Source organism: Musa acuminata, chromosome BXJ1-7 (genome assembly GCF_036884655.1).
Source record: "Musa acuminata AAA Group cultivar baxijiao chromosome BXJ1-7, Cavendish_Baxijiao_AAA, whole genome shotgun sequence".
Taxonomy (NCBI): Eukaryota; Viridiplantae; Streptophyta; class Magnoliopsida; order Zingiberales; family Musaceae; genus Musa; species Musa acuminata.
This window is the reverse complement of record NC_088333.1, coordinates 34,039,021-34,098,614: the sequence shown is the minus strand read 5'-3', so window position 1 is coordinate 34,098,614 and position 59,594 is coordinate 34,039,021. Positions and strand designations below refer to the sequence as shown.

The 59,594-nt window shown below is 40.3% G+C and overlaps 1 protein-coding gene and 1 long non-coding RNA gene across 4 annotated transcripts; one reads left to right on the top strand and one right to left on the bottom strand.

Moving 5' to 3' along the window:
* Nucleotides 1-2,721: 2,721 nt before the first annotated feature.
* Nucleotides 2,722-6,220, bottom strand: LOC135679079 (uncharacterized). The gene is made up of 2 exons (XR_010515159.1): nucleotides 4,557-6,220; nucleotides 2,722-3,726 (listed from the first exon to the last, which is right to left on the bottom strand). It is a non-coding gene; the product is annotated as an uncharacterized LOC135679079 (long non-coding RNA).
* Nucleotides 6,221-14,585: 8,365 nt separating this feature from the next.
* LOC135679077 (protein DETOXIFICATION 45, chloroplastic-like) lies at nucleotides 14,586-52,304 on the top strand. 3 transcript variants are annotated; one of them, XM_065192480.1, is made up of 16 exons: nucleotides 14,604-14,687; nucleotides 14,858-14,954; nucleotides 16,016-16,427; nucleotides 24,128-24,270; nucleotides 26,383-26,526; nucleotides 26,610-26,788; nucleotides 27,020-27,155; nucleotides 28,498-28,594; nucleotides 29,530-29,630; nucleotides 38,295-38,458; nucleotides 40,168-40,239; nucleotides 40,439-40,555; nucleotides 40,629-40,724; nucleotides 40,809-40,930; nucleotides 49,642-49,699; nucleotides 52,050-52,304. In XM_065192480.1, the coding sequence occupies exons 3-16, from the start codon at nucleotides 16,081-16,083 to the stop codon at nucleotides 52,125-52,127; spliced, it is 1,854 nt and encodes a 617-aa protein (XP_065048552.1). In that variant the 5' UTR covers nucleotides 14,604-14,687; nucleotides 14,858-14,954; nucleotides 16,016-16,080; the 3' UTR covers nucleotides 52,128-52,304. The 3 variants fall into 3 exon arrangements, with proteins under 3 accessions (XP_065048553.1, XP_065048552.1, XP_065048554.1); XM_065192481.1 differs by lacking the exon at nucleotides 14,858-14,954 and having other exon boundaries at nucleotides 14,586-14,687; XM_065192482.1 differs by lacking the exons at nucleotides 14,604-14,687; nucleotides 14,858-14,954 and adding an exon at nucleotides 15,664-15,715.
* Nucleotides 52,305-59,594: the final 7,290 nt, after the last annotated feature.

The window sequence follows — 59,594 nt, the reverse complement described above, 5'->3', positions numbered from 1 at the left end:
GCTTCTAATAACTTGCAAAAAATACTTCTACAACCTGAGCTCAATATTTTGGTTCTTTATGGCTGACCAGAGCGCATATTTTTTTTTGGTGTTAAAAATGATCTTTCTTACATAATTCAATTTTTAAAGAGCCATGTTCGAATATGGCTAACCTCAATTCTTTTAGACTTGCAAGCAGCCACGATGTATGCTCACGAATAAGCTCTCTCAAGGACATAAATAAGCTTAATAAAAAGAGGACATGACACATTATGCTCTCCCAAATATTAAATTCTAAGAAACATATTTGTGGAGGTTTGATCAAATGGTATTTAGATTTAAAATGTGACAAATATGATATTAGAGTGACAACCACATGCAGGACCTGCGCATCATGGTGAATCTTAGGTTAGTAGAGCTAAGACAGAGACATACCAGGTTGGCCACAGCTTGGCCATATAGACAATTTCTTTGTGTTTCTTGAAGGAACCCCAACTATATAATACTTTGGAATCTTTCTGTTCTGCAGAACATCTTGCCATTGAGATCACTCCAAGATGTGTGTTGCTGACCATATGTACTCAAGGGCCATTATCAACATGTGCACACTCCTACTTCACCTGAAACATATATGTGCAAATCCAGCAAACCACCATAGAGAGTGGTAGATTGTTGGGCAGACAAGCTGCCATACTGCACCTGTGCATCATAAACAAATTCTTTAGTTGAGGAGTTAATATATTCTAATGCCGTAACATATGTCTTGATCAGATTCTTGGTGTGTTTCTGACTGCATTGAACCATATAAAAGTTGTTAGTCTCAGGTCTTGCATCTTGCTGGTAATTGATGGGACATGACATGTTGGTAATTGTTGTCTTAAAAGCAGAGGAGCAAAAGAATGAAACCCCACGCTCATTTCCTTTCCGCTTCTTCAGTTGTTATGCTGATATGCCTTTCAATATATTCAAGTGGTTGAGAGAGATTGCAGCTGCACACGAATCAATGAGGGGCTTGTTCAGTCGCCATGCAACCAAGCCATCACTTTTATATGCAGTGGAAACGGCTGGAAGATGAGTCGATGCCGGATTTATGTGGTAATTCGAAAGACAGCCTGGCCACAGTCAAAAAACACATCCAAGATGAGATGATGCTGCGCTCGAAGAAGTGAATGCTCACATTCGCTTTGCTAAGAAGGCAGACAACAATGTGATGTTATTCTCGAGATCACTGAAGCAGATTAAGGGCAAATGTGTTGATAAGGATTGTGACATACCTATTGTGGGTAGAATCTCTGGGGATCTGAATCCAATCACAACTGCCTCTGCTTCATCTGGTGTCATCTTTCTTGACAATGCAGACAGGGAGAATGAAGACTTGCAGGTGGTCGTTTCTCTACAATGCACGGAAAAGGAGGTTTTGTGGCACGCGACAGGAAGTAGAGGGATGGAAAAGGGACATATCATGCTTCTTTCAAGTACGTATCCTGCAAAGAGTATCATGATTATTATTACAGGGTAGTGAGTTCCATAATAGAATGCAAATGCTAGAGCATAGCACTGAAGTTTGCGAGTGTTCACGTAGATAATTCAGAGCATTGTTCATCTGCTTAAGAACCTGGTTTCAGAAAGGCAAGACGATGCACCCTATGATCAGCATGACAATTTTAGTAGATTACCATATCAGCCTTACTCCAACATTTTGTATAGCAATCCATATTCATTTAAATATCTGATACAATAATTCCAATACTTCAAATCTTTTTATTGTCTTCACAGTTAACTAAGATTTCTTGTTCAACAACTCAGAATGGATGACACAAGCAAGAATTGGTCCGTCAATCATAGATATCTTCTGAAATATTTTTCAAATTGAAAAGTTGTGCATTGTAATGTAGATATAGCTTGAATGATCAGTGATTTACCATGTGAATTAGATGACGGAGGAGTCGAATTAGTTGTGCAGCTACCAAATTGATATCTGTTAGGAGAGATATCACTATATCACTATAGACAGGCATCATTGCTTGCAAAAAGAAATAAATAAATCAATAAAGATAATGCAATATGGAGTGTGAGAGGAGTCTTAGGTGCGGAGAGACCAAAAAGAAGACCTGTGTTTAAATACATAAGGAAAAATTTCTGAATAAACTACGAAAGGCCATTGACTTTATTTAGATAACCAACTACAAAAAGGTTCTGAACAAACTAAAGTATCAATATTTGTCCTTGAAAAGATTTATGATTGCGTGAACATATTTTGGCCAAATGCAAACCGTTATTTCTCTATTTTCCATTATAACTAATCATTGTGCACCTTGTAATGCCTACAATTTGTCATAATAACAAACATATGACATACCTGTCATAATAACCTTATAACTGTATTTCTTGTTTATTTGTAGTTGTGCCATTTCTTATATCTTGCCTGAGAATTATGACTGAGATCTGACGGTATTGGTATCTTCAGAAACTAATATGATCACACACACGAACTCAGAAAACACTAACGTGGGTTCTGTCAGTAATTAGCTATTGTCTCACCACTAGTATACATATTAATCATCTTTCCTCTGGTTGTTGGTTATAGCATTGTTTGCCAATTTGTATGTGACCTGTATTAAAGATTAGATATTGCTCGATCATTGACCTTCGCATCAAGGTGTCACCTAACAAGCAGACACATAACACTCGTGCATCTTGGATTTGTGCAATCATCAAATTCAGAACTAGGACATTAACAAATATTGAAATCAACCTGCTTAAAGAAAGTGTTCAAGATCCAGATGACACCAATGTATAAAAATGTGTACCATCACAAGCTTGACACAAGCATGTGGAACACAGTGGCATTTAAAAATTGAGATGTGAGTATGATCTGATCAGAGATGAGGCTACAAGATCCAAATTGCAAGATTGGCACATCATATTGAGCTCGGCTGGTTAGATTCCCCTTGCCTCCCATATGCTTTATGAAATAGGGACTATAAGTAGGGGAAGTTCCAGGCTTGTTCACATCTTCCCATCGTTTTTGCTCTACTCTTCATTTGGCAATCCATTCCAAAGGCCTTCCAACAACATACTGGTGGATATGGCTGGTTGTCCTGCAACACCTAATCAGCCTTACCATGTCAGATCCATCAGCATGCCATCTAGAGATCACCCTCTCAAGCTCAGAGTAGAGGAAGAGATGCAGAAGCTCAAGTCTTTGGTGGCTCAATCCTGTTTTTCAGCCCAAACTATATGCGAGGGATTGAGAGCGCTCGGAGGTTTGTACGAGTGCATCGAGGAGCTTCTCCACTTGCCTATGAGCAAATATTCCAACATACAAGAAAAAGAAAGTGTGGAAGTGGAGTTGGACGGATCTGTCAGGCTGCTGGACTTGCATGGCATCATGAGAGACTGCATGATGACAACAAAGGACCAGATCAGAACGCTTGAAATAGCCCTCAGAAGACAAGGAGTAACAGTTGCAGAGAGCAAGATGTATACTCACATTCGTTTTGACAAGAAGGCAGAGAAGGGTATCAAGAGTATCTTCAAATTATTGAAGCAGATGGATGACAAGTATGTCTCATGTTGTACCAACGGCAAGGACTCATGGATGGTGACCGAGATTCTGAGGGAAACAAGAGCAATCACCATTTCCCTTCTCCAGTCCATCTTCAAATTCTTGTCCATGCCGACGCCGCAAGGCAAAGCTAGCAGATGGTCTCTTATCTCAAAGGCATTGCAAAAGAGGAAAGTGGCCTGTGAGGGCGAGCAAGAGGAAATTGATGATAATGAAGGGAAGATACAGAGGGGACAAAATCAGTTGCGGACAATACAAAACAGCATCGAAGATATTGAAACAGGATTAGAATGTTTATTTAGAAGACTAATAAAAAATAGAGTCTCTCTTCTTAACATCCTAAGCCTGTAATGATCTCAACAGCATTTTTGCTCGCATGCCCTCATTAGCATCTGCATTTTAGAGGAACAGCTAATGAATGTATATTATTTCAATTTTGGAAAAGACATACAATGCACTCTATACTGTTTCCCATTTCCCATAATAGTGATTGACAATAATTTCTTTTCCCTATTCTTTTCAATGTTGCTTCTAAAAATATGTGTCTGTTTCAAACCATATTTAATAAGCATAAATGTAAGAATTTCAGAAAAATGCTTCTAATAACTTGCAAAAAATACTTCTACAACCTGAGCTCAATATTTTGGTTCTTTATGGCTGACCAGAGCTCATACTTTTTTTGGGTGTTAAACATGATCTTTCTTACATAATTCAATTTTGAAAGAGCCATGTTGGAATATGGCTAACCTCAATTCTTTTAGACTTGTGAGCAGCCACGATGTAAGCTCACGAATAAGCTCTCTCAAGGACATAAATAAGCTTAATAAAAAGAGGACATGACACATTATGCTCTCCCAAATATTAAATTCTAAGAAATATATTTGTGGAGGTTTGATCAAATGGTATTTAGATTTAAAATGTGACAAATATGATATTAGAGTGACAACCACATGCAGGACCTGTGCATCATGGTGAATCTTAGGTTAGTAGAGCTAAGACAGAGACATACCAGGTTGGCCACAGCTTGACCATATACACAACTTCTTTGTGTTTCTTGATGGAACCCCAACTATATAATACTTTGGAATCTTTCTGTTCTGCAGAACATCTTGCCATTGAGATCACTCCAAGATGTGCATTGCTGACCATATGTACTCAAGGGCCATTATCAACATGTGCACACTCCTAGTTCACCTAAAACATATATGTGCAGATCCAGCAAACCACCATAGAGAGTGGTAGATTGTTGGGCAGACAAGCAGCTATACTGCACCTGTGCATCATAAACAAATACTTTAGTTGAGGAGTTAATATATTCTAAAGCCGTAACATATGTCTTGATCAGATTCTTTGTGTCTTTCTGACTGCGTTGAACCATGTAATAGTTGTTAGTCTCTGGTCTTGCATCTTTTCTGCTAATTGATGGGACATGACATGTTGGGTGATGAACAAAGTGGGCATCCATTTCTTTAAGAATTACAGAAACAGAAATGATTGCTGACCTGTTTGGAAGATGTCAGTAAAAGAATTACATTGCAAGCCAAGAACCACCTTGACATCACATAGGATAGCAGCACCTAGCAACTCACGAAAGAGTGGGAGAGTAAAGAAAATAAATACTACTATTCTTGTCGTTTCCCATCTGACCAACCTAAAGATGCGGATCTTGTTGGCTTATAAGCAGGGGAGCAAAAGAATGAAACCCCACACACATTTCCTTTCCTCTTCTTCAGTTGTTATGCTGATATGCGTTTCAATATATTCAAGTGGTTGAGAGAGATTGCAGCTGCACAAGAATCAATGAGGGGCTTGTTCAGTCGCCATGGAACCAAGCCTTCACTTTTACATGCAGTGGTAATGGCTGGTAGATTAGTAGCATGGTCCGTCCGGTAGCGGGCGGTCCGCGTACCGGTATGTTGTCGGACCGGTATGTACCGCCCATATCGGGCGGTACCATTCGAAATTGCATACCAAGTGTTCAACAAGATAGAGAGATTGCAGCTGCAGATGAATCAATGAGGAGCTTCTTCTGTCGCCATGCAACCAAGCCTTCACTTTACCCTTCAAAAGAAATGTCTGGAAGATGAATAGATGCTGCATTTATGTGGTAAATTGAATGACAGCTTGGCCATAGTCAAAAAGCACATCCAAGATGAGATGATTCTGCAGTTGTAAAAGAAGTGAATGGTCACATTCACTTTGTTATGAAGGCAGACAAGGATGTGACGTAATGCTTGAGATCACTGAGGTAGACGGAAGGCAAATGTGTCGATAAGGATTGTGATCTGCCAATGGTGGGTAGATTTTCTGGGCAACTGACACCAATCACAACTGTATCTGCTTCATCTGGTGTCATCTTTCCTGACAATGCAGAAAGGGAGACTGAAGATTAGCAGGTGATCATTTTTCTCCAATGCACCAAGGAAGATGTTGAAGTGGCATATGGTAGGAAGCACCGGGATGGAAATGAGGCATGTCATGCTTCTGTCAAGTACAAATCCTGCATAGATGATAATGACTATAGGGTAGTGAGTTCCAAAATATATTGCAAATGCTAGAGGGCAGCACTGAAATGCCAGACTGTTCAAGCGGCTAATCAAAGCAAAGTCCATCTACTTCACATCCTCAGTTCATAAAGATCCGACGAAACCTTGTACCCTATTGTCATGAATGGTCGTCGCACACCCGCAACAACTTCGTTCAACGAACCGTTCGTCGCTTTTGCATGCTTGTACAGAAACATGGCAGCATGTTTTGCCTTGGTTTTGTGTGTTTTTGCTTGGAAAATGTAAACAACGACAGTTCACAGCGCTACAGTGCGATCGCTTGCTGCGCCGGGCCAAACTGCACCAAAATGGCCCGTTTTCGCGTGCCATGGCTTGTTTTCTGCAAACCACAACTACACACAAAACGTCAGTCATCTCAGCACCCTAGAACCCCTCGAGTGGCATAGGGCTGGATGGGGCTTCGGTATATTGTCGAGCGTTGAACAATCTTCATGAGTTGCCACGTTAACTTAACGGGAACTTGCCTTCGCGCCCGACACCCGATGAGTAGTTGTTTGTGGACTTGCAACTATTCGTTCTACCTTCTAAAATCCTTGTTTTCTCCTTCCTCTCTTTTCTCTCTTGCACTCAAGGTGCTCGCTGAATTGTTTGTAAAGCTTCCCTCTTCGCAAGACGTCGGGACTTGTCCATCGTTGGTTTTCAATCTAATCAACTTTCGGTTTTACAGGTCCTTTCGGACTTGTATAAGGTTGTAACTAGGCTGACCCATTGCGGACGCATATGTCGCAAGGGCGCCTCATGACTTAGGCAATCCCAGCTAAGTCCGAGGAGTTGGCGCAAGGGTGCTTCACGACTTAGGCAACTTCAACTAAGTTCGTGACTTTGCCGCAAGGGTGCCTCACGACTTAGGCAATTCCAGCTAAGTCCGTGACATTGTGATATCAGAGCGGGCAAGCAATTCAAGCAAGCAGCAAAGAAACTTCGCAATCTCGCCATGGCAAAGCATCATGGCAAATCGAGCAAGGCGGGGAAAGCCGGACCATTGCCCCAAGCAGCTGCAGGTGGGTTGCAAGTGCAAACTCGCTCTCATGCTGGTGGAGCCACTCTAGAGGATCGTGGTAGCAAACATGATGAGCGAGAAGTTGGTTACTCTCCGCAAGCGGAGGAGGCACAATCTGGAGCACCAACCGAGAAAAAGAGCCATAAGGAGAGACTCACGGCGGCGGAAACCCACCTAGATGTTCTTGAAGCGAAATTGGAGGAACTCTACCAAGGCCAATGAAGGCTTCTTGGGGCAGAGAGCTCACAAGAAGCTGAATCCCGAATCGACAAGGTCGAGGCCCTAGTTGATCGACTGACAGACGATACCAAAGACTCCGTGCAACATTTGCACGAAGTCGTGGCGGAACTCACTTCCAGAATGACAGCGCTCACAAGGGCACTAAATGCGGGAGGGAGCAATACCCTCGTTGCGCCGCCACAAAATTTGAGGGCACTTGAGCCTCATTGCTATAGAGGTGCTAGGGACGCAAAGGAGCTCGAGAATTTCTTGTTTGACATGGAACAATACTTTCGAGCTACAAGACTCGAATCTAAAGATACCAAAGTTTCAATAGCAACCATGTATTTGAATGGGGATGCAAAACTTTGGTGGCGAACCTCGATTCCACTATGTTTTTTGCAAAGCTATAAGGCCTAATTCTTTCCTCGTGGGCAAGAAGCACACCAGCTACGTGCGTTGCATGATTCCACTGTGTTTTTTTCACTTGACTGGGTGGACAGTTGACTGGAAGAGAACTTCGATTCGCTTGGCCAGTTGGCTAAGGCGTGCTTATCTTGTGTGACAACACTACGGAGCGAGTGGCTCTTCTAGTCGGGCAGCTGTATGACAACACTACGGAGAAAGCTAGCTTTTGTGTAACATACTATGGTTTCAACACTCTTACGAGGTAGTGATGAGTTTCACGTGCTCTAGCATGCAGTTAGGAGGATTAGCCACAATATGAGCGGTACCACCCATCCTACCCTACTACCTATAGGGGGTCGTCCGTCCTACAACCGCCCGGAGAGGAACTGTAGTGATCTTGAATAGGGATCCTACAGCGATAAAGAGAATCCCCAGAAAAATACCACTAGATTGAGCACTAGTGATTTTGTATCCGGTGAAAATCTTGGCTAATTGATCGAAGTGGGTAGCTCCAATAGACCCATAGATCATGGAACAAATAGGGTGGGTAGGCCAAACTACACATATAGACGCGAACCCCCCTTGTAACCGTACGTGCGACTTTCACCGTATACGGCTCGCACAAAGACTCTGAATTTCATTCCATCCTGATCTTTTTCATCCACCTATCCCTCTCCAATCCTCGATCATACTTGCATTACTTAGAGAATATAGCATTAAGATAGAGTATAAAATCTATGAAAAACAGAGCATTGCTTCCGAGGGCTAAGAAGCTTCGAGGAGTTTGCAATTGAAAAGTAAGGCACCTTCCTGCGGGGTAAGGGTCTTGCTTGGCTTTGTCCTGAACCAAGGAGGCATTATGGCGGGTGCCCGACAGACGTAAAGCCTACGTCGGCACTTCTATTCTCATTGGGATTAGATATAGCTGATAATGGGAATATCTAACCTCTCTAACTAGCATACGATACAATTGCCATCAGTCTCTCTTACGAAAGAGAAAGAGCTTCACTCGGCCTACGCCGACGCCTACTTGATCTTCTCTTAAGTCTATAACAACAATAAGTGGGAGAGGCAAGATTTGAACCTACGTAGAAAACCTTCAACAGATTTACAGGCTGTTGCTTTTGACCACTCAGCTACTCTCCCCTTTCCAGGGCCTTAGCACCCCGAAATCCACTCGAGAAAGAAATCAATCAAGAATCAGAAGGATGGTGGCCTTCGTTCTTAATTAAGTGTTGGTTAAAGTTCAGAAGATGGAATGGAACTAGAAACTATTAGATTAGCTAGCTTGGCGGGAGACTAAGGGAATGCAGTCAGTTCATAACTATTTCTATAATGCAAGGGGCTTTGCTTCGTAGACTGCTTACCTCTTATTGCGCCTTCCCCAGCTCCCCACCCACAGAGCCTATTCAGGGGAAGGAGAGAGCCTATTCTCCAGAAAGACAGGCAAAGTCGATTCTCTGAAATGATGTCCTTGAAAAGACCTCTTTGTGTTGTCGGAAGCCGCCCCATCGGTTGGAAGTGGGCATTGCAGAAGTGACTAAGGGCTTAAATTCTTCTTTCTAAGAGAAAAGAGCAGACTTTCTCTTCCACCAGAAGGGCTCCCTTTCCTACCAATGCTTCCCCCGCGCATCGGAGGAGTTGTTGTCGATCTACCTTATGGCTGGATAGAGAAATGTTTATTGGCTCTTATTCTTTAGCAGTAATTGTGGAATATAACTTATTATGCTAAATCCGTTGTTTTCGAGCGAGTCGAAGCGAAGGAGTGGGGTGGAGAGGAAGCAAATTGGGGTTTCTTTGGACTGATGTTACGAGCTTCTGGAATACAAACAATGGGATCTTCGTCAAATTTAGAATGTTGAGTGTGACGATGAATTTGATTGGGAAAGTACAATGGCAAAAGGAAGGAGATTCCTTAGCTCATTATTTGGTACGAATATCGGTGAAATAAAGAAATCCATATTGATGCTCTTATTCCACAAGCTCTAGAAGGCTTTCCTAGAGGAGCAGACCCTATGATCATTTAAAGTGAAGCATAATAGATCCGAAAAAAATGCCTAATAAGATTCTACTTTAGAAGTACAAACTATCATTTCTTTTAAGACATCGGAATCCTTAGTTAGATATTAGTATATGGACTCCTATAGATCTTTGTACCCCGGAATGACAATAGGAGGAAGTACTTTTCATTGTATGGTTAGAAAGAGAAATATCTGCTGCGATACAACAACGTATTGGCCCAACCTTGGGAATTCTTCAAGCTCTAGCAGATGGAAGACACTTTGAAAGAGGACCTTCTCCCGTTTAGAAGAAATGTTCATTTGTTTGGTATTGTCTATAGTGGTCACATCCATTCTACTAAGTGCTTTTTGTAATGCCTTTTGGGCGTTTCAGCCGATCTCCATATACGTCTTTCCTTATGGATCGCCCTTTCCAGTATTGCTTGCTCCTATTGGGCTTCTTATGTCAGGATATGGATTGAAACACACACATATATATATATATATATATATATATATATATATGTATATATAAGATAAGAGAGATATGTTCTTTATTTCAAGATAAGAGAGATATGTTCTTTATTTATTTCTTTATAAGGAAGGTGGTCTCTACAAGCCGCTGCTCAAACTATTAGTTATTCAATACCATTAACTCTATGTGTGTTATCAATATCATGGCATTAGAACAAGAACTTGTTACTTCTTAGAAGGCGTGAAATTCACATGTAGAGTCTACATGTGAATTTTTAGGGAAGATTGGAGGAATTCATTCTTTTTGGGGTTCTTTTTCATTTGCTTTTCCAAAGTAATGGAGATTGAAATACCTTTATTGATTGCTTCAAATCAAGTCAAGTCAATTTGAATCGATCTCAATGATGGAAAGGCCGGAATCCAGAGAGGAAAGGAAGATTGCCAAGGCCGACAGCAAGAGCATGCAGAACATCTATCTATTCCCATCTTCTGAACTTCCGAGCTGAGGGAGCTATCGGTTTGGCTTGCTTACGATAGGGCTTATTCTTTAGAGTCCGGAAGGGAGTTAGGTACCCTTCGTTATCTGATGGTTGCTTATGATAAGGCTTATTCTTTAGAGTCAGGAATCAAGTGTTAGGTACCCTTTGTTATCTAAGATGCCGATCATCTTATCTTCTCCACGAGAAGTCAAGAAGCTAGTCATGTATTCCGGGGATAAGGCTCCCGAGAGCTATTGCCCACTACACAGTACTTAATATATAATAGAGTATCAAAGAGTACTTAATATATAACAGAGTATCTAAATAATAGGTAATGAATAAATAGCAAAGATTTGGAATTCATAAATAATGGGTAATGAATAAATAGCAAAGGCAGTAACGGAAGGGAAGAGGCATTGAGGATAGGGTTTACTCCAGAAAGAAGAGAGTCTTACGGCTCTTCTGTGCTATTACCTATTTCATCCCTCCGGTCTAGAATAGCTGTCTGTATTGCATGGATAGCCAGTCTGCAATGCTAGTGAGTATCCTAACTTAGGAGTGAGTTTCTAAAGAAAGAGGGCCAAGCTAAGCTCCCATAATAAAGTAGAGTAGCTCCTCTATCCCACGTAGCGGTAAGCAGAGATCTTACGAGAGACCATACCCCTAATTACACCAATGTAGTAGGAAGAATATAGAATAAGTCAACATAGGAGCTTGGGAAAGGCAAGTGGATATTCGCATTCAAACATAAATTCATCAATGAAAACGGATACTCTCAACCTCACTTCAAAACCAGTAATTGATTCTGACCCAGATCCACATCCTTATGATTCTCTCGTTGACAACTTCCTAATGTGCCCAAAGCAAAGCCAAAGATAGTTTCGTTATTGTTGTAAGGTTGCTTTGCTCTATCTTGGAGTTACTATCTAGACGATATTCCTTAATTCCCATTCTGTATCTGGTAGTATTTCAGCTTATTTAGCAAAGTTAAATATAGTAACTCAATTGAAAAAATTCATAGCAGATTTTGTAGTACTAAGTAGTGCAATTAATTGTTGGCAGAGATATATATCTAACAATTAAAGAATGACATACCTAGTTTTTTTTTTTCCCATTTTTCTCCATATTCACCACAGAACTTCCATCATGTTATCCTAGTTTATATTTTCTCCTTCTTATGCATTGAATAAGCGTTATCTCCCTGACGAAAATATTGCTAGAAATATATACTTCTTCTGTATGTAGATTGTACAAATTTATGGTAGAAAATTTGACTCCTTCAAATTTATGGTAGAAGATCACCTGACAAGGTTAGTTTGACTATTAGTATCATTTCATCTGAGGCATTGCTCCATGCCATTAAAGAATTCAATGCACCAAATATCACGTGCACGAAGCGGAGAGACAGATAAGGCACATACCTACGAGGCTAGCTCGTATCAGTTCGTAGAGAACTGCTACCTGTATGAGCTGAGGGTTCTGCTTGTGTTCCCCGGCACCATTTTCTGCAGGGGGAGTTCGAGCTCCCAGGACCAAATAAAAGAATCATCACCTACGATTTCTCCCTGTCGCTGACGAAGGCATCGAAGAATTAACGACGGACAAAGAGAGACAAGCTTGCAGATCGCGGATCATGAAACGGCCACCGCAATGCTATTTTTGCCCGCCCCCGATTGGGAAGCAGAAGGACTCGTTGCATCGGGCGGAAACATCTACGTGCTCGTGTTCGTCCTCCTGATTTGGAGGTGTACAATCGCCCTGATGTAGCAGTCAGCGTCGGCCGCTCCAGCCATCGAGGGTTCGTTTCTCAACCGCGACAATTCTATTGAGGGACTCATATTAAAATTATGAGTGATAGAAAAGAAGAATCATGTGTGAGTATTAAAATAATCTAACATTACACGCCCAACAGAGTTCGAGAATGAAATATGCCAAAATAAAAATGCCAACTGGTACAAGGATAGACATATCTTAGCATCGCATAGTTGATATCTCAATTCAATGTACCACAATTGCAGCTAAGTCTACAAGAGATATACTATGTTCTCCATAAGCAATATCTATTGCGAAGGTAACAGTATTTATAATTTACTATAAAAGAACACATCAAATATATTGCGAGACACGTATCACTCTGTTAAAAATATAAGTTGAATCATTTGAATTTTTACTAACATTATAGTTCTACGAATTTCGATGCAATCATAGTTTGATAAAGATGATATCAACTTAAATTACTTCGAGACACAGATCGAAAGAAGAACCTTCATTAACTTCGAATAAACATATGACTCAGATCAAAAAAAGAAAGAAAAACTTAACATCGTACATCTATCCTTCGTGCACTAAACATATATTCAATTGATACATGCAAGTGATTAATATGTTCATGCTTGGTTTATAGGTCAAAATATATTTGATATATCTTAAATTTGAATCCATATAAAAGAAATTTTACTTTTAAATAGCATGCTTATCCATATAGTTAATCAAATTTAGGGTGGAGGTAATTCATAGATACCCAACTCGTTTTCATTTGTATTATTAAACGACAACATGAATGAGTCCACATTTATCAAAAAGTATTTAAATTAGTTAAGATATCTTTTGATATAGTTTGTAACGTATGGAAAGTAACAATCGTATTTGTATTCAAATTTGAGTATCCAAATAAATAGTGAATCGAGTTCCGACGGAACTCACGTCTTTCTTAAATATTACGACACATGTGATAAGATGAAATTTGATTATCAATTCAGCTTTCTAAAAATTGACGTAACCTATTTTTCAAATATTATCATTTTCGAAAGAGATATATCATTATACAATGAAGGCGAAAAAGAAAAACAAAAAATATTTATATTTTATGTCCCTAATATTATCTTTTAAGACCTAAAAGTGTTCGCTTAGTCAATACTGAAAGCAAACATACAAGAGAAAATTACTTTCTATATCACTATTTATGTGACTATCATAATATAACTCTATTATACTAATATGACACTCTAATAGATTTTTTGTCGTATCCGAAATTAAGGTCACGTAGTCCACGTGTTAAGTCCCGGTTAACCATTAACCATGATCATATCATCTCACATCTATTGGGTAGAAAATAGAACGAACCAAAAGTTTGTGCAACGAGTAACAACTAAATCTGCCTATGGCAATTCATAAAGATTGTAGCTCTTTTTGCTTAAGAAATCGGAGTGCCATTTTGAGAGGGCTCCACAATTTAGAAATTTAGAGGGATAAATTATAAATTAAAAAATCGAATCGAATCTATATCAAATCAATTCACTAATGATTTAATTTTAAAAATTATAAACGATTCTGATTAGAGTATCCTTATTTGATTTGATTAATCGATTCGAATCAACTAGAAATAAATTTAGTTTAAGAGATATCATGTCCTAAGCCTTTAACTGATTCAAACAAATTAATCAAACTGATATAAATGCCTAATTTTATAAATGGTATGAGTTTAATTTCGTCGTCCATCATGATTTGATTTAATTGAATTAAAATATTTTATTTAATTTTTTTTAAAAAATATTTAAAATTATACATCGATTAATCAATAAATCGAACTGAATGAATCATCGATTAATCAATAATTGGATGATCTTGCTTAAATTCGAAAGAGACGTGGGTAGAATTCATGTGATGCAAAAGTTGTAATCGTCTCGAATGTATTAGTTTTCCTTATTTAATGCAAACTAATTTTAAATCGTTTACTTAATGCAAGCCGACCAAAGGCATCACAGAGGTTATGTCTGGGTGAAAATTTAGTTAGAGGATTACATAACGGAGACGTATTATAAAATATATTAGTTAATACGAGGGACTAATGTGTAAAAACACAAAAAATCCCATAACTATCATTCCCTTTCCCAAGAAATAAGCCACCGCTGTGTTGTCTTTCGCTGCTTCTTGCCTCGTGTTCCACTTCTGTTCTCCGGCGGGAAGAGGTGGCGAACCAGGCCGAATATTAGGGTAAGGCTCCGATCCTTGCTTTCTTGAGCCTGTGCGCTGGGTCTTGGCCGTGGAATCCCTCGTTTGCGTTCTTGGAGACTGATGGGTTTGAGATTCTTGATTCTGTTTGTGTGCCGTGTTCTTTTTGAATGGGGTTTTGCTTTTTTGTTCGTCTCCTTTTGCGTTTGCAGAGAAGGAATCTGGACTGTATTGATTCTGTTTTCAGCTGTGATTCTTGGCATGTCAGGAATTGCCATCTTTCTCTATGCCGTTCTCGTAAGAAGAGAGGTATGACCTCGCCCAAGATAAGGTTTCGCTTGATGATGTCCATGATTATGTGTAGGATGCTCTCTCTCTCTCTCTCCCCCTCTCTCTATACCTCTCTCTTTTCGTTTCCTTGGCGGTGAATTTGTTGTGTTCTTGCAGAGTCGTGAGTTTGCCTTATGTAATCCATATGCACATCATGTCTTGTTGATGGTTTCCTCGTTGAATGAGGTTTTAGTCTCGGTTCATGTCGTTTTCTTTGTTCCTATACGAGAATTTGCTAGTGTCTTGATTCTTTTTTGTGCCGCCGTTCTTGAGAAGAGTATGCTTGAGGAATTGTTGTCATATTTGCTTGAAGGATAGGGTCTTGTTTGATGTTTGTAACAAGAAGAGAATAATTCAAGGATAAGGTCTCGTTTGATGCTTCAAGAATCATGGTTTTCTGTAGGATCTGTTGTTTCGGGCTCCAATTTTGGCATTGTCTTACTGTTTCTGTTGGTTGGTAGGACTTGTTTCATTGTTCCTGGAAACTAATGGGTTTGAATTCTATAAATCCTTGTGCATTTTAGGTTCGTTCGTTTTTATTCATTGTTTGACCTTGGATTGTGTCGCTCTCTTTATAGTTTTCAGGAGTCTGCAGATATCTTGAGTCCGTTCTATAGTTCTTGACAACTTGTTTTTTTATCTTTCTTTATGGCATTCTCGTAGTGATGTAGGCCTTCTTTCAAGACAGGGTCTTATTTTAGAATTTTGGTGTGTGAGAAGAAGAAGATGGAGAAATTGAGGTAACGTTCTAGTATACCAAGGATGATAAAGTTTGGTATGTGACAAATTCAGAAGTTATTCAGATTTCATAGGTTTGAGGAATGGGTACCCACTTGCTTTTAAAGGTTGCATTGAAGGAAACATATGAAGACAGACGGGCAATATGACTTTTATGATACTATGTTTGAATATTAGTGACCAAGTTTGTTCTTGGATTGCAAGCCACCTGTAGACAGATTAGGTCCTTCAGATGTGTTGGCTGATGATATCTAGGCATGGAGTCTGACAGAAGCTAATGCACTTTGTTTTTCTCTCTACAGGGATAGTGGATGACCTGATTTTCTCAGACACTTGGATTTTTGCAAACATCTAGGTATTTGGCAGAATGAAGAGCATACAACAACGTGGACTTGTTCCAGCATTTGCACCTTGTTACCATGATGGGAAAGCAAATAAAGAAATTAAGTGTCCCTTCATGGGTACTTGTTTAAGCCAAACTCACACTCTCAGGATAAATAATGCAAGAACTAGTGGGAGCAACACTAGAAAAGATTCTCTTCTGGAAATCGTCCAAAAAAGGTTCAGTCCCGCGATGACTGAATGTAGAAGGCGAGTTATCCCTGCTGTCCGATGCCAGTCTTCTTCAGACTGTAACATGGACCAGTACATATCGGCTGAAAGATTCACTCAGAAGACTGAACACCCTTTAGGTAGCATTAGGGAGCATCTCTTGTAAGCTCCAGGCTTTATTATCCTAATATTTTGAGCATTTTTTTAGTTATGGGATGCCATTATGAGGGCAGTGCTTTGATTATTTTATACTCATTGTTCATTAATCATGTACATAATTGCAGAACATCTTTTTCTTCATTGCCATCTTGCCTACATAATAGCAGCGTTTCTTGCGGGAACATAAGATATGGAACATCCTGATTTCTTATGCTTTATAGTTCAACTATGTGATGATTGCAAAATCATGTTACTCATGTGTCTTTCTTGTATAACTTTGTTCTATTGTAATTCTTTTTTCAATTATTATCCTCACCCACGCTGCACATTAAAGCAACAGTTTGTCCTGACTTTTTCGTCATGTGGACATCTAACATGATGCAAGTAGAAGACTGATGATGCAACCACAATACTGTTGAGCCTGCAACATAAATAACCTAAAATAACTTATCTAATTATGACTAAACATGTAACATATTTAGACATAATTGCTTTATGACCTAAATAACTTATCTAATATAGTAAGCAACATAAGTGAGTAATTTACTATACATCACAATCCAAAATAGTGAACCAGCTAATCATAACCCACATACCATGAACCAATGTGGTACACCACACATGGTTTTAACTTTTAAATACCATGGTGTACCAACACTATATTGGTATACTGGTGTACTGACTACATAGTGTGCTTGATATTTGCTCAGCATTTATAATTTTTTTTCTTGTTTGTGTATTTTACTGTACAGGTTGATACACACTGATTTCAGAACATTCCAGTAGGGTTGTTTGTATTGGTTTTTAAAATCTTAGTATTACCAACTAAAGTGGTGCACTTCATAACTATACTTGCACCTTGACTCAATTCATTCTACATTCTCAGTGACCCTAGAGTAATTTGTGCCTTTATGCTGAAGTTTATCTACCCCAAGGTTTTTAATTTCGAATGATACCGTCCGTATCGAACAGTACGTACCAGTTCGCCAGCAGAGCGGTACACGGACCACCCGCTACCGGGCTTTGCCATCGATTGAGGCTATATCCGCCCTATTACCATGCCAAATCGGTCGGTGATGGTTGATTTCGACTGTCGCCACCCACTACGGGATGGTATTAGCCGAGGGAGAAGGAAGAAGAACAGGGAGAACCTGGAGATCCGATGTCGCTCTCCCTCGATGATCCCGATCCGTCATCGCCCTCCCTCGTTGGACGTCGCAGATGAGATATCGCCTCCTCCTTATCTGAGGCCTCGGCGTCGTCAGCAACTTCTCATCCGCGCGGGGAGAAGAAGCCTTGGCGACATCGCCGAGGCTTCATGGGGAGAAGAAACGAGGCAACGTTGCTTCGAGTCGTCACCTTTATTATATATATATATATATATATATATATATATAATATTATATTGATGCCATTGTGGTTTATCAGCATCTTGAAATCTAGTAAGATGAAGCATGCTGATGTGTTGATGGTACCCCTATCTATTTGAAGGATACTTTATAATGTTGTTCATCACATCTAAACAGCAAAAGATTTTCTTGTATGAGACAACATATGGGCTGCTGTTATAACAGGCGTATAATGGAAACAATAGTGGAGATTGGAACAGAGTGAAGAGAAAAGTAAATAAATGAAGAGAAAAGAGAGTTATACTGATCGAGGGGTGGTTACAGAAAGAATTTTCATGTAAGTCTACACTCTACAGTCAAGATTATCATACATACTTCCAATGAAATCCTCCTTTGGAGTTGAATTTGGACTACAGGTGATTGACTAATTAAGAATAAGTGGTTATGCATTATGTCTGTGGAGTCCGAACGATTAACCAACTGTTTGAAATAACATCCTTTTTGTCTTTGATCTGAACATAATTAAGTTTATGACTTGTTAAGACATAAATATTACTAGACTGGACTCAGGTACATGCAAATGGTTTTATGCCAATAGACCCATGATTAGGCTTGATCTAACGACTCACACTTATCAAAGGGGTTTACTGCTTGTCCAAACAAATTTGGATTGATCCACTATTCTGGTGTTTTGGTGGTCTGCACCCTAAAGTTGTTTTAGAAGCTCATCTCACAAGCTCCTGGTTCGTGTTTTGTTCTTTTGTATAGTATTATCTTCATGCATATGTATGACAAACATAGATTAGAATGCGTCCCTTATAGTATAATTCTTTTGAGTCCCAATTGTAATGAGCCATGGGGCTTGGTGCTTCCTCCAATTTTTTTGTAATCTTACTAGTCTCTGAATCTTCCTGCCATTCCATCTTAATATCCTCAAGGAAGTCGCTGGTCGGAAGTGAAATGGCCAAAACTTCAGCTTGCTCGGGTAGCTACGAAAGCGCATCTGCAAGAACATTCTCTTTCCCCTTTTTGTAAGTTATTTCATAATCAAATCTAAGAAGTTTTGTTACCCAGTTTTGCTGCTCAGGGGATGATATCTTTCGCTCCAAAAAGTACTTGAGGCTTTTATGGTCGGTTTTAATTTGAAATCGTCGACCAATCAAGTAGGGTCTCCACCTCGTTGCTGCGCGCACAATGGCGAGCATCTCCTTATCATATGTTGACTTATTTTGATGGGAGGGAGATAATGCCTTGCTAGTGTATGCGAGTGGTCGACCATCTTGCATGAGAATTGCTCCAATTCCGACTCCAGATGCGTCGGCCTCAATAATGAAGGGTCGGTTGAAATCTGGTAGTGTTAGCACCGGCGTCGTCGTCATGGCTGCCTTAAGTTTGTCGAAGGCAACGGAGGCTCTGTCCGATCATTGGAAGACATCTTTTTTCAGAAAGGAAGTAAGTGGTGCACTGATCTCTCCATAGTTTTTCACGAACTTACAGTAGTAGCCTGTTAAACCCAGAAAGCCATGTAGCAATTTTATGTTCCTCGGGGTCAGCCAATTTTGCATTGCTCCAATTTTTAAGGGGTCTACTGCCACACCTTCCCCTGATATGATATGCCCAAGATATTCCACCTTCTTTTGAAGAAAGCAAAAATTCATAGTGGTTATTGTGTGTTCAAAAGGTGGTTTTCGGTATGTCTTCTTCGCATACTCGTATTTGATGATACCCGGATCGAAGGTCCAGCTTTGTGAAGATTTGTGCTCCCTTTCATCTTGCAACTCATCTACTACTGGAATAGGGTATTTATCTTTGATGGTTATGCCATTGAGAGTTCGGTAATCAACACATAATCGCCATATTCCATCCTTCTTTCGTATGAGGAGCACCGGTGAAGAGTAGGGGCTACAACATGGCCGAATAACTCCTGTTTTGAGCATCTCTTTTACAATCCTTTCTATTTCATCCTTCTGGAGATGTGGATACTGATATGGCTGAGCATTTGCTTGAGATTGGCCTGGAAGAATCGTTATACAATGATCATGCCGACGGGTAAGAGGTAGGTTGCATAGTTCGTCAAATATATCTGAAAATTCAGCAAGCAAAGGAAGTAGATTTGGATCTTCCAATTTTGTTGGCTCTCCCTTAGTTTGCTGCTCAAGTTGTACTAAAAAGCCACTGCATGCTTTATGCAAAACCTTCTTCATTTGTTGTGTGCAAATTATCGTTACGTCGCCCCCACGTTTCCCGTGCAGTATCACCTGTTTCTCCTTACTGTAAACTTTCATAATTAGTTTCATAAAATTCTAAGAAAAATCACCTAATGTTGTCAACCATTTAATTTTGAGTATGGCCTCATGATCATCAAGAGGGAGAAGGAAGAAATCTGTAATTATCTCTTGGTCCTGCAGCAATAGTTTCTCCTGCGGGCGCCTACGATGACACTTCAAAATCCGTCTGTCGGTGACCTTAACATCAAACCTGCAACGATTCTCGATAGGTAATGGCATTCGGATAGCAACCTTACTGTTTAGGATATTATTAGTGCTGCTCGTGTCGATAAAAACAGTGATCAGTTGTTGTTTGAGAAGGCCTCCAACTTTCATCATTTGCGGGTTTGAGTAGCCGGCTAGTGCATGTACCGTAACTTCGGTCGATTGTGGCTCTTCTTCTGCATCTTCTTCTTTATGTTCAATGCTCTCTTCTGGATGTTCAATGACCTCTTCTTCTACTAGTTCAATGATAAAAAGTCTCCCTTTACTATAGCGATGCTCATGGCTCCACGGTTCGTCGCAATGCCAAGTTGCCAACATAACCCCTTCGCAGATCGCTCTTGAAGCTCTTCTCTTATCAACCTTTTTGGTGCAGGGATTCGGTCAACAGTAGGGGGGGCTAAGGGCTTCAGTATTGCTGGTTGAGGAGCGACCCTAGTCCTTCGAGCTTCATGGTTCAGTTGCTCCTCTTGATGTCGTGCGAAAGAGATGGCTGCCATAAGTGTATACGGTTGTCGCGCTTTAACTTCTCCTCGGATCTCCGGCTTCAAGCCCTCAATGAAGGTCCTCTATAGCTGTTTTTGAGACCAATCACGAGTTTGATTAGATAACTTTTCAAACCTGGTTTGGTACTCCTGAATGGTGGAGGTTTGTCGGATCTTTGCTAGTTGTTCGTCAATATTCTCGTAATCGGTTGGTCTGAAGCGAATCAGCAGTCCTTCTTTGAATTGTCGCCATGAAAGGATTCCATAAGTATGTTCAAACCAGTCAAACCACTGTATAGCATCCCCTTCAAGATGTATAGCTGCAATTTTCACCATAGATACATTCGCGGTTTTGTGGTACCGAAAATATCGCTCCGCGCGCGAGATCCAACCAATCGGGTCTCCTTCTTCCCATCTAGGGAAGTTCACTCTCATGCATGGATAGTTGGGGTCAGTCATATAGCCTCCCCTCCCTTGGAAGTCATCTATTCGGGCTTGGTGTGATTGGGCAAAGCTCTCTCCTTGATTTGATTTCTTCGGGCTTAGTGGTCGGCCCAATCTGAGTTCGGTAAAGAGCATCCGAATCTTACCTCCATTCGCACCTCCAAGGCTTCGAATTTAGCATTGATTGCCTCCTTAGATGCCATAGTATATGCCCCCAAATCTCTCTTTTGTTGTTGGGTTAAAGGCATGTATAGTTTGAGAGAAGTGATGGTTGAAAGGGTTGGTGGATTGGTGGATGTAGGCTGCGGTTTAGGCTTGTTTTGTGGCTGTTTTGGGTACAGTTTGAGGGTGTGGTTTGGCAGAGTTTTAGGGTTGTGGATAAAAGTTTTGGATCTGTGGTAGATGGTAGTAAAGGTTTGACAGAAATCCGTAGAAGTTGCAGTAAGTATGTGCTGTCTTGTAAGAGTAGAATTGTCGTCGAAGAAACAACGGTTTCTCGACGTAATTTCCACCAAAAACTTAAGAGAATTGAGGAGGGAATTGATAGCAAAATCATAGTTTATATGACAGCAAGGATGACTAATTTAATCAAGAAAATTTCGGTAGTATAATAGCAAGGAAATTGGTGCAAATTGCGATAGCAGAATTCTCGTCGAAAAATTTCAGCAGTTTACGATGAAAATTTATAGCAACACAAAAATCGGTTTTAGAGATGAATTCCTCAATAGATTAATCTTAGATGGAAGCCAAGATGATCTATAAAGTGTATAAGAAATTTCATTAAAAAAAGATTGCAAATAGATGGGTTAAGGCAACAATATGCGGCTGAAATTTTCTGCAGCACAGATTTTTAAGTATGGTAGATTGGACGTAAAAGATCAGAAGTTTATATTGAGAATTTTTTGATGAAACCAAAGGGAAATCCACTATTAGGAAGTGTCAAAGCTATCATAAAAATTTTGTAGAGATTTGGATAGAAACAACGTAGTATCAAGATCAAACAATCAGTGCTATGCGGCTGAAATTTTATGGTGCAGATTTTCAAGTATAGTAGATTAGATGTAAAATATCAATGGTTTATATTGAGAAATTTTTGACGAAACCAAAGGGAAATCTGCTGTTAGGAAGTGTCAAAGATGTCATAAAATTTCGTGGAGATTTGGATAGAAAAAACATAGTAGCAAGATCAAACAGACAGTGATATACGGTTGGAATTCTGCAATGTATCTTTCGTCGTAGAGATGAAAACTTTATGACGAAAAGTTTATGCAGCAATATAGGAATAATTTTTTTGGGATTTTCAAATAAGGATAACTAAATTGCAGCAGCAGTAAGGTAGAAAACCAGAACCTATTGCAATTCACGGGGAGATCAAGGGATGATCCGTGGTGGTGGAGATGATGGCGGAATTCGGCGATGATCTTTTAAGCAATTGTGGGAATTGCTTTGGATGGTTGTGGAGGGTTGATGGATGGCTGTGGAAGGGCAGCGAGACGCCAAGAACGCTGCTCTGATACCAGGTGTTAGAACCCTTGCAGATTCTAAACTTGGGGTTGATCTCTTTAGGGAATCGGCCTCCTTGGAACTCTATAGGGGTTCCTCCCTCCAAGTTGTTGCTCAAAGGCTGCAAAAAAGATTCATCTATTGCTTATCAAAAAAGAAGGAATACATGGCTATTTATAGGGCTTCTAAACCCTAACTCTTAATAGGACTCCTACTTAAGACTCTTACTTCTAACCAACTCCTAGTAGGACTCCTAGTCAAGACTCCTATTCCCTTACAACTCCTAATTCTTCTCTAAGAAAACACCTCATACATGAATGCCCCTCTCAATTAGGACTCTCCTAACTAGAGTCCTAACAGAATGTCCCTCTCAATTAGGACTCTCCTAGCTAGAGTCCTAACAATTTTACATGAATGTCCCTCTCAATTAGGACTCTCCAAGCTAGAGTCCTAACACGGTTGCACCGCCCAGTCTCGCTCGGAGACTGCCTCCTAGGCGGTGCCACCGCCTGACAGAAATTCTGGTCCGAATGGGTTGATCCATTCGGCCCAATTTGGGTCTGTCAAGGGCCCAATTGCCCCCAGATTAAGTTAATGGGATCACCTCCCATTCCTAACTTAATCTACATGCTAACTACGACATTTCTTAAGACATTTACTACAACTTGCTCTGGTGCGTCAATCGCTTCTTCCGACGAGCTTCCGGCGAACATCCGACGAACCTTCGGCGATGCTCCGGCGGACTTCCAGCAAACTCCTGGACTTGTTATGATCCACTTGGCGAGTTCCAACGAGCTTCTTTGGCAAGCTCTTGGACTTCTCGGATTTGTTCCCGCAGAACCTCCGACGATCGTCCGGACTTTCGTCGAACTCTCGAACTCCCAACGTGATCATAGTCTTGACTCCGGCGCAACTCCTGCTGCATATCTTTCTTCCATCGTAGTTAATCCTGCACACTTATCTCAACATATGGATTAGATAACAAATGACAATTGACTTCATCATCAAAATCCGAGATTCAACATTAATGACTATAGACTAGACAGTTGACTTTGAGTGCTCATGATTCAAGTTGGTTTGAAGATTGTCAATATAATCTTAATATTTGTTTCATGCTTGTTTACAGCCTCTATGTGCAGGCTGCAACCATGAACTCACAGCATGTTGTATGATTGGTGTTATGACCTTTTATTAGTTCTTTTTTGTTAGTGAGAGTGTGAGCCATCATTTTGATTCCTTCATTATCTGGTTCTGGACTTCTGGTGATCTCCATGTTTGCTCATGAAGATCAATAGGAAAGAAAATATGCATGGAGTGTAATAGTGTATGCATTTCAGGAAGAGATGTTCCTTGCTGTCTTATGATGATTCTAAATTCTAAATTTTGTTGTTTTCATAAATCTATTTCTAATAAATGTTCCATTTTCTTTTCAGTAAGATTGTTGGAGGTCCTAACAATGGATTACATCCTGGTACTGTAAAAAATGAGCTTATACTTCTTGCCTTACCGGCTATTATTGGGCAGGCTATTGATCCATTGGCACAATTGATGGAGACAGCATATATTGGCAGATTAGGTACTATTTATATTTTCTGATACATTTCATCTTTGTTTTCGAGCATGATTTGCTGCAAGTTTTTTTTTTTTTTTTTTTTCTATAGTTTGGTCTCTTCCACTTTCGTTTTTTTTTGTTTTTTTGCCTACATACTTCCATCTTGGATTTTCTTGGATGAATAAGTTTTTATTTAGTAATTTATATCTATGCTTATGATAGTGATTGACTTATGATTGTCCAACATTTTGTTGTGATTAGGTTTGCTTTTTTATGTTGAAACTGACAAGAGTAGCTGGACTAGTGAATACATATATGTATATGATACAATGGTACTTTCTCTTCCTTGAAGAAATTTTTGAACAAGTTGGTATTTGAGGTCTTGAATCTCGATAGACAGGGGCATGGAGATCCTGATATATGTTAAAATAAGATACTTGAGGTTTCAAATGTCAAAACTTGGTGTGGATCAACATGGGGTCCATGTCACCATCGGATCTATGTCAAAACCCCACAACATTACTGCAACCTTGGCATGCTACAGGTTCCTACAGGGTTTTCTTTTGATAGCTTGTGGGTGTCATGTGATGGATGAGCATGGTATGTGTTGGTTGGTTAGCACAGGTTCATACGCCAACTGCAAGGGCTTTATGCCATACCAGTCCAAATGTTGGCACAGCCTTAGTACGATGCTTATTAGTTATTACTATGATGATATCAAGCTAGTATGGTACAATACGACAAGCATGGGTCAAGAGCTCATTTCTTTATTATGCTAGCCAGTATAATATGGCATGTTTTCTGGTTCAAAGAAATTCTCATCTATTCAACTTGGTACAATATGACTGGTATTTGACATGGGCCAAAACTCAAATCTATGCTTGCTATACAAAATGCATGTATTGCTAGCTTGTTTAATTTTTTTTTTCATTTTTTAAATAATTAGATACTAATGAAGCACTAATTATTTTTTATTAAAGAAATTTAGCCTGTTTAGTCCACCAATCCTTTGCTGCTGTTGTCTTTAGCTAGTACAATCCAGAGGTTTCCACAGAGGATGGGTCTCGGTATCAAGGTAACAAGGTTTGAGACGCGGAAATAATATATCTATTTGAGGGGTATGGTTTCATATGTTGATCCTCCAGGACCCCACATCAGAGAGAGCCTTGTGACTGACCCATCCTTTAATCCAAGGGTTTCAAAAGGGAAGAAGGTTTCTGACACAATCAATGTGGGGCATTTGACTGTATAAAATTGAGTAATCATCAGATGGTTTGATGTTACAGTATAAATATTACATAATATAATAAGGAACAGAAGCAAATGATTTAAGATGAGAAGAAATATAGGATAGTAGAGAAATAAGGCTTAAAATCTAAGTTGCTAATTGTTCTAAAAAACTTCAATTATTTTTAGTTTACCTAAAACTTATAATGAAAGTATAAACATACTTTTTATGTTCATTTCATGGTTCTTTTTCTACTAACAGATAAACATTCAATATTATTAGCTGAATATCATATAATTTTAGATCTTTTACAAATTTAGACGAATTTGTGAATCTGGATTTCTTTTTCTGTTATCCACTGTATAGACATAAGCAACTTACAAGTTACAAGCTTATTATCATGATGATCACTGTTTATGATTTATGTTTAAAATTTAGAGAGTTGAAGCCTACTAAGTTATTCTCTTCTTGGTATACTTTTTTGAGCTCCAAGATCTTTACATAATGTCAATGATAAGTTAATGGAGCGAATATAACCTCCAAGGAGAGCAAAAGCATAATCTTGGTGAAATCTGCAACTTATAAATGCTTGGCGAGTATACAAACTTCTACTAGCTGTCTCTTGCTAATTTTAATAGCTCAGGATGTCTATGTGGGATGTTGATCAGGTAGACTACTAGATTATCGTGCTGATGGCAACTTGCAATACTTTGCTTACAAGAGAGTTTATTTTCTTACAATTGTTTTCTTGTCAACAGTATAAAGCTTCATGCTGATATGATGATATCCCAACTATTTCAGATCAAATTCTTAGTTTATAATGCATGATTAGCTATCCGACCATTCTCCAGTTGTTGGAATGTCACAGTAACTTTCTGATTCATTCTGGCTTGAGTTAAATATTGAAGGTCCTGTGGAGTTGGCTTCAGCTGGGGTGTCGGTTTCAATTTTCAACATCATCTCAAAACTCTTCAATGTTCCACTTTTGAGCATTACAACTTCATTTGTGGCAGAAGACATCTCAAAAACTGCTAGTGAGCAATATATATCAGGTATTATATGGCAGAATGGCACTTTTGCTGTTGAAATTTGAGGTGATTGCTTCCTAGCTGACTTCTATATGGTGGATTTACAGGTAATGACCTACAAGAAGGGATTTTTATGGTTAAAAAGGTTTCTGATGAGAAGGTGGGGAGATTGAAACTGCCATCTGTCTCGAGTGCCATACTTCTTGCTGCAGTAATTGGAACAATTGAAGCTTTTGCTTTATTCTTTGGGGCTGGATTATTTCTCAATGTGATGGGTGTGTCAGTTGTAAGTTTGTGGATCATTGATTGAAATGCCTCTCTTGTTTTTGTTTTCAGTTATCATTTGATCATAGCCGTCATTACACAAGTACATGATTTTTTGAGTCTTCAGGAATTGAGATAAAGTTAATTCCTTTGTTCGGGAAACTACTTATATTTGTTGTGGATATTGGTTTAATGTTTCACGTGCATTATTATCTAACAAATGAACATTTCATGAAGCTCATTCTCTGAACAGGTTTCACCTATGCATAAACCATCTCAGCTGTTTCTATGTTTAAGAGCCTTGGGGGCTCCTGCAGTTGTAATTTCTCTGGCAGTTCAAGGTGTCTTTCGTGGTTTCAAGGATACAAAGACACCTCTGCTTTGTGTAGGCAAGTCTACGACCTAATTATTTATATGTGCTTCCTGATTAGAACACCATTTACAATTTGTAGAACTTGTTAATATCACTTGCTGAACTACAATTGTATTGTGACTTAAAAAACTGTATTAGATTTCAGCATGTAGCTGTTTGCGCTTTCTGATATAAGGGGAATGACATTCAAGTGCCTCACACGTGATTCCATAAGTGGATGCTTCACATAGAGTTCTCTGACTGCTGCCACTACCATGATCATCTTCACAATGTATTTAACAAAGTGATATTATCTACTGTTACTTAAAACTCTTAAACAACAACATAAGGTTAAGGCAACTGGTTGATTTATTTATAATATTATTAGGTGCAGTGATCATGATGGTTTTGGCAGATCCCTTGCCATGTCTTTTAGGTACCACTTTTGAAATATTTCGTCATCAGTTATCAATATTAAGCATACCCAAGTGTTTAGTCCTTCCAGTCTTATATGAAATAAAGAAAAATGAAAACATCCTGGGCTTTTTTGACAGTTGACCTATTGTTAAAAGTTGAGGAAATATTGTTTTTACCATGCTGGCGAACTATCTTGTTTGAGGGAAGTGAGGTATCTTTTTTTTGGCCAGAATAGGAAAAGGAAAATGACTCAAAGATTATATAGCTATATATTAATCTGTAATCTAATTGTTTATGGAGTATAATCAAATTGTAATAATTTCCTTTTAGATTCAATGTGGTTGTTAATATGAATTTGGAAATTTAGAAATGTATGCACTAAAACATTAACAAAACTGCAGTCCTCATGTTTTAGATAATTTGATAATCTATGCATATTAAGAAGCTTATGAATGTTGCTTGTAGCATCAGAAAGTGCAAAAAATAAATTTTTTTCTAGAAATCGAGCTCTATTTTGCTTACTTGTGACATAGACTATTTACATTATGGAATTATTGCCAAAAAGTATCTGAATTTTCGCAATATTTGAAACTTCTTTATTCTAGGGAAAACTGAGGAGTGACACAAGAACACTATTTACGATATATTTGTGATCTTTGGTTTTATTGTTTGTTTCGAGTTTTTAATGCAGAAATCGAGACAAATGATACCATTTAGTCTAGTTATCTCATCCGATGTTGGATTGCCTTATTGCTGAATTAGAGTTAAAATGATTACCATTATAAGTGTTGCATGTAATCTGGCAGTCTGTAAGTAATTGAAGTTTGATGTTACCCTCTCTGCCACCACCACCAAAAGAAAAAAGGATGGTTTCAGTTAAATTGCAACTAAACTTTTAGATATATTCATATTTTTTTGGTAGGACAAAGTTTTTGCAAGTCATTCTTTTGTTACATGTGCAGGGCTGGGCAATATTTCAGCTGTTCTTTTACTCCCGATACTTGTATATTCTTTCCACCTTGGCATTGTTGGAGCTGCTATTGCCACTATTGCATCCCAGTAAGTTCTAGATTTGTTCACACTCACTATTTGGGCCCATCAATAAGCCAAATGATAATAGATATTTCGGTGCATTAGTGCTCTGACCTATGATTTTATTATAGGGGCTGTCAGCAAGCCTAGGATTTGTTCACTCTCACTAGGGGCTGTGGCAATAGTGTTCACTCTCACTATTGCCACTATTGCATCCCAGTAAGTTCTTGATTTGTTCACTCTCACTATTTGGACCCATCAATAAGCCAAATGATAATAGAAATTTCGGTGCATTAGTGCTCTGACCAATGATTTTATTATAGGGGCTGTCAGCAAGCCTTGGATTGACCCCTGATTTTATTATAGCAATAGGGTCGTATTGACTATTGATCAATACTTCCTTTTCCTTGTATAACTTGCAATATAGACCGATTGTGCATATAATGATATTTTTTCTGGTCACTTCAGTGTAATTCAGGAAACTTCAGCAGCATCTTTCTGGTTGGTCTTGGGTTCTTGATTCACAATATGCTTTCAACTTATAATTTTGTCATCTTATTGCATTACAAGAACTCTCTTGTATCTTAGTTTTCTTTGACAATTTATCAAAATGATTGAGGTCAAACTTGGAGCAACGAAAAGTTTCCTCTTTTGTTACCTGGGTGTCTAGGCTTGGAGTTATGGATACAATTTCTCCACTTGCCGTAAGGTTGTTGATCTTTGCCTTCCTAGATTCTGAATTGGCAAGAGCCTATTTGACTGGGCCGCCTCCTAGGGATGTAATTAACTTCAGCTTCTTTTATATATGCGTAGTATGTTTAAAATGCATGTGTTATACAGCTGTTTGAAGTAGAGTCGTTAGTTTTGATGCTATCATTTAAACTCCGCTATAGTATTTCAGTAGTTTTGCGTTTTTTTTTGTTATTTATCTTGTATTGGTCTTGACCTTCTAAGATTTTCAGGTATATTACTACATTTTTACTGATCTGGTCTCTCAGTAAAAGAGCTGTCTTGTTACCTCCTAAGATTGAAGATCTGCAGTTTGGAGGATATATTAAATCTGGTGAGTAGCTTTTCAGGAATCAATACATTGTTTACATGATATCCATTGTAGCATACTAGCATGTTTCCAGAATGTATGCCTCGGTTACAATGAATTTTGTTGTCTAAAAAGGTGTGGACATCCTTTTGATGTGATGCGAATATAAGCTGGAGCATCTGGCCTTGCAGATCGCAGAGGCAATACCTGGTTACTTATGAAACAACTAATAACCTATGGCTCATGTTCCCAAACACTTGGTTGTGTTGCATGGATATTGATGCATGTCGACTAATAATTTCTTATGAAATTTTGTACACATAAGTTCCTCTAGAGGAGGTTTTAAAGAAGAGGCCAAAACGGCAAAACCTACAATAAAATGGATGTAAATACAATAAAGTATGTAGAGAAAGTTCAAGTTACAAAAATAAATTAATAATAGCAGGTAGGGAGTTGATGCCAGTCAGTAGGTGGGACCATGGTTCATTGTACTGAGACGGTATGCCCCACCGTACCATGTAGCGATATACTCGGTACAGTTCGGTACATACAGTATCGATAATCGGTCGATACACTAGTATAAACCGGTAGGTTGAGCCATGGGTGGGATTGTGGGAGAAGGCTTTATTTGTTTTTTTTATGACTTTATCCTGAGATACAAGAGTAAGGAATTACTTTGTTGGAATAGATGTCTGTTGGGGCACCATCTGTGGGGTAAATTGAAGTCGTAGGCTGCCTCAATCTAGGCAAATGACTACTTGGATGCTCAAATAGTTTTTAAATTAATGTTTTCTGATATGATAGAGATCAATCTAAATTAAATACTAGGACTATTCATACTTAAAATCAAGGTTTGTAATTTCGTACCGTACCAGAGTTTCGAGTTCAACTCGGTATAGAACGGTACAAGTATACCGAGCAGTATGTTCTAGCGTACTGCTCGGTATATATATATATATAAGTAAAAAAACAAAAGCGACGTCACCTCGTGGTTTTGCTTGCGTGGGGAGAAGAAACCGAGGTTTCCTTCTCCCCATACAAAATAGGGTTACGAGGCAACGTCACCTCATGTTTTTGTCCTCGTGGGAGAAGAAACCGAGGTCAGTTTCTTCTCCTCGTGCAAAACAGGGTGACGAGGCGACGTCGCCTCATGTTTTTGCCTGCATAAGGAGAAGAAACTAAGGTCTCTCCCCGCGCAAAATAGGGCGACGAGGCGACATCCCCTCATGTTTTTACCTGCATGGGAGAAGAAACCGAGGTTTCCTTCTCCCCGCGTAAAATAGGGCGACTAGGTGACGATGCTTCGTGTTTATGCCCGTATTGTCACAGACTTAGCTGGAATTGCCTAAGTCGTAAGGAACCCTTGCGGCAAAGTCACGGCCTTAGCTGAAGTTGCTTAAATCGTGAAGCACCATTGCGCTAACTCCTCGGACTTAGTTGGGATTGCCTAAGTCATAAGGTGCCCTTGCGACATATGCATCCGCAAAGGGTCAGCCTAGTTACAACCTCGTATAGGTCTCGAAGGACCTGTAAAACAGAAAGTTGATTAGATTGAAAACGAGTGACGGACAAGTCCCGACGTCTCGCGAAGAGGAAAGCTTTACAAGCAATTTGGCGAGCACCTTGAGTGCAAGAGAGAAAAGAGAGGAAGGAGAAAACAAGGACTTTAGAAGGTAGAACGAACAGTTGTAAGTCCACAAACAACTGCTCACCGAGTGCCGGGCGTGAAGGCAAGTTCTTGTCAAGTTAATGTGCGAACTTGTGAAGATTATTCAACGTTCGACAATATACCGAAGCCCCATCCAGCCCTTTGCCACTTGGGGGGTTCCATTGTGCTGAGATGGTTGAGGTTTCGTGTGCAGCTACAGTTTGCAGAAAACAAGCCGTGGCACACGAAAACAGAGCCATTTTGGGGCAGTTCGGCCCGGCGCAGTGAGTGGTCGCACTACAACGCTACGAAGTATTGTTGCTTATATTTTTCAAGCAAAAACACATAAAACCAAGGCAAAACATACTGTCATGTCTCTGTACAAGCATGCAAAAGCGACGGACGGTTCGTTGAACGAAGTTATTGCGGGTGCGTGACAACTGTTTGTAACATTCTCCCCCACTTAAACCATCGACTTCCTCGTTGACGCTTGTTGGTAGTTGTTGACGACTGCTTCTTCATGCCGTAGGGCATCTTAGGGTTCCCAACTGGCTTCAGTTCGGGGAAGCTTTCGCCACTTCACCAAGTACTCGATCTGCTTAGCTCCATTGGGTAGCTTTATCTTGCGATCCGCTAAAATGGTTTCAACTCGCTTCTCGTAGGAGGCTCTGGTAGGGGATAGTCGAGTTGGAACACTTCGGGAATCATCTTGCGGATCTGAATGGTAGGCTTTCAAGTTGCTGGCGTGAAAAACATTGTAGATTTTGAGCCACGCTGGTGGTTGCAACTTATAGGAGACGTTGCCCACCCCACTGATAATTGGGAACGACCCTTCATACTTGCGCACCAATCCTTTATGTACTTTGTGCCTAAAGAATTGGAGTGATGTTGGTTGGAGCTTCACCAATACTAAATCGCCGACTTTGAACTCTTGTAGTCGCCTTCCCAAGTCTATCCATTTCATCATCTTTTTTGTTGCCTTCTCCGAGTAAGATCGCTCAATATCTGTATTTTGGTGCCATTCTTTTGTAAAGTGATATGCTGACGGATTACTCCCAGTATACCCGATAGCCAACGTGTGAGGAGTCAACGACTGTTGTCCTGTAATGATCTCGAAGGGGCTCTTGTTAGATGTAGAGCTCCGCTGCAAGTTATAGGAGAATTGGGCTATGTCTAACAACTTCACCCAATCTCGTTGGTTGGCACTCACGTAGTGCCGAAGATATTGCTCAATGAGCGTGTTTATCCTTTCGATTTGGCCATTCGTCTGTGGGTGGAGGTTTGTGGAGAAGTATAACTTAGATCCCAACAATTTGAGTAGCTCGGTCCAGAATCGTCCTAGGAACCGAGTGTCTCGATCATTGATGATATTGTGTGGGACTCCCCAATAATTCACCATATTCTTTATCATCAGCTTGGCCGCCTCTTCTGCTAAACAGTGTAGAGGTGCAGCAATGAAAGTTGCATACTTTGAAAATCGATCGACCAACACAAGTATCGATCTAAGTCCCCCTACCGCTGGCAAGTTTAATATGAAGTCCAAGGAAATGCTCTCCCACGACCTTTTTGGTACGGACAACAGCTCCAAAAGTTCTACTAGCTTCCGTTGCTCCACCTTATCTTGTTGACAAGTAAGGCACGTTCGAACATATTCCTTCACATTAGTCCCCATCTTCGGCCAGTAGAAGGCACTCTCCACGAGAGCCAATGTTCGATGAATGCTCGGATGTCCTGCCCAAAGGGAATCGTGACACTCTCTCAGGAGTTCACGCCTCAAATTATCCACTCGAGGAACATAAACCCTATTCCCTTTGGTGTAGACGAGTCTCTCATGAATCCAAAATCATCGTGCCTTGCCTTCTTTGATTAGTTGCATCAGGGTTACTGCCTGGGGATCACTGTATAGTCCATCCCTGAGTCTTGAAAGGAAGTTGGAGTGCAGCTGACTTGCTTGACCTTCGCCTTCCAGTTGCATGGCATTCACCCACTCCACTTTCCGGCTCAGCGCATCGACCACGACATTTGCTCTTTCGGGCTTGTACTCCATTGTCATTTCAAATTCGGCTAGGAAGTCCTGCCATCGTGCTTGCTTCGGGGAGAGTTTTTTTTTAGTTTGGAAGTAACTCAAAGTGATGTTGTCTGTTCTCAGCACAAATCGCAATCCGAGAAGATAGTGTCGCCAAACTCGTAGACAGTGAACCATCGCTATCATCTCCTTCTCGTGCACCAGATACTGCCGCTCGGTCTTGTTGAGCTTGCGGCTCTCGTAGGCCACCGGGTGACCCTCCTGCATGAGTACTGCAATAGCAAAATCCGAAGCATTTTTATGGGCTTTGAAGGGCTCCCCATAGTCTCGCAATTTAAGCACTGGTTCTTTCAACACAACAGCCTTTAGATCTTGGAATGTAGCTTCACATTTGTCAGACCATCTCCAAGGTTGCTCCTTCAGCAACTCTCCCAGTGGAGTTGTGCGCTTCGAATACCCAACTATGAAGCGTTGGTAGTAGTTGATGAAACCAAGGAAAGATCTCAGCTTCGGCACATTCTTTTGGAGTTTGCCATTCCGCAACAACTTGCACCTTTGATTAGTCCATCCGAATGGAACCATCACCGATTCGATGCCCCAAGAGTAAGATCTTCGTTTGAGCAAAGTAGCACTTCTTCCTTTTCACGAACAAAGTGTTCTCCCTGAGAACCTTGAAAATTGTATGAAGGTGCTCGACATGCTCCTCGAGCGTTCGGCTGTAGACGACGATATCGTCCAAGTAGATGACGACAAACTTATCCAGATACTCCTTGAATAGTTGGTTCATAAGAGTGCAGAATGTGGTCGGAGCATTGGTTAAGCCAAAAGACATCACCGAGAACTCAAACGCTTCGTACCTAGTCATGCAAGTAGTTTTCGTTTCGTTGCCTTCAGCAATGCGCACTTGCGAGTACCCCGACCGAAGGTCGAGTTTGAAGAAGTACTTTGCTTTGCCCAGTTGGTCGAACAAGTCTGTGATGAGCGGGATGAGATACTTGTTCTTCACCAACACCTTGTTGAGGGCTCGATAGTCGACACATAGTCGGAGGCTCCCATCTTGTTTCTTTTAGAAGAGAACTGGAGCTCCAAATGGTGCTTTAGAACTGTGGATGAGATCACCGCTTACTAGTTCATCTAACTGCTTTTTGAACTCTGCCAATTCTGGGAGGGGGGACATGCGGTAGGGTGGTCTCGCTGGAGGCTTCACTCTTGGCTCCAGCTTGATATGATGATCCTATGTGGTGGCAGAGTTTTTGGTAACTTGGATGGCATAACATCTGTGAACTCCTTTAGAACGTTCGCCACCACAATAGGTTCATGAATGACCTCCCCGTCGAGTGGTTCTATCTTCACAGTAGCCACGAATGTTAATTCGCCTTTTCGTACCCTTTTCTTTAGTTATAATGTCGATATTTGTTGGGGGTCTTTGGTTCCACTCCGAGAGATGGGAACCACATAGGGGTCATCGCCTCCCATCAGACATAAGGAGTTCAGGAACGACATTGGCATTAATTTCGCCGCGTGCATGAACTCCATTCCGAGAATCACTTGGAAGTCATCCAGTGGCTTTACTTCTCAATCGACAATAAAGTTGTGGGTAGCGCCCATGTCCTCCATTGCATGGGTTGTTTGGCCATTGAGCTTAATGTCTATATACATCAACTCATTGCTCCTTGCTTTATGTGACTTTGTTTTCGTTTTCTCTCCCACTTGACCCCACAAAGCATTCAACAAACGCATTGCTCCCATCCGGGGTCTTGCGACTCCTCATCCGGGGTCCTTGTGACTCTTTATCGTCACTGTTGGATTCTGAACTACTCGAACTAAAAGCGATGACCTTGCCCTTGTTTGATTTGGTGCCGTGGATTGAAGCTGTTAAGGCATTGAGTGCTTGTTTTTGTGGACACTCCCTCACTATGTGCAGTCCTCTGCACAAGAAGCATCTGCTAGGTTTTGGGGCCTTGCCTTTTGAGCTTGGCCCTTTGTAGGAACTCTTCTTTCTTTGATCGCCCCCGGGCTCCTTCCCTCGAGAATATTTTAGAGGGCGATTTCCTGAAGATTGTTTCCTTTTTCCTAAGTCCTATGAGGAAACAAAGTCGGTGAGCCTTTTTGCGGTCGCAATTGCCCCAATCACATCGGTGACATTCCTTCGATGCAGTTCTTATTGTGCCCATGGCTTCAAACCATCGAAGAAACTGAATAGCTTCTTATCCTTCTTGGACATGTCCTGGATGTCCAGCATTAGTGCAGAAAATTGCTTCACGTAGTCTCGAATGGAAGTACTTTGGCGGAGTTGTCTCAGCTTCCTCCTTGTGACGAACTTTGTGTTCTCGGGTAGGAACTCTGTCCTCAACTCCCGCTTCAAGTCCTCCCATGTGTCTACTTGACACTGACCTTGTTGGATCTCCTCCTAACGGGTTCGCCACCAAAGTTTTGCATCCCCATTTAAATACATGGTTGCTATTGAAACTTTGGTATCTTCAGAACGAGCCTTGTAGCTCGAAAGTGCTGTTCTATATCAAACAAGAAATTGTCGAGCTCGTTTGTGTCCGTAGCACCTCTATAGCAATGAGGCTCAGGTGCCCTCAAGTTTTGTGGCGGCACAACACGGGTGTTGCTCCCTCTCGCATTTAGTGCCCTTGTGAGCGTTGTTACTCTGGAAGTGAGTTTCGTCATGACTTCATGCAAATGTTGCACAGAGTCTTTGGTATCGTCCGTCAGTCGATCGACTAGGGCCTCAACATTGTCGATTCGGGATTCAACTTCTTCTTACGAGCTCTCTACCCCAAGAAGCCTTCGTTGGCCTTGGTAGAGTTCCTCCAAGCTCGCTTTAAGAACATATAGGAGGGTTTCCGATGCCGTGAGTCTCTCCTTATGGCTCTTTTTCGCTGTTGGCGCTCCAAATTGCGCCTCTTCCGTTCGCGGAGAGTAGACAACTTCTCGCTCATCATGTTCGTTGCCATGATCCTCAAGAGCGGCTCCACCAGCATGAGAGCGAGTTTGCACTTGCAGCCCACCTACGATTGCTTGGGGCAATGGTCTGGCTTGCCCCGCCTTGCTCGATTCGCCACGATGCTTTGCCATGGCGAGATTGCGAAGTTTTTTCGCCGCTTGCTCGAATTGCTTGCTCGTTCTGATACCACAATGTCACAGACTTAGCTAGAATTACCTAAATCGTGAGGCACCGTTGTGGCAAAGTCACGGACTTAGCTGAAGTTGCCTAAGTAGTGAAGCACTCTTGCGCCAACTCCTCGGATTTAGCTGGGATTGCCTAAGTCATGAGGCGCCCTTGCGACATATGCATTCGCAAAGGGTCAACCTACTTGCAACCTCGTACAAGTCCCGAAGGACCTGTAAAACAGAAAGTTGATTAGATTGAAAACAAACGATAGACAAGTCCTGACGTCTCGCGAAGAGGGAAGCTTTATAAGCAATTCAACGAGCACTCAAGGACTTTAGAAGGTAGAACGAATAGTTGCACGTCTACAAACAACTGCTTATCCGGTGCCGGGCACGAAGGCAAGTTCCCGTCAAGTTAACGTGCGAACTTGTGAAAATCGTTCAACGCCCGATAATATACCGAAGCTCCATCCAGCCCTATGCCACATGGGGGGTTCTAGGGTATTGAGATGGTTGACGTTTCGCATGCAATTGCGGTTAGTAGAAAACAAGTCGTGGCATGTGAAAACGGAGCCATTTTATGGCAGTTTGGCCTAGCGCGGTGAGCGGTCGCACTACAGCGCTGCGAACTGTCGTTGCTTACATTTTCCAAGCAAAAACACACAAAACCAAGACAAAACATGCTGTCATGTCTCTGTACAAGTATGCAAAAGCGACAAACGGTTCGTTGAACGAAGTTGTTGCGGGTGCGCGACGACCGTTCGTGATAGCATGGGGAGAAGAAACCGAGGTTTCCTTCTCCCGACGACGCTCGGTTTCTTCTCCCTATGACGTTGCCAAGGCTTCTTTTCCCTGTGTGGATGAGGAGAAATCGTCGACAACGCCGAGGCCTCATCACCTCAGACGAGGAGGAGGCAACATCTCATCTGCGGCGTCCGACGAGGGAGGGCGACGACAGATCGGGATTGTCGAGAGAGAGTGGTATCGGATCTTCAGGTTCTCCCCTTTCTTATCCTTCTTCTTTTAGCTAATACCACCTGTAGCGGGTGGTGACGGAGATCGTCATCAACCGATTTCGGATGCTAACGCGGCGGAAACAGCCCTAATTGACGGTAGCGAGTGGTCCGCGTACCGGTCCGCGTATCATTCGAAATTAAAATCCTTGCTTAAAACCAAAGAATTCTGAAAGCTGAAGATCCCGACTTTGGAGCTCCTTGCATATCTTCTTTTCTTCTCTCATACTTGTAATGGATTAAATTTGACCGCTGAGTCTGGATCTAAAGACTGTGTTGCAACAATTTATTTTTGGGCCAAATTTTGATGACCAGGGTGTAACTTGAGGACAAGGCCACTCATCAAAAAAAGACATTTCAAGTAAGGTTAGGTTGTGCTTCTGAATTTGTGTCAAAAGTTCATCCCTGTTAAGAAGAGATGTACAGTCAATATGGAGGAGAGCGTTTTCTCATTGATCAAATTACTGGTTATATATTTGAACTTATATCTAGCTTTAAGATCTTAGGTCCCTTTGACTACTTTAAATTGCTTAAAACCTTCTATGCAGTAATTTCATTAGGGAATTAAGGTTTAGGTGATCAAAGAACTGCATATGTTGAGTGTCTATCTAGGTTTAGGATCTTAGTTTGTTTTATTAATTTGGATAGCTTGAGAACTTTTTTCTGTAGCCATTTGTCTCTTTAATCTTTTGTACTTATTTTAGTGGCAGATGTTTCTCATCTTTCTTGCAGTTAAGATTGGAACAGAAGTAATATATGTTGGAGACTAGGATTGTAATTTAGATTGGAGATGAAAATATTCTTCACAGGACCATCTTAGGTAGTTGAATGTCTCAGAAACAATGTGAAATTCTTAAAAGATTATTTTAAATTTTACTCAGGGGGATTTCTCCTTGGAAGAACACTTTCTGTCCTGATCACTATGACCCTTGGCACATCAATGGCTGCTAGACAAGGGCCTTTAGCAATGGCGGCTCATCAAATATGTTTGCAAGTATGGTTGGCTGTATCTCTACTTTCAGATGCATTGGCTGTTTCTGCTCAGGTATGCTGCTCAGTGAATTCAATTGTCATTTCATTCTTTCAGTTAATATTTTAAACATGTCATCTCCTGACCAACCCTTGTTTTGTGCACATCAATACAGCAATATGACCCTTTTCCTTTAGCCTAAAAAAGAATTATCTAGTTTACATCTGAATGCATCAGATCAGAATTTTAACTGTATGCCTAGCTAGAAAATGATAGATTGGACTATTCATCAGATGAGAATTCAATTTGTGCTGGTGTGAGTGGATATTCAATGATTGTGCAATTATTATTTTGTTGCACCATGAGGCAGAGTAAGGATTTGTTTGGCAACCGAGTTACAGGGGATGATCGTAATGCTAGACTAATTTTGCAACTACTTAAAGAATGATGAGTACATAATTTAGATGATTGTCTGTATACGATGGGCAACTTCCTGCAATATAGTGGATCAATTTGCAAAATAGCAGGTGCTGGTTTTTGTGCTAGGGGTGTTTTGAAAGACAAGTTACATTTTCAATTGCTTCACAGGGTTGAATGAAGAACAACAACATGCTAATTAGAGTTAAGTCAAGTTCTGTCTTGATTGGTTCAAAGGATGGTGTTGTTTGTTGACTACCATGATGTTGACAATTATGGAAAAGGGAAGAAAGCCATTTACATTGTTGCATCCTAGCTAGTAGTAGTCTGGTAAATTAATGCTAACTAAGCAGTAGGGATTTGGGGACATAATCAGCATGTCATTAGAAAATCCAGTATAAGCCAGGATAAGATGCATCAAGGAGGCAGTCTATATGATGAATAACCTCCAACTTCCAAAATGGATACTTATAGACTGATACTAAAGCATCTCTGTTGTTAGGGTGTTAAATGTTAATCATAACCTACATACTACATAGTGGCAAACAACATATTATACTGATCACTAATATTACAGGAGATATACATGAGACTGGTTGCCACAGAAGAGATGCTTGAAATAGGAGTATGACCAACATACTTTTTTTATGTGCAAGTGTACAAATATCTTCATGCAAACCTCTTGAAAAACTAGATATCTAGTTAGATCACTTAGCCTGCTTGAGCTAGGGTGCTGACAAAGTGAAAACCAGAAATCTCATATTTCTATTCACATATAAGTGGACATTACCTTTTCTGAATAGATGGGTGGGGTGTACTTTTTTTTATAAAAAAAATAGGGTCTCTATGTGCTACAACAGGACTGGAAGTTGATAAGTGCATGTGGTGTGCTCTTCATTTTTCCAATTTCAAATGTAATAAATAAAACAGAAATCATAATTATGTTCCTTGATTGATCACTTGTGACGATATCAGATGCTCTTTACCTCACACCTGCTGGCTTTTTGTTAGCTTGTTTTTTTGTTGTAGCATATTTGGAATTTCCTTTTTTTAATTGCAAAATTGGGTGATAAAGCTTGCAGTTACCTTGTTTTGTGCATAGGCTACGAGTCAGCCCCTTCGATGCTCTCTCTTGCAGAGACAAACAAATGTATTTGGTGGTATGTGATTGTGTAGAAGAAAACAATAGATATACTCTTAGGATTGCTTAATGTGTTTTCTGTAATCTCTATGTTCCTTTAACATGGATGGTTTATCATTTTTACATTTGTTTTCTCTAAATTACAAATTTTAACTCTTATTTGTATCTGTATGCATTACTGAATATTACTTATTCTATTTTCTTTGGTTTTCTTGTTCATTGCTAGGCATTGATTGCCAGCTCTTCTGCAAATTGTGACTATGACAGAGTGAAACAAGTTACATACTATGTCTTAAAGGTAATTAATTATTTATTTCGTTGATCATGAGGTTCTTATTTTAACTTGAAATGTAATTAACACTACCATTGTATTTGCCAAAATTTGATCAATTTATGTCACTGTAGCAAGACAGTTTGCAACTATACTTTCTTTATGAACTATTGGATTTTTTCTTGTTTGTGGTAAAAGAATTTTAACTATATATTTTTCCAACCAGGCAGGGCTATTTACCGGCATAGCATTAACAATAGTCCTAGGTGCATCATTTGGTAATCTTGCGGAACTATTCACCAAAGATGCTGGAGTGCTACAGATTGTTAGGACTGGTGCATTGGTACGAATGTGATAGCAGAATGGAGTATGCTTATCTCTATGTGTCTGTGTTAATTTTTTTCAATTGATTTAAGTTTGTCAGTGTGACTCAACCTGTCAATGCTCTTGCATTTATCTTTGATGGCCTCCATTATGGTGTTTCCGATTTTGCATATTCCGCGTGGTCAATGGTATGATGCATTTTTCGAGATGTTGGCATCAAATGTGGTTTCAGCTTATGCTCATTTTTAAAATCGACGTTATTTTTTTTGCAGATGGTGGTTGGGGCTATGTCTTCTGCATTTTTGTTGTTTGCTCCATCTGTATTTGGACTTGCAGGAGTTTGGTCTGGCTTGACCCTTTTCATGGGCTTGCGGATGATGGCAGGATTTTTTAGGTAAAAAATTTTGTCAGTGTTGATTTGGCTGTCATTTTTCATCTTCACATGATTTTAGTTTCAAGGTCTGCTATAGATCTGTTGCTTAATATGTGACTGAAAATATGATATGACAGCTGCTCATTTATGAGGAAGTTTTAATGTAAAACTGCTATTAAATTGTTTGGTCAGGTTGCTTAATCTTGCTGATAGGAAAACAGTTATGCTGTAGGGCTTTAACTTATGAGCTCCAGCCTTCACTCCAAATGTAACATCCTGATTAGTCTTACATTAGAAATGGGCTAAGATTAAGATTGACCTAAGGGTCTAATGAGTGTACTTAATTTTAGCTTAGGCATTTTGGCTAGTGATTTGGGCTCAACGAAATTAATAGGTCGGATTGGAGCTATCATTGAGCTGTGCTTCACATGCATCATGCTAGGGTTTGATCTTGACTATACTACGCTTAATTAGTCCCACATCATAAGTGGGCTAAAATTAAGATTCTCTTATAAGAGTTTGATGGGTGCACTACTTTTAACTTTAGTTTAGGTATTTTGGTCAGTGGTTTGGCTCAACGAAATTAATAGGTCAATTATTCCATCAGGCTAATCGTCATAACAAATTTTGTATGGATGCTAAAATCTTCTTTTATTTGTATGTTCGTTGCAGGCCTCTCTCTCTCTCTTTCTTTCTCACACACACACACACACACACACCCACACACCCACCTGACTGTAATTTTGTACTCATGCAAATGCCACACATGCCAACAATATTGTGCCTACTTTGTGTTAGCTAGATGGATCTTTCCACACCCTCCATGGGAATGTGGTCTGAAAATGCAAGTTCTGTGGTGCATCATCCTGTAGTTCTAATTCAGTGGTTTGATATTGCTTTTCTTGCCTCACACATTCTCTGTAGTTTTACAATTTGAAACATATAGTTGTTGGATAGAACTTGACATTCTTCTGATAGAGGTAGCAGTTATTTTATCTCTGGGAATCACCACACATTTCACTTTTTGCTACCATACGACATTCTTGTACTCAGAGAGCTAGAATTATACAAAAACTTATGATGATATTTGTGAAGAAACCTTACTATCCAATTAATGAGTCTGACATTGCTTGACAATATCTTTTCTCGTTTGGTTGGTTTTATGTTAAATAGAAAACTATTCGTTATGCTCTAAAGAAAGTTTACTCCTTTTAATTGTATATGACAGTGGCGACTTTGGCCCGGCATAGAATGCATTTCCTTTTTGCCGATTGAACTTTTTTTTATTTTGTAATAATCTCTCATGCTGGTAAAAAGTATGTAGATTGCATGCAGTACCTTCTACAAGGTGTACACCTATGGAAAGTTTTGATTTCACGAAATGTCATGTTGCATTCTAATTTTTTGCTGTTGCCAATCATACTAAATGTTTCATATGTCAAAGTGTAAAGCTAGGATTGATCTACCTTCTTTTTACTGATTTTTCTTTAGTGACAACATTTGCTCATCATAGTCATTGCTTCTAGAGCATTCAAGGGAGTGCATTGTTGTTGTGGTGAGATTTGTCTTTGCGTCCTGAGTGACCAAAAATATTGAGTCATCAAAACAACCCCTTTGCTTGTAGGGTAGTTTGGACCCCACATTTGTCGGAGTCTTCTGCCTTGGCTGCCCCTTTAGACATTGTTTGTGGCAATAATTTATGTTTTCATGTCATACCACTGCTCAAATGCTTTCAGTGTGAGACTGGTAACACTAAATTTGATTATATTTACGAAATATGTGTCAGTAAATAGATTCTATGCTCACTTTATGTTTTAATGTCTCACGACTACTGGATGAAACTAATCCATTTGGTCAAGCATCCAAAGCTTTGCAGTTATTGTTCAAGATTTAAGATGAACAGTTGTCCTGAACAAGATTCGCAATACCGTACCGGTATTTCGACCTGAGCTCGGCACCGGTACGGTACGGTGTACCGAGCTGTCACGACCTTAGCTGGAATAGCCTAAGGCGTGAGGCACCCTTGCGGCCAAAGACTCGAACTTAGCTTGCGTTGCCTAAGTCGCGAGTCACCCGTGTGGCAAAGACGCGAACTTAGCTTGCGTTGCCTATGTCGCGCTTCGCCCTTGCGATCTTGCTCCGCAAGGATCAGCCACTTTGTAACCTCTCGCAGGTCCCGAAGGACCTGTAAAAGAGAAAGAAAGTTAGATCGAAAGAACGAGCAACGGACAAGTCCCGAAGTCTCGCGAAAAGGGAAGTTTTACAAGCAAATCGTCGAACACCTTGTGTGCACAAGAGAAAAGAGGGAGAGGGAGAAAAACAAGGCTTTCAAGGATGAACGAACAGCTGCAAGCCCACAAACAGGCGCTCACCTGGTCCCGGGCGCAAAACCAAGTTCCCGTAAAGGTCACGTGCGAACTTGCGAAAGAGTGTTCAACGCCCGGTATATAACCGAAGCCCCATCCAGCCATGTGCCACCCGGGGGGTTCCTGGGTGCTGAGATGGCTGACATTTTGGTGAGCGGAGGCAGCACTCTGCTCACCTCCCGCGGCACACGAAAACGGAGCCGTTTTGGGTTGTTTTGGGGCTGTTTTGCTCGGTTCGGTGAGCGATCGCTTTGCAACGCTGTAGCTTGTTCGAACTTACATATTTACAAGCAAAATGACCCAAAACCATGAGAAAACATGCTGTCAAGCAGCTGTACATGCGGGTGTGAGAGACGAACGGTTCGTTGAACGGAGTTGTTGCGGGTGCGCGACGACCGTTCGTGACATTCTCCCCCACTTAAACTGTCGACGCCCTCGTCGACGCTTGTTGGTAGTTGTTGATGACTTCTTCTTCATGTCGCAGGGCGTCTTCAGGCTCCCAACTGGCTTCAGTTCAGGGAAGCTTTCGCCACTTCACCAAGTACTCTGTCTATTCCGCTCCGCTGGGTAGCTTTATCTTACGATCCGTCAGAATGGTTTCCACTCGCTTCTCGTAGGAGGCTGTGATGGGAGGAAGCCGAGTTGGAACACTTCGAGAAGCATCTTGCGGATCCGAATGGTAGGCCTTCAGGTTGCTAGCGTGAAGAACGTTGTGAATTTTGAACCACGCCGGCAGCTGCAACTTGTAAGAAACATTGCCTACTCTGTTGATAATTGGGAAGGGCCTTTCATACTTACGCACCAATCCTTTGTGAACTCTGTTCCTGAAGAATTGGAGTGACGCTGGTTGGAGCTTTACCAACACCAAATCGCCAACTTTGAACTCTTGTGGTCGCCTTCCCAAGTCTGCCCACTTCTTCATCCGTTTTGCCGCCTTCTCCAAGTAAGCTCGCGCAATATCGGCATTTCGATGCCACTCCTTTGCGAAATGATAGGCTGATGAACTACTCCCAGTATACCCAATTGCCATAGTGTGCGGAGTCGACGGTTGTTGTCCTGTGATAATTTCGAAGGGGCTCTTGTTGGATGCAGAGCTCTGTTGCAAGTTGTAGGAGAATTAGGCGATGTCCAACAGCTTCACCCAATCTCGTTGATTGGCACTCACGTAGTGCCGGAGATACTGCTCCAAGAGCGAATTTATTCTTTCAGTCTGGCCATCCGTCTGGGGGTGGAGGCTTGTAGAGAAGTATAACTTTGACCCCAACAATTTGAATAGCTCGGTCCAGAATCGTCCCAGGAACCGAGCATCACAATCACTATTGATATTGTGTGGGATTCCCCAATACTTCACTACACCCTTCATCATCAGTCTGGCCGCCTCTTCAGCTGAACAATGTAGGGGAGCAGCAATGAAAGTTGTATACTTTGAAAACCGATCGACCACCACGAGTATCGATCCAAGTCCCCCTACAGGTGGCAAGCTTGATATGAAGTCTAAGGAAATGCTCTCCCATGGCCTTTATGGTATGGGCAACGGCTCCAAAAGTCCCACCGGCTTCTGCTGCTCCGCCTTGTCTTGTTGGCAAGTAAGGCATGTTCGAACATACTCCTCCACATCAATCCCCATCTTTGGCCAGTAGAAGGCCCTCTCCACGAGAGCCAACGTTCTGTGAATGCCGGGGTGTCCAGCCCAAAGGGAATCGTGACACTCTTTTAAGAGTTCACGCCTTAAATTGTCCACTCGGGGAACATAAACCCTATTCCCTTTTGTGTAAACAAGTCCCTCCTGGACCCAAAATCGTCGTGCCTTGCCTTCTTTGATGAGCTACATCAGGATAACTGCTTGGGGATCACTATACAATCCATTTCTGATTCGGGAAAGGAAGTTGGAGTGTAATTGACTTGCTTGGCCTCTGCCCTCCAGTTGTGCAGCATTCACGCATTCCACTTTCCGACTCAGCGCATCGGCCACGACATTCGCCTTCCCGGGCTTGTATTCCATTGCCATATCAAATTCAGCCAGGAAGTCCTGCCACCGTGCTTGCTTTGGGGAGAGCTTCTTCTGAGTTTGGAAATAACTCAGGGCGATGTTGTCTGTCCTCAGCACAAATCGCGACCCGAGAAGGTAGTGTCGCCAAACTCGTAGACAGTGAATCACTGCTGTCATCTCCTTCTCATGCACTGGATACCGCCTCTCGGTCTCGTTGAGTTTGCGGCTCTCGTAGGCCACCGGATGACCTTCCTGCATGAGTACTTCTCCAATAGCGAAGTCCGAAGCATCTGTGTGGACTTCAAAGGGCTCTCCATAGTTTGGCAATTTGAGCACTGGTTCTTCTAGGACAGCAGCTTTCAGGTCTTGGAATGCTATCTCACATTTGTCCGATCACTTCCAAGGCTGCTCCTTCTTCAGCAACTCCGTCAGTGGGGTTGCCCGCTTCGAATACCCGGTAATGAAGCGTCGATAGTAGTTGACGAAACCAAGGAAGGATCTCAACTCTGGCACCTTCTTTGGAGTTCGCCATTCCGCAACTGCTTGCACCTTCGACTTGTCCATCCGAATGGAGCCATCACCGATTCGATGCCCCAAGAATAGGATCTCAGTTTGAGCAAAGTAGCATTTCTCCCTTTTTACGAACAACGTGTTCTCCCTGAGAACCTTGAAAATCGTCCGAAGGTGCTTGACATGCTCCTCGAGCGTTTGGTTGTAGACGACGATATCGTCCAAGTAGACGACCACGAACTTATCCAAATACTCCTTGAATAGCTGGTTCATGAGAGTACAGAATGTGGCCGGAGCGTTGGTTAAGCCAAAAGGCATCACCAAGAACTCAAACGCTCCATATCTGGTCACACAAGTAGTCTTTGCTTCGTCGCCTTCAGCAATGCGCACCTGCCAATATCCCGACCGAAGGTCGAGTTTTGAGAAATACTTCGCTTTGCCCAATTGATCGAACAAGTCCGCAATGAGCGAGATGGGATACTTGTTCTTCACTGTTACTTTGTTGAGGGCTCGATAGTCGACGCATAATCGGAGGCTCCCATCTTGTTCCTTCTGGAAGAGAACTGGAGCTCCGAAAGGTGCTTTTGAGCTGCGGATGAGACCACCGCTTAGCAGTTCACCTAACTGCTTTCTGAGTTCTGCCAACTCTGGTGGGGGCATGCGGTAGGGTGGTCTCGCTGGAGGCTTCACTCCTGGCTCCAGCTCAATACTGTGATCCACGCCTCTGCGTGGTGGAAGAGTCTTCGGTAACTCGGGTGGCATAACGTCTTTGAACTCCTTCAGGACGTTCGCCACCACAGCAGGTTCTTGAATGGCCTCTTCGTTGAGTGGCTCTAGCTTCATAGCAGCCACGAATGTCAGTTCGCCCTTTCGCACCCCTTTCTTCAATTGTAATGCCGAAATATGTTGGGGCTCCTTGGTTCCTCTCCGAGAGACGAGAACCACGCAGGGGTCATCGCCTCCCATCATACATAGGGAGTTCAAGAACGACATCGGCACCAACTTCGCCGCGTGCATAAATTCCATTCCAAGAATCACTTGGAAGTCGTCCAGTGGCACAGCCATCATGTTGGTGTTTCCGCTCCAAGTCCCGATTTTGATAGGAACACCCTTCGCCAACTCGGAGATTCGCCTGGCCTCCGAGTTCACCGCTTTCATTCGGCTTGGGCTCTTCTCCAAGGTCAACCCAAGTCGCTGTGCTTCGCGATCGGCTATGAAGTTGTGGGTAGCGCCCGTATCCACCATTGCACGGGTCGTTTGGCCATTTAGCTTGATGTCCACGTACATCAGTTCGCTACTTCCTGCTTTTTGTGCCTTCGTCTTCATGTTCTCCCCCACTTGACCCCGCATAGCGTTTAGCAAACGCATTGCTCCCATTCGGGGTCCTTGCGACTCCTCATCGTCGCTGCTGGATTCAGAACTGCTTGAGCTAAGGGCGACAACTTTGCCCTTGTCCGATCGGGGAGGGTGGATGGAAGCCGTCAATGCATTGAGTGCCTGTTTTTGTGGGCACTCCCTTACCATGTGCGGTCCTCCGCACAAGAAGCATCCTTCAGGTTTTGAGGCCTTGCCTTTCGGGTTCGGCCCTTTGTGGGAGCTCTTCTTCTTCTGTTCGCCCCCGAGCTCCTTCCCTCGAGAATGTTTTGGAGGGCGATTGCCTGAAGATTGTTTCCTTCTCGCTGGGTCTTCAGAGGAAACAAAGTCGGTGAGCCTTTCTGCAGCTGCAATTGCCCCGACTACATCGGTAACATTCCTTCGATTCAGCTCCTGTTGAGCCCATGGTTTCAAACCATCAAGGAAGCTGAACAACTTGTCCTTCTCGGACATGTCCTGTATGTCCAGCATTAGTGCAGAAAACTGCTTCACATAGTCTCGGATGGTGGTACTTTGGCGGAGTTGTCTCAACTTCCTTCTTGCGACGAACTCTGTGTTCTCCGGTAGGAACTGAGTTCTCAACTCCCGCTTCAAGTCTTCCTATGTGTCGACTCGACACCGACCTTGTTGGATCTCTTCCCAACGAGTGCGCCACCAAAGTTTCGCATCTCCGTTCAGATACATTGTTGCTATGGAAACTTTGGTATCTTCAGAATCGGGCCTCGTAGCTCGGAAGTATTGCTTCATGTCGAACAGAAAGTTCTCGAGCTCCTTGGCATCTCTGGCCCGTCCATATCCATGGGGCTCAGGTGCCCTCAAATTTTGTGGCGGTGCAGCGCGGGTGTTGCCCCCTCCTGCATTTAGCGTTCTTGTGAGCATGGCCACCTTTGTAGTGAGTTCCGCCACAACATCCTGTAAGTGCTGCACGGAGTCCTTGGTGTCATCGGACAGTCGGTCGACTAGGGCCTCGACCTTGTCGATCCTGGACTCTGCTTCCTCTTGCGAGCTCTCTACCCCAACAAGTCTTTGTTGGCCATGGTAGAGTTCCTCCATGCTCGCTTCCAGAACATCCAAGCGGGTTTCCGCCGTCGTGAGTCTCTCCTTATGACTCTTTTTCCCAGTTAGCGCACCAGATTGCGCTTCCTCCGCTCGCGGGGAGTTGCCAATTTCTCGCTCATCCTGTTCGCTGCCACGCTCCTCTTGAGCGGCTCCAACAGCATGAGAGCGAGTGTGCACATGCAGCCCACCTGCGGCTGCTTGGGGCAAGGGTCCGGCTTGTCCCGTCTTGCTTGATTCGCCACGATGCTTTGCCATGGCGAAGTTGCGAAGTTCGTTCGCTGTTCGATCGAAGAGCTTGCCCGCTCTGATACCACAATGTCACGACCTTAGCTGGAATTGCTTAAGGCGTGAGGCACCCTTGCGGCCAAAGACTCGAACTTAGCTTGCGTTGCCGAAGTCGCGAGTCACTCGTGTGGCAAAGACGCGAACTTAGCTTGCGTTGCCTAAGTCGCGCTTCGCCCTTGCGATCTTGCTCCGCAAGGATCAGCCACTTTGTAACCTCTCGCAGGTCCCGAAGGACCTGTAAAAGAGAAAGAAAGTTAGATCGAAAGAACGAGCAACAGACAAGTCTCGAAATCTCGCGAAAAGGGAAGCTTTACAAGCAAATCGTCGAACACCTTGTGTGCACAAGAGAAAAGAGGGAGAGTGAGAAAAACAAGGCTTTCAAGGATGAACGAACAGCTGCAAGCCCACAAACAGCCGCTCACCTGGTCCCGGGCGCAAAACCAAGTTCCCGTAAAGGTCACGTGCGAACTTGCGAAAGAGTGTTCAACGCCCGGTATATAACCGAAGCCCCATCCAGCCATGTGCCACCCGGGGGGTTCCTGGGTGCTGAGATGGCTGACATTTTGGTGAGCGGAGGCAGCACTCCGCTCACCTCCCGCGGCACGCGAAAACGGAGCCGTTTTGGGCTGTTTTGGGGCTGTTTTGCTCGGTTCGGTGAGCGATCGCTTTGCAACGCTGCAGCTTGTTCGAACTTACATATTTACAAGCAAAATGACCCAAAACCATGAGAAAACATGCTGTCAAGCAGCTGTACATGTGGGTGTGAGAGACGAACGGTTCGTTGAACGGAGTTGTTGCGGGTGCGCGACGACCGTTCGTGACAGAGCGGTACACCCAGGTGCACTGAGCACTGTAGTATTGCTACAGTTCATTGCTACAGTATACTGGTACACTGTACTGCTAATATAACAGTGCACTGTACTGCTACAGTGCTACAGTGCGCTGCTACAGTCGGACCGGTAGCGGGCGGTCCACGTACCGTTGGCCTGTCGGACCGACATGTACCGCCCGTATGACAGACCTTGGTCCTGAAATCATGTGACCATTTATCATCATTTTCCACTGTTAAATGTGTCCTCTTTTCTGCACCTTAAGAAAATTTATATAATTGGCCAAATAATGCTTTATCTTTGTCCTCAATTTTGCAGATTAAATTGGAAAACAGGTCCGTGGTGGTTCTTGCACCAGGAAATTCCCAAGTTTAAGGTAGGTTACAACTATAGTGTACAATTCTTTAGAGAGAATCATGTGTTGCAAGTGAATTTTGCTACTACATTTTATATCATGTCAGAGCTGCTCAACTTTTTTAGTCAGAAAGAATAGTGAACACATAACGCTTGACATGGTTTAAAATTTGAACCTTGGAAGATTAGTCCATGAACACTTATAAACTATCTTCACTAATAAATCCAATTCTAGTTTTTCGTGGCTTGGAAGATCAAATTTTAGATGATAATAATTATTGAAGGATTTTGTGTTCTCTTTGTTTGTTGTCACAGCTTCCCAGATAAGCTCTGTCCTTTCCCTTTGTTCAGAGCTTATGTGAAGTCAACTTTCATCACATTGCACAGCCTCGTTTATTTTACCCCATTTGTCTAATCTGAGAGATGATCTATACCACCTGATTGTGTTTCTGTTTAATCCTCTTCAGAGGCTATCACTGTTATTCTACCATATATCTCTTAATCTACTAAAGGCCAGTGGGCTATTTTTTAATATGCTGCCCATACTTCCCAACATGTACGATTTCTCATCAAGGATGGTTCACTCTTTTTCTTTTTGTATTTTTAGTTTATAATTTGACTGGTTTGTGGCCTTATATCCAAAACATAAATAGTTCAGGTATTTAAAAGGTAGTGTTTGGAGTTTGGACCACTCAAGCAAAACAATGAATAAGCTGAAATTGCCACCTTCCATGTACCCGCTTCGGCATGGTTGGGAGTTATGGGGCTCTAGATAATAATATCCACTGTCTTCTTATTTATCCTGTTTCAATCTCATCAAACGACACATGCACATAGACAATCAACTTTTCACCACATTAGTAAGATTTTTAATTATCTTAATTTATAATGAATTGCCTTTTTAAGTACTTGAATTGCTAGTGCAAAGAGGTAAAGCAAGAAGCTGACAGTCAGTACAACTCTGTAGTGATTCCATAGTTCTTAGTAATTTTTTCGTCACTGATTTTTTTTTATGATTATCAATTTGTCTAATGAGTAAACAATTTTGACTTTTTTCTGTGAACTCTTATTAACATGTGTATAAGAACTTGTTCTTTCTAACTCCATATTTTTAGCAAGGAAATTGGTATCTTTGAATTTTCTTGGGGCAAATCCATACAGGTTTCCAGATATTTTAATTCACTCTCTTTCAAAGTTCATAGTATGTTATTGGCTTCAATTCAATTATAGGTGCTGTCAACTATAAATATCTACTTTTTCTCATATTTTTAAATCTTTACATCTTCCTTATTGTGAGCTTTTCCTTAGTTCTTAAGATTTTAATATTCAAATTTGATAATCAGTTTAGCATTTATCTATGAAAAACTTCCTATAATACCTGGTAATTTCATCTTTTCCAAGACATTTACCTAATTTTATCAGCGGAGATTCTATCAGTTTCTACAAACTATTTCTATAGTTCTAAAGCAGTTATATACGTAATTGTTACCAAATAACGTCTAAAAATGACTGTCTTGTCTGGCTTTCTTTTCAGAATCCTTTACATTTCTATGCATCTATGTCTATTTTGTCATCAGCCTTGCTTTTAACAATTCTGTGTGCATCTCTCTCCAACTTCTAGTTTATAGTGAAAATGCATCATGACTTTGTTTTTGCATAGTAGCTATTCGGTTTTCTTTCAACCAATACATACCTCGAGAATTACTGTAAGTTTTTCATTAATGCTACATGTATAAAATGACTATTTGTAATAATTACTTTCTTGACTTCATTAGTCTACTGTCAGATGATTTTAGCAACTCATTGTTGTTTTCTTTTGTTCAAGGATTTCTCTTCCATATTTTCTTTCACCTTTCTGTGAGGTTTGGTGGTATATCATGTCATCTACATGATTTCTGGAGCATAACTCTTTAAGGAACAGAATGAGAAATGTTCCAGAATATTCGAATCATTGAGCTGGTTTTTGAAAAACTGAAAAGAGCCATCGGTGTGATATCATAACTAACAAATATCCTAAACAGACCTGGGTCCTGCAATGCCACCTTGGGGTCTGAGCCCACTGGCCAGGAAGTAGGTTGGTCCTATTTGGAAGTAGAACCCACCCCATGCCCTGAACAATCACAAAGTAAATACATCTTGGCAATAGACATGTTTACTAAAGCTCTCGAAGTGCAAGAATCCATGCCATTTTTGGTCATAAAATCATAAATTGTGTTCAGTTAATTGATATTATTTTATTTATCAAATATGATCTTATTTTGGTACAATATCTACTGTTTATTTAATATCCAGCAATTTGTTTTAATAATGATAAAGCAACCTGTATGCTAGTAAAGATGTGATTCTCATATGTTTGTATGATGCCACTACAGATACATTATACCCCAGACTCCCTGATACCAGTTGAAGATAATCCGGCTGATTATGATTATGCAACTACTACTGAGTGAAGAAAAACATTTACAGGTTTAAACTACATTCATTTGCTAACCCTTTGGTTCTCCTTACATTTGTAAGCATTTCATTCTTGTTCTTTAAAATTTGATTGACTTGAGAGAGAATTGTACCCAAGCTCTACAAGTGTAGGGATCTGAAACCATTCTTAAAATTCTTCTTTTTGCTCTTTGTGGATGCATTGTTGCACCAGGAATGGTTTATATATATATATATATATATATATATATATATATATATATTGTGTGTGTGTGTGTGTGTTTTGTCCTGGTCTTCGTGAAGTTAATACCAGGCTGGAAACGAAGGTTAAGCTCCCACCAAGGACTACTATATATTTAAGGTTAGCACCCACCAAGACTAGTATATGATTTGATTAGTTCTGCTGCTATTTTGCATTGTGATGTTTTAATCAGCAGGTATGAACTGACGTTGATACTATGTTTTGTATGCATATGTTGTGAATTGTCATCAAATATAGTAGTCCTTTTATCATAATTCTTTTGTTGGGTGAAGATGTGCACAATCCACGGGATCGTTGCGAAGTGTTAGATTATGTGGCTCTATAATCGGATAAAATTTATAATAGAACTAATTAAAATTTGATGATAGATATTAGTCAATAGAAATCTATATTATAGTAGGACTTCTTAAGGGATATCTTTGATGGGAGGAATTTTCATAATAACTTATTCTAGATTCTCTGCTCTTGCTTATAAATAAACAGAACTTTTAGGGATTAGACAAGATATATCGTAGAGGACATAGTTGAGAGATTATGATTTTTCTCTCAACCTCCCTAAACTATCATTAACAGGAATATTTGGAGTCGAAGGATGCATCGTAAATTCGATCTAATGTTATTTGATTTTAATCTTGGCATAAAATTTTTTTTGAGTTACATCTAGCATATTATAAATTTTATGCTTACAATTGGTATTAGAGCTTAGGTTCTTAAGATCAAATATGTTAGATTCATTATTTTTGTTTATGATGCTTAAATAATATGTATATTTTGTTGATCTAAATTCATATCTACTTTGTCTTGTCGCCTGCTTGCGGACGATGTTAGATTCTTTATAATGTGATCTTCGATGATCGTGAAATCGGTTGCTATGCAATTTCGTTGTTGCACCGTTGCCGATGGTAGTCACAATAACCATGTGGTGTATGGTTGCTATGACGGATCTGTTGGTGGCAGCAGTTGCACTAGGCAGCGCATGCGCACCACAGCAGCAACAGCAGTTGCGGGCGGTCACCAAGCAATGAGTCGTACGTCGCGATTGATTGCGCATTGCAGTATTCACGTTGGCGACGGTCGCGGGTCATGCATTGGGCGCATCGCAGCAACCATGCGCAAGTGACAGTGCGCACACGCGATGACCACATAGCGATGACCATGCGTGGGCAGAGGTTGCACTTAACTGACAACCGCGTTTAAGCGACAACCTCACGTGGGTAGAGGTCACACTTAGGCGACGATCTTACAAGCGGTAATCGCCCGCAAGCAATGGCCACACTAGTGGTGCCCACCCATGGGTAGAGGTGGTGGTCATGCGTAAGGGCGTCATATGCCCCTTAGGGTTTTGAAAAATTACATCTTTATCGCTATGATTTTTATTTTTTTAATCCTTTTGATAATTCTACTCAATACCAATCCCATAATTCTAGTTTATGTCCTGTCAATAAATTTATTATTTTACCCTTATAAAATTAAGAATTTTTAATTTATATCTTCAATTATAAAATTGATCAATATAATTTAATTGAATTTGATCATGATTATATTTTAACTAATGATTGATTGAATTTAGTTTCGATCAAATTTAGAAAGGATTAAATTTTGATCAATTTTTGGTTTTGATAGGCCTATTTAATTAGGTTGATATTTATCCAAATTAAATAAAATTGATTGGTTTAATTTAACATTTTATGTAAAATAAAAAAAAATATTGTTTCTTTTATAGTTTTTTCATATGATTTATTGATTGCACGTGGTAAATAAATTTTAATTATTATTTTTAGATATTTATTTGGTTATTCATATATATATTTAAAATTATAAAATGATATTTATCTTTGATATAAAGGCTCTTCGATTTATATGTTATCATGATTACAGTTCTCATATAAGTTTTTTCTTTTACTGATTAATATTCAATAATTATTATAATTATTATTTTATTATTAAATTATTTTAACATAAATTAGATTAAAAAATTTGATGAATATTATTTGTAATTCATCTCTCTAAGTTTTATCTGATCAGTAACTATCAAAGTGGTTTAGGATGATAGACTTATGGGATGTGAATTACAATAAAAGTCTTATCATTTATATGATATTTTAAATTATATTTTAAATTATTGTATTGATCTTGTAGTCACCAAAGTGGGCTAGATCAATGACTTATAAAATTACATTAAGGAACTAGTCCTAAATGATGTTAAGGAAATAATATTCACAATGATGCACATAGGAGATTTAGATAATCTCAAAGGAGAATTTATTTCAAATAATTATACGATGTGGTGTGATGATACTGTTTTGGATATGCTTGTAATTTAGGATTGTATACTCGAAGGTAGCAATATTATTCCACAAGGATGATATCAGTACTCCATAGATGATCTTGAGTGAACATTAGCTATGTCAATATTTTATCTAAAGGTGAAATATAAATAATATCAATAGTTCATTATATTTTGAAAATTCAAAGCATTAATATTATTTTATATTTTGTAGTGGTACTTTCGTCCATATATTCTCATGCTTCTAGTGTCTTTGTACTCTTTGAATCAAATTATTTAGAATGGTTAGACTATATGCAATTCACACTATACGTATTAGATTTTGATTTAGCATTGCTTGTTGAAAAGCCTGTAGACTTAATGAAAGTATTGTAGAATAAGTTAATGAAATGAAGGCTTGAGAAAGATCTGATAGACTTAGTTTAATATTCATAAGAATAACGATTGGAAATAACATAAAGATTTTATTACCGATTGTAACTAGCACACGAGAATATTTAAAGGTCACTGAAGATTTATTTAAATATGCTAATAAGTCATCAACTGACATACTAATGAAAGAACGAATTGCGACTCAATATAATGGCACTTGAGGAATTCAGGATCACACCTTCAATATGGTTGATAAAGATGTAAAACTTAAAGCATAAGGCATGAATGTTGATGAGTCTTTTCTCGTGTAGTTCATTTTTAATTCTCTTTCTTCTTAGTTTGACCCATTCAAGATTCACTACAATACAAATAAAGATAAGTGAGACTTGAATGAGTTAACTAATATATGTGTTCAGGAAGAATTGAGATTAAAGTAGGAATGTTTATATAATGTCATGACTATACTCAAGGAGTTGGTAATAAAAAAAGAAAATTGAAGCACCATCCATTAAAGAAATTTGTCGGGTTTGAAAATATTAAATAAACTAATGAAAATAAAGCTATTATAGTAAAGTGTTTCTTTTGCGGCAAGAAAGGACATGTGAAAAAGGACTGTAATAAACGTAAAACTTAGTTTAAAAAGAAAGGTACGAACTCGACCTATGTTTCGAATCAAATATTACATAAGTTCCTTATAATATTTAATAGATTGATTATAGTGCTTCAACTCATGTTACTAATTATATGCGAGGATTTCTTTCAATCCAAAAACCAAAAGAATATGAGATTCATTATTATGGAAAGTTATCTCAAAGTGAAAGTGATTTCAATGGGGATTTATCGCCAAAGCCTAGAGACAAGTCATATGATGGATCTTGTTGACACATGTTATATTCTTACTATTTCTAGAATTTAGTTTCTCGACCTAGAATTGATGAGTTAGGAGATTGCTTTTTTTTTTTTTTTGTAATAGTGCACTAAGTATATTTTATGATTCAATAAAAGTTGGTACTAGAATTTTATGTGATGGTTTATACAGAATTTTATGTGATAGTTTATACAGAATTAATTTGAATCTTGAGTTTGCAAAAACATTCTTGACCTTGGAATCAAATGATGGATTGAAACGTAGTTTCAATAATAAAAGATATTTTATACTGTGGCATAGACGATTGGGGCATATCTCCAATGAAAGAATTGAAAGATTAGTGAAGGATAATATTTTGGAAGATTTAGACTTTACTGATTTTGATATTTGCATAGATTGCATTAAGGCAAAGTAAACTAAACATACAAAGGAAAATGTCATAAAAAGTAAAGAACTCCTTGAATTTATTTATACTTATATTTGTGGACCAATATATATTTCTTATTTTAGTGAAAAAAAAGTAATTCATCACATTTATATATAACCTATCCAAATGTGATTATGTTTATCTAATACATGAAACGTCTTAGATCGTTGACACTTTTGAAGTGTACATAAACGAGGTCGAGAGATAATTAGACAGAAAAGTTAAAATTGTCAGATCTGATAGGGGTAATGAATTTTATGGTTGATATGTGAATTCAGTTAGAATATTAGTCCTTTTGTTAGATTCCTAGTACAACGGGATATTTATGCTCAGTATGCCTTACCAAGTGTGCCACAACAAAATGGTGTTGTTGAAAGTCGAAATCGTATTCTTATAGATATGATTAGGAGCATGATGAATTATTCCTCTTTGCTCGAGTTAATGTGTTAGGACTCTAGCTATGAGAGTCCTAATTGAGAGGGATATTCATTTAAAACCTACCTAAGTCGACCCCTATTAAAGAGGTGAAAAGGTCGGCTAGGGTTAGGAGGTTGTTTCTTAGAGAAAAATTAAGAGTTGTAAAGGAATAGGAGTCTTGTGTAGGAGTCATATTAGGAGTTGGTTAGAAGTAGGAGTCTTGAATAGGAGTCATATTAGGAGTTAGGGCTTAGAAGCGCTATAAATAGCCATGTATTCCTCCTCTTTTCATAAGCAATCGATGAATCTTTTCTACAGCCTTTGAGCAGCAACTTGGAGGGAGGAACCCCTATAGAGTTCCAAGGAGGCCGATCCCCTAAAGAGATCAACCCAAAGTTTAGAATCTGCAAGGGTTCTAACACCTGGTATCAGAGCAGCGTTCTTAGCATCTCGCTGCCCTTCCATAGCCATCCATCAACCCTCCACAGCCGCCTAAAGCAATTCCCACAATTGCTTAAAAGATCGTCGTCAAATTCTGTCGTCATCTCCACCACCGCGGATCATCCTTTGATCTCCCCGTGAATTACAACAGGTTCTGGTTTTCTACCTTACTTCTGTTGCAATTTAGTTATCCTTATTCAAAAATCCCAAAAAAATTGTTCCTATATTGCTACATAAACTTTTCGTCACAAAGTTTTCATCTCTACGACGAAAGATACATTGTAGAATTCCAACCGCATAGCACTATTTGTTTGATCTTGCTATTGTTTTTTTTCTATCCAAATTTCTACGAAATTTTTATGACATCTTTGACACTTCCTAACAGTAGATTTCAATATAAATCATTGATCTTTTACGTCTAATCTGCTATCCTTGAAAATCTGTATTGTAAAATTTCAATCGCATAACACTATTTGTTTGATCTTGATATTATGTTTTTTCAATCCAAATCTCTACGAAATTTTTATGATAGCTTTGACACTTCCTAACAGTAGATTTCCCTTTGGTTTTGTCGAAAAAATCTCAATATAAACCACTGATCTTTTACGTCTAATCTGATACACTTGAAAATCTGTGCTACAGAAAATTTCAGTCGCATATTGTTGCCTTACCCTATCTATTTGTAATCTTTTCTGAACGAAATTTATTCCAATTGCTACATGACTTTTTGGGTTTAATAGGTTACTACCGCAAGATCGTGAAAGACTATGGAAAGATCAATGCACCACTTACTTCCTTACTAAAAAAAGATGTCTTCCAATTGTCAGATAGAGCCTCAGCTGCCTTCAACAAACTTAAGGTAGCCATGACGACGACGCCGGTGCTAGCACTACCATATTTCAGCCGACCCTTCATTATTGAGGTCGACGCATCTGGAGTCTAAATTGAAGCCATTCTCATGCAAAGTGGTCGACCACTCGCATACACTAGCAAGGCATTATCTCCCTCCCATCAAAATAAGTCAACATATGATAAGGAGATGCTTGTCATTATGCACATAGCAACGAGGTGGAGACCCTACTTGATTGGTCGACGATTTCAAATTAAAATCGACTATAAAAGCCTCAAGTACTTTTTGGAGCGAAAGATATCATCTCCTGAGCAGTAAATATGGGTAACAAAACTTGGATTTGATTATGAAATAACTTACAAAAAGGGGAAAGAGAATGTTGTTGTAGATGCGCTTTCGTAGCTACCTGAGTAAGCTAAATTTTCGACTGTTTCACTTCCGACCAGCGATTTCCTTGAGGATATTAAGATGGAATGGCAGGAACATCCGGAGACCAGTAAGATAAAAAAAAAAATTGGAGGAAGCACCAAGCTGCATGGCTCATTACAATTGGGACTCAAAAGAATTACGTTATAAGGGTCGCATTGTGCTTATGACAAATTCTACTTGCATCTTCATGAGCAGCTTTTGAACAAAGTTATTCCATATGCAAGGTACTAAATTGAAAAGGAGTATGACATATCGCCCACAAACCGACGGCCAGACGAAAGTTGTAAATAAGTGCTTGGAGATAGCTCAAAGCCACCCATCAAATATGACTACCCAAGGAGAACTCCAAACCCAACCAAGTGCCATTATTGATCGATGGATCATGACTCGACGACGATGACCCACTACTGAAGTGCTAATATAGTGGGCGAACCTACAAACAGAAGATGCCACTTGGGAGAACTATGACGACTTGAAGATCAAATTCTCATAATTTATGAATCGTCAGCCTTGAGGACAAGGCTAATTTGAAGAGGGCAGGTATGTTAGGAGTCTAGCTAGGAGAGTCCTAATTGAGAGAGACATTCATGTAAAACCTACCTAAGCCGACCCCTATTAAAGAGGTGAAGAGGCCGGCTAGGGTTAGGAGGTTGTTTCTTAGAGAAGAATTAAGAGTTGTAAAGGAATATGAGTCTTGAGTAGAAGTCATATTAGGAGTTGGTTAGAAGTAGGAGTCTTGAGTAGGAGTCCTATTAGGAGTTAGGGTTTAGAAGCCCTATAAATAGTCATGTATTCCTCCTCTTTTCATAAGCAATAAATGAATCTTGTCTATAGCCTTTGAGCAGCAATTTGGAGGGAGGAACCCCTATAGAGTTCCAAGGAGGTCGATCCCTTAAAGAGATCAACCCCAAGTTAGAATATGCAAGGGTTCTAACACAATGTAGGGTGAAGCTCTTAGGACAATCATGTATATCTTGAATATGGTTTCTAGTAAGTTAGTTTCATCAACTCCATTTGAGTTGTGGACTAGTAGAAAACCTAGTCTAAGACATTTACATATTTGGGGTGTCCTACAGAAATAAGAGTATCCAATCCACGTGAAAAGAAATTGAATCCAATAATTATTTCTAG

Excerpts from the sequence above, each read along its gene's own strand:
- LOC135679077 (XM_065192481.1), top strand. The coding sequence starts at position 16,081 with ATGAAGAGCATACAACAACGTGGACTTGTTCCAGCATTTGCACCTTGT. Across the intron at positions 28,595-29,529 it reads ATTGCCACTATTGCATCCCA|GTATATTACTACATTTTTAC; the intron begins GTAAGTTCTAGA and ends TAAGATTTTCAG. Across the intron at positions 38,459-40,167 it reads CATTGGCTGTTTCTGCTCAG|GCATTGATTGCCAGCTCTTC; the intron begins GTATGCTGCTCA and ends GTTCATTGCTAG.